Source organism: Stomoxys calcitrans, chromosome 3, assembly GCF_963082655.1.
Source record: "Stomoxys calcitrans chromosome 3, idStoCalc2.1, whole genome shotgun sequence".
Taxonomy (NCBI): domain Eukaryota; kingdom Metazoa; phylum Arthropoda; class Insecta; order Diptera; family Muscidae; genus Stomoxys; species Stomoxys calcitrans.
In genome coordinates this window covers 127313644-127385732 of record NC_081554.1, presented here as the reverse complement: position 1 = coordinate 127385732, position 72089 = coordinate 127313644, and the positions used below count along the sequence as shown (strand labels likewise).

At 39.7% G+C, this 72089-nt stretch overlaps 3 protein-coding genes across 4 annotated transcripts in view; 1 reads left to right on the top strand and 2 right to left on the bottom strand.

Annotated features, from left to right (window-relative positions):
* Positions 1-21874: 21874 nt before the first annotated feature.
* LOC106083370 (acyl-coenzyme A diphosphatase NUDT19) lies at positions 21875-30259 on the bottom strand. Its single transcript, XM_013246314.2, has 5 exons — positions 30222-30259; positions 23239-23475; positions 22617-23177; positions 22347-22554; positions 21875-22272 (listed from the first exon to the last, which is right to left on the bottom strand). Exons 2-5 carry the CDS (start codon positions 23335-23337, stop codon positions 22070-22072), a joined length of 1071 nt encoding a protein of 356 aa, XP_013101768.2. The 5' UTR covers positions 23338-23475; positions 30222-30259; the 3' UTR covers positions 21875-22069.
* LOC106083368 (acyl-coenzyme A diphosphatase NUDT19) lies at positions 24494-46386 on the top strand. Of its 2 annotated transcripts, none has more exons than XM_013246310.2 (7): positions 24494-24574; positions 30699-30932; positions 30995-31242; positions 32261-32521; positions 45697-45778; positions 45838-46045; positions 46104-46386. In XM_013246310.2, exons 2-7 carry the CDS (start codon positions 30828-30830, stop codon positions 46307-46309), a joined length of 1110 nt encoding a protein of 369 aa, XP_013101764.2. In that variant the 5' UTR covers positions 24494-24574; positions 30699-30827; the 3' UTR covers positions 46310-46386. The 2 variants fall into 2 exon arrangements, with proteins under 2 accessions (XP_013101764.2, XP_013101765.2); XM_013246311.2 differs by lacking the exon at positions 24494-24574 and adding an exon at positions 30374-30391.
* Positions 46387-70800: 24414 nt separating this feature from the next.
* LOC131996134 (uncharacterized) overlaps positions 70801-72089 on the bottom strand; it is a 5187-nt gene continuing 3898 nt past the window's right edge. The window contains exon 1 of the mRNA XM_059365585.1: positions 70801-72089. This exon is cut by the window's right edge and continues 3898 nt beyond it. Coding sequence (XP_059221568.1) covers positions 70801-72089 — 1289 coding nt within the window.

Genomic DNA, 72089 nt, shown 5'->3' with positions numbered 1-72089 from the left:
CGCATTCAGCGGCACCCAGATCTTTCATTTTCCAACTTGAGAGCAGATATTATTCGGGAATTTGAACAGTTTCATTCCAACGCGGACGTACTAAGACAGATAATAGATCGCAAACAGGGAAAAGAGGAGAAGGCTACCCAGTATATTGATGCGATAAATGGGCTCAGGATGCAATTACGTGAACCCTTAAAAGAACACGAGATGGTGGACATTGTGAAGGCAGGTTTGAGACCCCGGATAGCACATATGATATTTGGGACACAATTGTACTCTGTTGAACATTTACGGGCGGAATGCCGTAAAGCTGAAAGTTTATTGGAAAGGGAATTTCTACAAAGATCTCGACCAGGTCTGCCTGTTCGCTCCGTGAACGAATTATACGATCCAGATTTTGATGAGCCTACGGAGACGTTAGAGGAACTTCGATTACGAAATAACTTTCAGAAGAGATCCGACAAGACCAACGTGAAATGTTGGAATTGTGGGACTACCGGACATACATTTAAGCAATGCTCAGCGGAACAAAGAGCTTATTTTTGTTTTCGTTGTGGTCAATCGGGCGTAACGGCTCCACAATGTGATAATTGCCGATCGGGAAACCGCAGATCGAACGTGAACGCAGGTGGGGACTCACGTTCGACTCAGACCACGGATTAGGTCGAAAGATTTTACAGGACAAATGTGTTGGGACTTCTGTAGATCCTGAGAATCTCGACACAGCTAATAGAACCCCCATCACCACGACATCTACGGAGAGGACTACGATTCCCAGACCAGATCTGACATTGCCATTTCACATACGCCTTGAAAATTACCGAAAAGCCAGAAAGAGGATTTTTAATAGTGAGATTACTGTACAGACTGTATCTAAGAGGATTTTGAGAGCCAGAGAACGTTTTAGATGTAGGCGAAGACATAGGCGCGACATTTCTTCAGCTACGATAAGTGAGATTTCAGGTTCAGATCCGAGGCCATTTAGATGCGTTTTGGTGAATGACTATGAGGTTTTGGCCCTTTTTGACAGCGGGGCATCCGTCACCTGTTTCGGGAAAGATTGCCATAAATTGGTTGAGGAACTCGAATTGACAATCATTCCAGTACACAAGTGCCGTGTCGGCACTGCTAATGGTCATCGTGTGACGTGTTCAGGTAAAGTGAAGGTTGAGGTTACATATGGCGATCAACGTCATATGATGGAGGTGTATCTAGTTCCGAATTTGGAGAATAAAATGTACTGCGGGGTGGATTTTTGGAGGATTTTCGGTGTTGCGCCACATTTGGTCAGCAGTCTTAGCGCTGTGGTCGAACCACCCGATCCAAGTAGTCACATTCTTTCTCGGGAACAGGAGGACGCTCTTGCGCATGCTAGGGGTCATTTTTTGGATCATGAGAGACACGGTTTAGGCAAGACTCCTTTGGAGGAACACACAATTGATACTGGCGACGCTGTCCCTATCAAACAACGCCACTATCCAGTATCACCTGCCGTCGAGTCGCTTATATATGGGGAGTTAGACCGTATGCTAAGTTTAGGGGTGATAGAGCCAAGCACCAGTCCCTGGAATTCTCCAGTGACCTTGGTCCGGCGTGGGGAGAAGAGGCGCTTGTGTCTCGATGCCCGAAAACTAAACGAGGTTACGGTGAAGGATGCATATCCACTCCCATATATAGACGCACTCCTAGGGAGACTCCAAAACACGTACTTCATATCTAGTATAGATTTGAAGGACGCGTTTTGGCAGATTCCCCTGGCGAGGGATAGTCGTCCGAAGACTGCATTCACAGTGCCGGGACGACCACATTATCATTTCAGAGTCATGCCGTTTGGGTTGTGCAACGCAGCCCAACGGTTATGCAGACTGATGGATAAGGTGATCGCCCCGGAACTACGCAATGAGGTTTTCGTGTACCTGGATGATCTGTTGGTGGTGTCGCCTGATTTTGAGTCGCATGTGCGTTTGTTACGTCGCGTCGGTGATCTTCTGAGTGGTGCGAACTTGACCATAAACCTCAGCAAATCTAGATTCTGTAAGAAGGAACTCCGGTACTTAGGGTACATCGTCGGGGAAGGCAGGTTAAGGCCAGATCCAGGGAAGATTGAGGGCATAACTCAGATTCCTATACCGAGATGCACACGCGACGTGCGTAGGTTTTTGGGACTTACCTCTTGGTTTAGGAGGTTTATTAAGGATTATGCTGAGATGACTGTTCCACTTACACGCACGCTGAGGAAGTCTGCCAAATTTACGTTCGATGAGGAGGCGATTGAAGCTTTCAGTAGGCTGAAAGTAGCCCTCACCACCAGTCCTGTATTGACCCATCCGGTATTCGACAAACGCTTTTTCGTCCAGTGTGACGCGTCGAACTTGGGAGTCGGCGCCGTTCTCTATCAGCTTGACGCTGAAGGTCTGGAACGTCCAATTGCCTTCCACTCAGCACAGCTTAATAGCGCACAGCGCAATTACAGCGTGACTGAGAGGGAATGCCTCGCTGTGGTTAGTGCAATTGGAAAGTTCAGACCGTATATCGAATTGATGCCTTTCACTGTGGTGACGGATCATAGTGCCCTTAGGTGGCTCATGGGCCAGAGGGATTTAAGCGGTCGTCTCGCACGATGGAGCCTGAAACTCCAAAGGTATCAATTCGATATACAGCATCGCAAGGGTAGCCAGAATGTGGTAGCCGACACCCTGTCCAGGTTGCACGTTGATGAGGTGAACATGTTTGTGGAGGAGGGGCCTCTTATCGATATGAGTTCGCCGGAGTTCGAAGGCGAAGAATATGCTCAGCTCCGTGAGCATATCTCTCAGAATCAGGATCTTTTGCCCGATCTCAGGATACGGGATTCGTACGTCTACAAGAGGACAGTCCCCTCGGATGGAGATCCGGTCCACGAGCAATTTATTTGGAAGCTATGGGTTCCTACTGGACTCACACACGGATTGATCGCGAATACGCATGAACCTACAGTAAGGTCACACTGTGGCATGGGTAAAACCATTGCAGCCCTCAGACAATATTTTTATTGGCCTAAGATGGTGGCCCAGGTGAGGGAGTATGTGAATAATTGCGTTGTGTGTAAGGAGACGAAAGCCCCCAACAGGATCCTACGACCGCCTATGGGCGCTGAGACGATAACACACAGACCTTGGCAAAAGATTTATATGGATTTTATCGGTCCCTTTCCCAGATCTAAACAGGGAAATAGCTTCATATTTATCGTTCTTGATCATCTCACGAAATTTGTTGTTTTGAAGCCTATGCGTAATGCAACATCTGCGAACGTCATCAAATTTTTGGAAAGTGAAATTTTTCATAAGTTTGGCGTGCCGCAGATGGTGCATACGGATAACGGTAAGCAATTTACATCATCCGATTTTGAAATGTTCTTGAGACGATATGGATGCAAGCCGATAAGGAACGCGTATTATGCTCCACAGGCAAACGCGTCCGAGCGCGTTAACCGCTCCATCATAGCCGCCGTGCGGGCATATGTTGCAGACGATCAGACGAACTGGGATAGGCATTTATCGGCCGTCGAATGCGCGTTACGTTCCACTATTCACACCGCAACGGGATTCTCTCCATACTTTTCCCTTTTTGGAACGAACATGATCACGCACGCTAGCGTGTATGATTTATCGGACAAACTAGGAGTTCTGGAAAACGGTGAAGTCGACATCTTGCCGAAGAGCAATATAATGGAGTTAGTTAGAAGCAATGTTAGGAGGAACTTGCATAGCTCTTATGAGAGGAATGTCGCACGATACAATACTAGATGCCGGGAGGTGAAATTTTTGCCGGGCCAGGAGATCCTGAGGAGGAATTTTGTCCTTAGCGACGCCTCCAAGAGGTTAAATGCGAAGCTTTGTGACAAGTTCGTTAAATGTCGTGTTGTGAAACAGATCGGCGGAAGTTTATATGAGGTTGAGGACTTGAAGGGTAGGAAAGTAGGCACCTATCATGCTAAGGACCTACAGCATATGGTTCCGGTGAGATAGGAATTTGGATACTGAGCCCGGCTAGCTCGATGGATAGAGCTAAGACTCTTGATCTCAGGGTCGCAGTTCTTCCCCACGTCAGGTGTCATTCGTTATCAGTCTACCTTCCCTATTCAGTTATCCGTCGTCAGGACTATGGTAACTGATAGGGTTTGTAATGGTATCCTTTGATCTTGCGGTGGGCAGGTGACATGATTTACGATTCATGGCACGGTGCGCGGCTATTCAGTGCGCAGTCATTTAGTTTGAACCGGGAGACAGGGTTGTTCAACTGTCAAAGGGTTTTTTTTTACATCGCCACGTGGCATCACGGTCACAACCGAGCTTTCGCAGGTGTCAGGCTCTCGTAAATTATTCTTTTCCTTTTGATACTCACTCCGTTAACATCGTGCCGCTCAGAAAGTCCAATTTTTAATGAGACATTATATTTAGAGCCCAAGAGCACATTTCGGCACTTGGTGAATCGTGCTGCCGTCGAAATTATTATTTACATTGATTGTAATTGTGTAATAGGCGCTTGGTATACAAGGAGAAGGTAAGATTTCCTTACGCCTCAGGTGGTGACAGAAAACGAAGTTCTAAATTACTTCGTTATTTTCCATTTTTAGGTACTGTGTTGGTGGGTGTATCTACCTCGTGGAGGATTGGTGATAGGCACTCTGGTGTGCTTTATGTGGACCACCTGTGTATCAGGGGGTATTTTCCATACACGGTCGGTTTTATCGGCGTATCCGTCTTCTTGGACATATTCCACCGAGCCACCAGCGACACGGGGCAAAGTTTGCGTCACTCCACTAACACCACCACCAACACAGCCATATAGAGGACGTCTTACATATTTGCACGTGGGCAGAAGGGGCAGATTACTCTGATTCAAGGCCACTGAGATCGGCAGGAGCACCTGTGAACGCCGTTCAGGAGCTCGTGAGATCATTTGCTGTGCATCGATGAATCGTTTGGAGGGAAACGCATTAGTGAGAAGTTGCATTCGAGTGTGAGATTTGATGGCAACAAGGGTAAAGGAAATACATTTGGTGAGTCCGAAAATAAGCCAAGGAGAGGCAGACCGACAAACCGTTGAAAGGGCCACAGCCAATGTGATCACCACACGTGGTTGTGTGTGCTCCGTTTGTAACGGTACCTGAATTATCGAAATCTTTACCCCACCTCCTACTGCAGCCTACAAACACCACCTATAACCAACTACCTTTACCTTAGTATTAGTCACCCTCCACCTCCCCAAACCATTCCTTTATACGTATCCTTTTTTACAATTTCTGTGCGGGCATAAATAAATTCTAGTTTTTGGTAATTTTGTGACACTTTGGCTGCGAATATATACACGATTATTTTACATATCGCTTTTTTTTTTAAAGAAACGAGTGCAAACGGTCGGAATGTATTTGTTTGATTGTTTTCACATTCGCGTTGGGTTTTTTCTGTGAATGCAATAAATTTTCGTGAACCCGAAGGAAATATATCTATTTAAATGTAATTGAATTTCTTTATGTCCCAAAAAAATAATCAAAATTATATTCATCTGTAATTAATTCCCATGACTTTATATTATTATTGGTCACCATAAATTACGTGGAATCATACCAAAATTTCGCCATCAATTATACGTTTTGAGAACTTTTGTTTTTCGTCGTGTCACTAGATTTAAATCACTATCAAATAAGTTATAAAAAAAGACAGAGTCTTGAATTCTCTAAAGAATGTTTCTATAACTATCGTATACGCCGTTGTGCTTCATAGTTCATAAGAAATATTAGTATAAATAAGCAGTGGTTAGGGCAAAGTTAAATTTGCTATATTTGTGAGAGTATTTCTATAGATAAAACGTGGACCCCTGCCATTAGGAATCGAGCTCGAACCTAGTTGGGGATTTTTATTATTTTTGTCGGTTTCTAGCATTTTGGGTTTTTCGTAAAAGAAAAAAAAGAAAATTTTGCCCTTTTCACGAACTTTCAGTATTAGTCTGTATATAGCGCTAACTATATTTAAGTATTACGGTTATTAATAGCCAATTATGGATTTTTTTTTTTTACGAGTGAATTAGGTAAATGAATAAATCCATGTACATCTTGAAATTAAATTTTACGTGAATTGCTTTAATATGATTTTGGGGTAAATTTGTGATGAGGTAAGGTAGGGAGGATTATCGCCACTACATTTTAGGGGGCTATCGTAGATTTTGGTAGATGGTCCAAAGGGGGTCATAATCGTGTGATCCATGGGAGGGCAATAGGAGAATCCAACGACACCTGGATTCCCACCGGAATATTTCGCTGACGATATCATGCTACAAGGAACGAATAGTTGAAGGTGGTACTATTAATATTTCTATTGTGTTGTTTTATATTGGCTTGGTAACCCAAGGACCTACGCAGGCTGAGCTAAGTCGGAAGGAAACATCAAAGTACCACTGCCCGGTACCAACGTCGATATAACATATGTGTGCTGACTCTATTTGTATTTTGGTCCCTAATGGAAATAGGATTAGTTTGCCACTTTGGCTAAGTGAATGGCAACCTTGCCAGATGAAATCATAACCCCTCATCCACTCACTAGCCAATTTGCGGATACGAGAGGATCTGTTTGGGGGGGGGGGGGGGGGGGGAAGACCTAGCGCAATGGCAAGATTCGACACACATATGTGAGGACAAACAGCAACACTACAGTTTTTGCCATGGGAACACTTCTTGGAGCGTGTTTTATCGGACTTTTTCCGTGGTATTTATTTTATTTTTTCCGTGGTATTTGAATTTATTTTTGCCGAGCTGCAATTTAAATTTAATATTGCTTCGGCAGGTGTACATTGACCAACATCGCAGAATTTGTCAATTTTCTCATGTCTGGTTGACAAGTTCAGGACTCGATCTTGTATTAATCCCTCATTGTTGATCGTTACCAGGACATTTGCTATTAAGATGTTGTTGTTCTATGTTTTTGTTGGTTCAATCACGCATATGTTACCGTCTTCACATCCTCCATTCATTGGCACCCATATTATTGCTTCGGCATTTGGAGGTATAATCTCATAACCCACATTCAACGGGTTATGAGACCTGGTTAAGACCGAAGGCAATCATAAAATTGGCACCAATTATAACTTCGTCTACAATATCGGCCACTATAATCTCATAGTTTATGGATATACCGGCTATAGTCAGCTTCAAAACAACGTTTCCTTTAAATGTTGCGGGCGCCTCCGTGGCCGTACGTAGTCTGAATCCATTTAGCGGGGATATCCTTCCTTTTACCAAATCTGCCCTAATAAGAGATTTTGATGCTCCCGTATCCAAAGATACGCCTGTCGCCATTGATGTAACCAGTTGCAGTTAAATTGGTGTTTTACGGTTGAACTATGGCTATGGAGATTGTGGGGCCATAATCTATGGGAGCCAGCTAATGCCCGTTGGACTAGCTCGTTTTAGTTTAAAGGTGACTCATTTAATCTTTTGCTAGCCTGTGTTGGAGGTGGCGATGTCGATCTGGAACCTTTGCGTCTAGCTCCACGTTCTCGAAAAAATTGTCCAACTTTATCACAATTGTAGCATTTTATCTTGGGCTTGCTTGATTCTCGTTTTATTTTATCTATTGCCAGTTTCATTGCTTCCCTCAAAGAATCAATAGGAGTTGTTGAATCATCATACTCGTTGTCCAACTTACGCACCTGTGTATCTAGGGCTTTGCAATAATTCTCGCCGTCTCTTGTGCAAGCGCAAATGGTTTCTATGAAAGTAGTCCTGGATACCGTTGACGAAAGCCTCGATCTTCATACGGTCCACCAACGGATGACTTTCTCCTGGGTATGTCAATAATACCATTCGCTCTACCTCTGTTGCGAAATCCTGTAGCGTCTCGTTTGATTTCTGAACTCGTCCAATCAATTCCATTCGGTATATGTCTCGCCTTTGCTCTCCTCCGTGCTTACGTTAAAGTGCAGCTATAACTTCTTCATAATTGTTTTACCGGCAGCGGGAATACTTTTTTTACCCATGACATAACTTCCAGGTAGTGTACCGTGTACTTCCAGCTGGGTACATTTTTTTTTCGAAGTGCAATATCTGTCAACAAGTTTTGGTTGTGTGTGTGTATTATAGTTATGAACTATAACACACAAACAACAAAAATTACGCGAACTAGTAACATACTCAAAATCAGAGTTGCACTAATCACTGATTTTGACAGATAGTGATAGTGATAACGTTTCCTTTAATGCAAGCAGGAGTTCCATTGGCTAGTTGTTGTCGTTCCATGAATTTCTTAAGGCTACCGTTTCAAATTGGTATTTGAAAACATCGAAGGCTGTTGATCCGTCGAACACCGGAGGCTTGATTTTAGGGGTACTATCGATAATACACACCGGACCGCCCTTGATTTTCAGTTCCGCCAATTTCTTCTCCACTTCCGGAAATTTCTCATCATCGTTTAGAATTCACTCTTATGTCGAACCCGATAGATCAGCTCTCTTTTCCATTGAAACGGGCTGAAACTTCAGCATTCCTATACAGCTCCTCAATTAGTGTCACGTTTTTTTCGGGGATGCCCTAATTCAACAGCGTGCTCCACATTGAACTTCGCGAAACTGTGTCAAAAGCACGCTCGAAGTCGATAAATAAAAGGTATAGGTGTGTATTAAGTTCTGCAGACTTTTCAATGATTATGCGCAGTGAGTTAATATGTTCGGCACAAGAACGTCGTGGCCGAAATCCTGCCTGGTCCTTCCTTAAACTGCTGCCAAGTGCAGGCGAAATACGTTGCAGTAGAAGACTTGGGTGAGGTCAACCTTCTTTGGGATTTTGACCATGATCCCCTTTTCCATTCTATGGGTACAGCGTTTGTATCTCAGGCCTCTCTGGGGTGATTGATTGAGCTATGGGGTGTGCCCCATACCGGAACAGTTCATCAGGTATATTATCAGGGCCGGCTAATTTGCCGTTTTGAGTGAGACCAGAACGGCCTCATTTTCTTGGCAGGTGGGTGGGCCGTAGATATATCCCTGCGTGGGTTTCGGCGCACAGTGGGATTAAGAATGTTGGACCTTACGTCAACGGTTGCTTGTCCTTCGGAGCTGAAGAAACCGCGCCATTGCTCTAATTGCTGTTCTGGTGTTGTTAATTCCGATCTTCATCTTCATCTTCGTCTTCATCTTTTATTGTTGCCATTGGTTTTATATTGTTACTTCTCATTTGTTTTACTGACTCGTAGACACCACGCATGTTTCCAAAATTAGCTGCATTTTCGGCTTGCTCTGTCAGCATATTAAAATATATTCGATTTTAGTTATACATGATTTTGTCCGTAGCAGAGGGTTGCGTAGACCTATTCGGTGTTTTATTTTCTCTATAGTTTCGTTGCTTTTCCATGGTTTTTGGGATCGTCGAGCAAAGCCTATGATAGAGGTAGCCGTCTCCGTACATGCAGCTGTTATGTCGGCCAATGTATGCGTTTTTTTGCAGCTTCCCCGTTAATGTTGCCTTGTATTCGAGGCTGTTTTGGGGTCTTTTAGGTTTAAGAGGTTGTGCTTTTTGTTTGACTCCTTTTCACGACGAATGGAATTACACGTATAGTGGCCACTATTGATGATGGCTCCTCGTATAGTTTTCACATCCATCAGCGAACCCAGAAAGTGTTTGTTGACAATTACGAGTTCAATTTGATTACAGGTGTTTCCAACTGGTGATTTCCCAAGTATATTTGTGTATATTTTTATGGGAAAATTTTGCCTCCAATAAAGAGTCGGTTTCTTACACAGAAATCAACCAATCTGTTGCCATTGTCATTCCTGGCATCGCCAAGTCCTTGCATTTCCATGATTGATTGTAGATTATTGTTGTTATTGTTGTTATTGCACACCTTGGTATTAAATTCTCCTTTTTTATGAAGATCCTAAATAGTTTTGCTTACTTGCTCATAGCTAGCATGTCCCCACACTTGATCGCCGTAAAACAATATACATAGACTTGGCAGTAGTATTAAATACTTTCATCTTATTCGAAATGCTATTTCTCCGTTGTGGATGTAAAGTAGCCATGTGAAGTTAATAGCTATTTTTGCAGATTGTAGCTTGCTAGAAAGATACTTTACAAGGAAAGTTTGTACGTAAGATTTATACCGAGATATTTATAATCATTTACAACCTCTATGGGCTCAGTGCCGTAATAACAAAACAGACTGCTACAGATTCTGGGTCCTTTTCTGAAAACAACAATCCGAAGCGGAGTATGTCGCACTCAGTTAAGCAACTACGGAAGCGATCTGAATTTAAGGAATCATGCAATATTAAAATAAAATAAACAAATCAGACGGTGTACAAAATTTTGAAGATAACCGAGGATGCATAGGAATAACTAATAATTTGGAAAGCAAACGAGTTAAACACATAGATATTAAACACCACTTCGTCATGAATAGAGTAATTAAAATAGAACCAAATAGAACGCGATCCAGTATATAGTGCTGGCAACTGATGAAGTTGGCTGTGGGTTGACTTTTTCATCGATCATTTGCTGCAGTTGTACCAAAACGTCTGTCTTTTTCCCGGTATTCACTCTTATTGTATCGGCAACAATCATCATAATTTATGCCCACAGGTTGAACTCATCCAGCACATTCTGCGATTGTTTGAACTATCCCATCTTTTAATTTGAGCGCAGTCAACTTAATTTCTTTGGATTCATTCTTGAGGACTACGGCCTGATTCTCAACGCTCTCAAGGTGTTTGACGTCAAAGTGCATGTTCTACTTCTCCAGGTAAACGTGCTTCCTAAGTACTCCTTCACCCGAGCAGCTGGTGCTGCTTCATGAGACGCCATCTTTGAGTTTGTAACAAGGCGTTTTGCATTGCCTGTTGGGTTATGCTTCCTTCTTCTCGTTAATGTTGCATTGCAATCCTCTCAAGTACTATCTGTACTTTTGTCGAATGAGTCCGTGCTACTTTCAGAGCAATCAAGTATCGCTGAGTTGGTAAGTGTGGAAGCAGTCGTTTCCATTGCTCTCTTTCGCTTGGATGGGTGCCCTCTTTCGCTAGGCACCAGCAGATTTGCCGCTGGAAAAGCCAAAGCAGCCTTTGCTCTCAACTTGTAGTTTGTAGAAGTTCTCATATTCTTTGCACATCCATTCGCCTTTGACCGTGGTTATGTCAAACAATTCGTTCAATAAATCAAAGTTTTGTTTTTTTCCTGCAGCGCTCGTTGTCTTTCATCAGTTTTGTTAGCTCTATAGCAATTAGATCGATCCTCTTTCTCAGTTCTTTGATAGTGGTAGGGAACGTTGCGAATTTTTCAAAACTTCCAAATTAATGACCTCTCATAAATGTGGTTCCTGTAACAAAATCATCCCCAACAGGTACCCAACGGAAAAACACACACCAATAAAAATTCACTTTCCTTTTCTTCCTTAACTATTCACAACATCCGAATTACTATAGGTTTTTTGATCCTAAAACTGGAAATGTTTCATTGAACAGGGATGCGAAATTTCTGGAATCTGAATTCTTAGATGACCCAAAGAGGGAAAGTGATATTATATTTTACAAAATAGATTTCGGATGCGATTCAGTGGGGGAAGAAGATCCTAACATTCAGGAAGCGGATGGTCAAGAGAATGAGGACATTTCTGATCAAATTTCTGAAGATGAGTTTGAGGAATGTGTGGATAACCGTTCATCTGATGACAGTAGAACCGCATCTCCGAAATTAAGAAGATCATCTAGGACTATGAAGCCTAATCCAAAGTATGCGCAAGTAAGTCTCATAGAATGTTCTGAGGAACCCATAAATATGAGAGAAGCTTTAAAATGTTTTGATAGATAACATTGGAAAAAGGCTATATCAGACGAACTAAATGCACTTGTTGAAAATGGAACCTGGGAAATTGTTGATTTACCACCAGGAAGGAATGCAATTGATAGCAAATGGACGTTCAAAATAAAACGAAATTCTAACGGTGAAATCGAGCGTTACAAAGCCAGACTTGTGGCAAAAGGATATTCACAAAAGGAAGGAATTGATTATAGCGAAACGTTCTCACCAGTTGTGAGATATTCATCCATTCGACTTCTTCTCAGCCTGGCCGTTCGTCATGACTTGGACATAGATCAAATGGATGTTGTGACAGCGTTTCTTCAGAGTGAACTAAAATAAGAAATTTACATGAAAATCCCAGAAGGTTGCAAAACGGACACACGTAAGGTATATCGCTTAAAGAAATCCATATATGGTTTAAAACAGGCGAGTAGAGTTTGGAATAGAAAGTTAGATGAAACTCTGAAGAAAATTGGTCTCACACAATCCAAAACAGAGCCATGCATCTATTTCAAAACTCAAAACGGAGAGAAAACGTACGTGGCAATTTACGTCGATGACATTTTGATATTTTCAAATAATCAAAGAGTACATAAAAGAAAGACTCTCAAAATGTTTTAAGATGAAGGACTTAGGTCCAGCCCACTATATTTTAGGAATGAAATTAACACGGGATCGTGAGAATGGAAAGCTATGGTTGAATCAGAAATTATACATTGAAGATATGCTGAAAAAGTTCAACATGGATCAATGCAACCCAATTTCGACTCCAATTGTCATCAACCAGAAAATTACCAAGAATATGTGTCCTACCACAGAAGATGAAATAAACGAAATGAAAACCATACCGTATCAAGAAGCAGTCGGAAGCATAATGTATGCAGCGCAGGTGACAAGGCCAGATATTCCATATGCAGTGGGGGTGCTTTCACGATTTAATAAAAATTATGGTAAAGCACACTGGCAAGCTGTAAAAAGAATTTTCCGATATCTTAAGGCGACAAGTCATTATGCACTGCAATTCAGTAAAGATGGATCTAGTCAAATAGATAGATTTACTGATGCTGATTGGGCTGGTGATGTGGACGACAGAAAGTCAACCACTGGTTATGTTTTTAAATTTCAAAATGGGCCAATATCGTGGAATTCAAAGAAGCAACAGACTACAGCTCTTTCTACTACCGAAGCTGAATACATGGCATTATCGACTTCAGCACAAGAAGCAATGTGGCTTGAATCCTTGCTCACAGTTCAAGCCCGAGCAGAGCTAATTATGCTGGTGGACAAATGTGTGTATCCACATATTCGAGAGTGCAAGAATGCCAAAGAAATATGGGATACTTTGAATCAAGTCTTTGCCGATTCTGGTTTGGTACGAAGAGTCAGTCTTATCCAGAGGTTCTGTTCTGCAAAACTCAATAATTTTGCGTCCGTGGATGGGTATGTAAATTGACGAGTGCACATAAGCTTAGAAGTGCTGGCTTGAAATTGAATGAAGAATGGGTTGGTTCAATCCAAAATGATGAAAATTTAGCACTCAATAGTCGTCAGAAGCAAAAACCAAAGGGTCCAAAATGTTTTAATTGCCAAAAATTTGGACATATTGCTGCTAAGTGCCCAAACAAAAATACCACAAAGAAAAAGTCAAATGCAATGATTGGTTCCTTTTCGGTAAGTAGTGCCGGAAAAGAGAAGTGGTATTTTGATTCTGGAGCATCGGCTCATATGTCGTCCAATGAGGCATTGTTTAATGGTAATATTGAACCAAAAGTAGCTGAGGTGACAGTTGCAAATAATTCCAAGATGATGGTAAAAGGAGTTGGAAATAAAGATTTGCCTACAATTGCGAACAGGGAGTCTGTTGAGCTCAATGATGTACTGTTTGTTCCAGAATTATGTCTAAACCTTTTGTCAGTATCGAAAATAGTACAAAAGGGACACGAAGTTCGTTTCACTAATAATGGCTGTAAGGTTATCACCAAAGACAAGGAAGTTATTGCTACTGGAAATCATGTGGATGGTATGTTTCAATTAAAGACTTCGAATCATAAGGCTTTAGCAGGAAAGGCTCAAGAAAATCAAGTTCAGATGTGGCACAAGCGTTTTGGGCATGTGAATAATGACGTTTTGAAGAAAATGGCTTCTGGAGCTGTTGATGGAATTTGCTTTGAACCTTGTAACTTCGAGTGTGTTACATGCTATAAAGGGAAATTTGCAAGATATACTTTTTATGAAACAACCAATCGTACAACTGACCTCCTGGAGTTGATTCACAGTGACGTTTGTGGTCCAATGGAATGTCCATCCTTTGCGGGCTCACAATACATGCTAATTTTTGTTGACGACTTTTCATCGAAAATTTTTGTTTATTTTTTAAAGAAGAAAAGTGAAGTCTCTGAGAAGTTTTTGGAGTTCAAAAATCAAGTTGAAAATGAGACTGGTAAAAGAATTAAAGCATTTAGAAGTGACAATGGATCCGAGTTCTGCAATGCTAAAATGAAAAGCATCATGGTGCAAAATGGGATTCAATATCAGACCACGGTGTCGTTCACACCGAAACAAAATGGTAAGTCAGAGAGAATGAATCGTTCCATCATTGAGAAAACCAGATGCCTTCTTATTGATTCAAAACTACCAAAAACTTTCTGGGCTGAGGCTGCAAATACTGCAGTTTATTTAATAAACCGAACTCCATGTAAGCGTCAAAATTTCCTTAGTCCTTATGAAACATGGTATGGGAGAAAACCAAATTTGAAGAATTTGAAAGTGTTTGGATGCAAGGCCGTTGTTCAAGTCCCAAAGCAGAAACGCAAAAAGTTGGATCCAAAAGGCAAAGAAGTGATTTTCGTTGGCTATTCACAACATCCGAATTCGTATAGGTTTTTTGATCTAAAACTGGAAATGTTTCATTGAGCAGGGATGCGAAATTTCTGGAATCTGAATTCTTAGATGACCCAAAGAGGGAAAGTGATATTATATTTTACAAAATAGATTTCGGATGCGATTCAGTGGGGGAAGAAGATCCTAACATTCAGAAAGCGGATGGTCAAGAGAATGAGGACATTTCTGATCAAATTTCTGAAGATGAGTTTGAGGAATGTGTGAATAACCGTTCATCTGATGACAGTAGAACCGCATCTCCGAAATTAAGAAGATCATCTAGGACTATGAAGCCTAATCCAAAGTATGCGCAAGTAAGTCTCATAGAATGTTCTTAGGAACCCAAAAATATGAGAGAAGCTTTAAAATGTGTTGATAGAGAACATTGGAAAAAGGCTATATCAGACGAACTAAATGCACTTGTTGAAAATGGAACCTGGGAAATTGTTGATTTACCACCAGGAAGGAATGCAATTGATAGCAAATGGACGTTTAAAATAAAACGAAATTCTAACGGTGAAATCGAGCGTTACAACGCCAGACTTGTGGCAAAAGGATATTCACAAAAGGAAGGAATTGATTATAGCGAAACGTTCTCACCAGTTGTGAGATATTCATCCATTCGACTTCTTCTCAGCCTGGCCGTTCGTCATGACTTGGACATAGATCAAATGGATGTTGTGACAGCGTTTCTTCAGAGTGAACTAAAAGAAGAAATTTACATGAAAATCCCAAAAGGTTACTTTTCAATATACATACAAAGGGTAGTTTTCATGACTTGGACACAGATCAAATGGATGTTGTGACAGCGTTTCTTCAGAGTGAACTAAAAGAAGAAATTTACATGAAAATCCCAGAAGGTTACTTTTTAATATACATACAAAGGGTAGTTTTCATAACTAATATTTCATAGCATACTACCATACATTATAACAAAGTTTATTTATTTAAAGTACAATCTTCATTTCCAACAGGGTCTTTCGAAGATAGTTATCCTCTCGATAAAGACGAATTTTCCATATGATACGGAGTGACTCACGGAGACACCGGCATCTTGGGATAATGAGGAAAATAGAAGGCTTATCATTACATAATTTATAAAGGAAGCCTTGATGAGCTTCAAACCATTTAAGTCACCCGGACCTGATTTTCCGGTGTTACTACAAAATGAGCCCGACTATCTGGCAACTATTTTCACAGCGTGCCTAGCACATGCACATAATCCGAAAGTCTGGCAGGAGGAACCAACTTACGGGCGTGGTATGGGAAACAATTAGGGATTCTGTAAGTAGAATGGAATTTCTGACTTAGATTTTCTTTTTCGAGGTTACATTTTAGTATTTAGAGCACACAACAAGCCGATTACTAGCTTTGGTGTATGTCTATAGTGGCATGGGGCGGAATAATATCCGCATCCTTTTTTCAACCTTACCTACCTTAGAAAGCGGTAGACCTCTTCAAGTCTAGATGAGGCCACATCACACTCCCCTCTTTGTGACCGTCTTTCATTCATTGTCCTTCGGGAAAACTTAGCTTACATGTCGCTAGAGGCATATCCAAAGATTCCAGTTTCCTAGAATGTAGTTCCTAGTCTCGCAAGCTGGGATATCTCGTTGAGAGATCTGCGACAGTAGAGGGCGGTTTTTGTGTTCAGAAATACGTTCTACAGGAATTTAATAGCCTCCTTGCTATTTGTGAAGATATTTATGCCAATCGTCGTTATGACATTATATCTTAGCCATTCCACCACTTAATTGGAAGAACCTCCGCTTGATACACACTGCAGTGGCCGGGTAACCTTTTCGATATGACCAGTTCTAGATCTTTAGAGAACAACCCAAAGCCCATCTGGTCGTCTAGTTTGGAACCATCCGTATTGAAGTCTATGTAACTTCTATTACCAGGGTTATCGTAGTTCCAATCGGTTCTACCAGGAATAGTGGTACAGTACTTTTTTTTTATCAAAAAGCAGCTCAGGAAGGGAGTAATCCACACTGCCTTGAACATCGGATATTGTATCAATGATAACACAGTGTCCGTAGCCGCCACATGACCAATGAGAAAGCTCCTTTAGTGGTCGCAGCAATTTGTCTAGCCACAATGTTCGGAGGCATTAGATGTAGCATCAGATTGTGTCATCCTCAGTGCGGCTGTGATGCACAAACAAGCCATCCTTTGATCCGGTTGAGTATTGAACGATAGGTGTACTTTTGAAGCGTAGCATATAGCATCCCGGAACGGGATAGCTGTAAGCACCACACAGGCTGGAATATTGAGTTCCAATTACTGTCACAAGAAGCTTAGGTGCGAGCTACCGGGCGCGTCCACATGTTGCGGATAGTAGTATGTTCCAAACGGAATAGCTGCAACTGCTGTCGCGGACAATCAGCGATATCGAGAGGAGAGTCTCAATGAGCGGCCGGTCGGCACTGGCTCTTGCTTAATAGCCAATGGCCATCGAGTTAACGCGGCGATCGAACGAACTTGCTTGATGATGAACGATACATGCAAATATGTGGCTACCATAACAACAAAAGTAGAGCATAACCTGGAGCTGTCGCGCAGAGTTTGGTTGCTACTCCTCCCTTCGCATTGTGGGATAGAATAGGAATTTCTGTTTCAAAACTAGAGGGAAGGACAATAAAAACAGATGGAAGGATCATATCTAGCGTGGATGTTGGATGTAATGAAATTTAACGTGCACAATTTCAGCCAAATGGGATAATATTTGGGGCTTCAATAGGCTCAAGAATTCAAATCGGTTAATCGGTTTATAGGGCAGCTACATTAATGCATGAGTCGTGGAGGAAGTAGTTGTGCAAAAGTTCTTGCTCCCAACTTATAAAGTTAACGTGAAAACAGACGGACGGACACGGCTAAATCGATTTAGAATGTAAAGACAATCTACATAATATATGTATGTATCGATTTTGTAGCAATCAATATTTCGACGAGTTACAAACGAATGAGAACGTAAGTAAATAGTGCCAAATTTATGGATTCTTCTTGTTATTGCAACCTCTTTATCATTTACCACCCCCTTAGGATAGGGTGTATAGTAAGCTAGTCATTTCGTCTGTAACAACTCTAAATAAGGACACAACGTTTATATATTCTTGATAGTCTCGGCATTTTAAGTTAATCTATTCATGTCAGTCCGTCAATCGAAATTACAATATCGGTAGGTTGTTGTTGTTGTTGTAGCAGTTTATTGTGTTCTATCTTTCGTCTGCTTGATTCTGTTGAGTGTCAAGACCCAGGAACTCCGCGACTAAGATGGGGTGCGTCCACAGGGATCTGGGTCTGAGTCGAGTGGGTCTGGCCGGGCAGTTAAACAGGTGACGTGTATCGTGCGGTCCCTGGTTACAATCGGGACATACATCTTGCACGTCGGCATCAATCCTAGCTCTGTGGGAATTGAGGCGACTGCATCTGCCGGAACGTAATTGAGCCAGAACTACTCTGGTTTGCCGGGGGAGGTGGATTTCTTCGGGTGCAATGGGTGGCGGTCGTTCTCCAAGGACTACATTCACCCGGTAACCAATTAACGCGTCTGCTACCGGGTCTGCATGAATGTTGTTCAGACCCGCTTGATATGCCGCTTGATCTAGAGGTTCTCTCTTGTAGCGCTGAACCTCAAGCTCTAGATCGTGTAGATTTACCTTAAGGCTTCTGGGCGGTGGGTATCTATCCACAAGATGATGATTTGGATGATTTCTGCGATAACAGCCCAAAAGGTATTGCTTAGACAGCATGTAGTTATGTCTTCGCACTGGTAGGATCTTTGTCTCCTGATGGAGGTGGTCCACATGAGAACTGAGGAGACAGCCCGTCGAAGTTCGGAGGGCGGCATTCTGACAGATCTGAATATTATTCCACTGCGTGTCACAAAGTTGACGTGACCACACTGGCGCTGCATAACTTACCACAGACCGGCCAATTGCTTTGTACGTGGTCAACAAGGTTTCTTTGTCTGCACCCCAAGTGCTGCCAGCGAGTGACTTGAGGACCTTGTTTCTACTTTTGACTTTATTGCAGATTGCTGTGGCATGTGGGGAGAAAGTGTAGGAGCTGTCAAATGTGACGCCAAGTATTTTGGGACACTTGATGGTCGGAATCATTTCTCCATCGACCATCACAGTCAGCTCAGTATTCACCTCACGCGTATTTGTAGTGAACAGTGTGGCTGAAGATTTGGTGGCGGATATCTTCAGATTTCTTGCAGCGAAATATGAGGCAAGCTCGTTGAGGTAGACGTTCAACCTATCGCAGATGTCATCAATGGGTGGGGGGCCTGATGCCATGATCGTACAATCGTCCGCATATGCTACGATCTCTATGCCGTCTGGAGGGGGTGGGATGGAGGATAGGTAGAGGTTAAACAGAGCCGGAGATATCACCCCACCTTGGGGAACTCCCTGTTTCACTCTACGGTGTTTCGACTTCTTATCCCTAAATTCCACAAATGACTGGGGGCCACACAGATAATTCGCGACCCAACGTTTCAGGCCTGGCTGGAGGGACGTGTTGGCGATGTCCTCAAATAATTTGGCATGGCTGACCGTGTCGAATGCCTTCGATAGATCCAGTGCCACGAGGACCGTCTTATCACATGGCCTGGGTTCATTGAAGCCACGGCAAATGTGTGTGGTGATGGCATGCAAAGCTGTTGTTGTGCTGTGCAGTCTCCGAAATCCATGTTGATGCTCGGCGAATGGAAATTCTCCTACGAGGCTCGGGAGGAGTAATGCCTCAAGCGTCTTTGCCACTGGTGAGAGAAGGGAGATCGGTCTGTACGACTCCCTCAAACTCGGGTCTTTTCCAGGCTTCAGTAGCGGGATCACTCTGCCCATTTTCCAGACATCGGGAACTATAAGAGTGTTCAATGACAGGTTAAGGACAGTGGTAAGGTACTCAACTCCAGGTGAATCCAAATTCTTCAGCATCAATGTAGAGATTCCGTCGGGGCCCAACGCCTTGGAAGATTTGGCGCCACGGATGACATTCGTAATTTCGCCCACGGTAAATTGTGATGGCTGTACATCGGCTCGGAGACCACGAATACGGCGAATGGCTCTCTTCCTTGCCCTGTCTCTCTCGGGATGCACAATAAATTGACGGTTGAACAACCTGGCGCATCTCTTCGGATCAGTCACGGTTATCTCGCCAAAAGTGACTGAGGTCCTGTCGTCCCGTCTACTGGGGTTCGAGAGAGACTTAGCAGTGGCCCACAGTTTGCCTGCACCGGTGCCTAAGTTACATTGCTCCAAGTGTTCCAGCCACAAATTCCGCTTATGTTCGTTGACTACCCTGTTTATTTCCAGATTCAGCTCGCTGATTCTGGGGTTAGCGGGGTCCATAGCACGAATCCCATCACGCTCGTCTGCGAGTACCACTGCTTGCGCCGGGAAATTGGGTCGCACTTGTGGTATTCGACCGGATGGTATAAAGCGAGCGACTGCTGCGTTGATGATGTCTCGGAATTTCCTCTCGGCCACAAGCACATCAGAGGGGGGTGGCAGTTCATTGAAGCGGCGATTGGTATACTCTCTGAAGCCAGTCCAATCGGCCTTCTTATAATTGATGAACGTCCGGCGCTCAGAGATTATGAAGTCGGGTGGTCGGTCGATGGTGAGAATTATGTAGAGGTGGTCCGACCCCAAAGAGATGACGGCTTGCCAGCATACGTCACTCAGGAGATGAGGGGATGTAATTGAGATGTCAGGCGAGCTGCTGCACCTCCTCGTAATCCTAGTGGGGGCATCCTCATTTACCGTGCAAAACGTGGAGCTATCTATCTGCTCTGCCAAAGCTATGCCACGCTGGTCGTTACCTAGGGGAGAATGCCATGACGTGTGATGTGGATTAAAATCCTCCAGAACCAGACGACTATGGCCAGATAGCAACCCACTTATGTCGAGGTTGTAAGCCTGGCCATTAATCGGGACACAGCTACCAACCGGCGGTATATACACGTTGTATATCTCTATCTCGGCAGTACCAGACCTGACTGCTACCCCCATACATTCCATGTATGGGTCACTAGCGTCAAGCGCAGGCGAGATAGGTCTATACTGCACGGAATGTTGTATAACGAAGGCCAATCTCCCACCTCCATCCCTTGAGTGAATCTTACGTAGCACATTGTAACCGTGACAACTGTGCAAGCTGCAGGTGTTGGTCAGCTTTGTCTCCTGGATCGCTGCGACCGATATGCTCTTCCGACTCATAAAATCTACGATGCCACGCAGTCCGTTGCAGTTTAACTGCAAGAACGATACACTTCCCGGCACTGGCCTGGCAATAGTAGGGCTAGGGTGCTGTCGTTGCATAAATTACCGTATGGAAGATGTCTGGGGGGTCACATAGTCCGACGACGAGGACGCCGAAGGCGACGCTTCTGACCCACTGCTGGCTGTGTTCGCACAGCACCTAGCGACATAGCCAGTATGACTATACTCCCGTAGCGAGGTTAGGCCAGAGCAAAAACGGAAATGTACCCACTCCAAGCACCGGTTACAGCTCACCGACACCGACCGATGATGAAGGCGGTTCTGGCAAACCGAACAGAACCAGGGTCCGGGGTTCTTTTCAATCCCGGCGCGGACCAGAAGCGTACGGAGAAAGCACTCCGGGATGTGCCTCTCCCATGACGAAAAAAGACGAACACGTACACTGAGGCGGCAGCCCTTGCCGATGAGGATTCCATCGGGCCAATCCGGTGCGTACAACCGGCTGCTATGGGATTGTTGTTGTTGTAGTAGCAGTGTGTGGTACACTGAGGCGGCAGCCCTTGCCGATGAAGGAATTCATCGGGTCAATCCGGTACATACAACCGGCTGCCATGATGTAGGTCACTGGGTATTGCAAATGAGACATATCGGTTTAGATTTGCTATAGTTTCCATACAGATCGGTACATTGATTTGATTTCTTAAGCCCATAAAAGCCTCAATTTCATCGCTATTGGTCTGAAATTTGGAAATTTACCGTAGTCCCCATACCAATCGATCCCCCGATTTGGATTCTTGCGGCTCTATTGGCCAATTTAATTTTTTCAAACTGATTAAGATATTCTAAGCTCATATGTATGTGTACATTTTTAGCAGAATAAATGGAGGTGGTCACTCGAGAATCTGCCCGGCCGAGCGTAGCTCGATTTTACTTGTTTTATATGTTTTCCTTTATTCCTTTAATTAATTTGCTTAAAAAATACTTATGTGAAAAATATTGAATGAAGTACATTGTTTTTAATTTTGATTTAAAGCAATTCCCTATACCTGTTAAAATAGTGCTACATTTGAGACTTACTAATGCAGACTAAGATATACCTCATTGCCGCAGTTTGTTCAGCTTTGCGTTTTGTCGATGCAAACTAAAGCTTGCTATTTTCAAACTTTTGCGTCGGACTTAGGTGGTTGTCTATTGGTGGAATATTGCAGACTATGGAAATATCATACATGTCATTATAAATTAAACGGTGAATATTTTTTGCTTTGGATTCAAAACTTGATAATGATTCTGATAAAACAATTGTTTCTTTGTGATCTTCTGGGCTTTTGGGATAGAAGTCATCATCTAAAAGAGGCGAGAATATTATGTATTTAGTAAGTCTTAGAATAGAGTAGAGTAGAATACAATAAAGTATGTACTTGGCAGTGTTCCCACAAGTGAATCATAACAGCGATGATAAGCCAGCATTAATAGTGTGCTGCCAAAAGCAGCTCTGTGTTTTGCAAAATCTCTAAGTTTGGACCAACTTAAAATATTTGACAGTCGACTGAGTTCATAGAACTGTAGAGGTGGTAACCAAATGTGACGTTCTTTGAAAAGATGCAGGGCACGCTTTGGCGAAATCCACTAAATAAGACTGAAATCATTAAATATAAGAAGGAAAGTCAAATTATATAAAAATAACTTACTAACTCCTCTTCAACTTCAGTGGGTTCCAAAAGTAGCTGTGGCTTTTGTTCCAGGGCCACTATATACAAAATGGTGTCGTATTTTTTCAAGGATGCTGGTGGACTTCGCCAAATACTCCACTCGTGCAGTGACCATATGTCTGGAACCACATCCAAAAATTTGCACAAATTTAAAAATTCGTAGGGATCGTTATGAACTTTTTCTTGCCAATGGAAGCGATTGAACTTTTGATGGCTTGTTGCACATCCTTTATGCTCACGACGATATTGCTCCCGCGACAGACACAAGAGCAGTCCAACTTCTTCAAATGCTTCTCTTACAGCCGTAAGACGTAATGAAATATCACGTGACACATGGGTTTTGTTCGTCATTAAAGGCTGTGGGCGGTTTGGCAAATGTTCCAAACATAATTTATTCAAATCGTCTGCATATATTCCAAATTCTTCAAAATATTCTAACCATTTAATATCATCATCGGCATTTGCATCGTGTACACCACCGGGAAAGACAAAGTGATCAGGAGCATATGCTGTTCGCATTGTACGTTTAGCCAAGAGTATCTGAAGACGATATCAGTTGAAAGTCCAAATTTCAAGAATTTTAGTTGATTTTATAATTTACCCTGTAATCGTAACCGTATTCCTTTACAGGGTCTTTTGCTGCTATAATGATTGTTGCCGATGGTCTGTAGATCTTTTCCAAATCTTCATAGGAGTTCATAATTTTTGGTAAAACCTACACATGCACTTCTAGTTTATCAAACAAAACAAAGTTTCAAAAAACTTTTAAAAAGATAAACAGCAGCAGAAGGTAGCGAAAATAGCCCAGTTCGAGAACATCAGACTGCATACATTATTACTGAAAAGTCAAAATGGAAATGATTACAAGGAATTGTTTTTATTTTGTTTGCTGGTCAATTCATCTGTTATTTACTTAATTATTTCTCCCAAAGGAAGAGAGAGTCGAGCTAATTTGACCACCGGAATGGACATCACAAGAAATGGAGTTTTTTTTTGATTACAGAAAAAAGATTGCCAGATAACAGATGGATTTGGTCAAAGGCAACACTCCACTTGAAAACTCTTCTTAGCTTGACGAGGGCCTAATCAGCATAATAAACAAAACAGATGTTTAACCTTTCGTCTATTGGGCCTACAGTTCAAATTTGACAACAATTACGGGTTCCAGGGACTTAAGATGTCAAATCGGGAGATCGGTTTATGTTTACAGGCCGATTTGAACCGTACTTGCCACGGTTGTTGGAAGTCGGAGCAAAATACTACATGTCATATCGGACTAATTGGGGCTTCCAGGGGCTCAGGAAGTCAAACCGAAAGATCACTTTATATGGGAGCCACATATATCCAAATCTGATACGATACGGCCCATTTGCAACCTCCAACGAACCACATCAATTATTCTTTCTACCTCTGATTTCTACAGACGGATGGACGGACGGATATGGCTAGATAGACTAGTATATGTGAAAGAGGTTCATCGCAAAGCCGACATCTAGCTGGGTCCGTTGTTGTTATTGTAGCCACATTTTCATGTGGAGTTGGCGATTTTCGTCATACTTCTGATGTGAGCAAGCTCGTTCCGGCCCAAAGGACAGATCACCGCGGGACCAGGGTGGTCATTGGTTATTTAAAGGCGTGAATAACTCGCCTTGTTATATCGAGCATCATAGACACTCTGTAGACTCGAGATGATATTTACTATCAAAAATGCCATTGTGGCACTTAAGAAGTACATACTTGTACGATACATATAAGAGCTTTCATGCATTCGCGATAGCGAATTTGAATCAAAATTTGTTCAAATTTTGCTACGCGAATGGACCCTTTACATCTATCGTGTTATGAAAGTAACAGCTGTTAGCACAATTTGGTGGCTGATAGTAAATAAATACTTGGACTTGGATCTTAAACATCGAAATACAATCGTTTCAAATAGGGTAAGAGAACATTATTTACGATTTTCTTTTTGTTTCTATTGACTTTTGATGCTCCACAACAGAGAGAGATATCAGAAGGGAATTAGATGCCTGCGCCAAATGCTAAAATAAGTGGGATGAGTTGAAACTGAGTGTGAGAAATGCCCAAGTAGGTAAAAAAGTCATTTGCTGGTTGAAGTCTGAGTTTAACAGCGAACATCAAATAAACCCCAATAAAAATTTTACGATAACATTACACTATTAGTTTATTATAATTGCATTGTAAATTATGACCTTAATCCTCAAAAGCGTTGAGGAGTTTTATCTGAGCACATATGGAAGTCGAATTACGTTGAACATTTAAATTTTTCAATTTAATTTCTTTTCAAAATCGTTAAATGGAAAATAAGGACAGTTCGGCGTAAATAAAGGATTTGAATAACAAATTTTAGTCATAAGTGAGTGCTGGGAGTGCTTAAATAGTTGCCATAAACACAAAACATATTAATGAAAACAAAATAATAAATGATAAGTTTTAAAGCTTAGACCCTCTTCGGCCGCATGCTTATTATCTATTACACTTATATTTGGTTATCCCCTCCTTATGCTGGCAACATTTGTGAGGTATTATGCCATGTTAAAACTTCTCTCACAGAGGTGTCGCACAGCGGCACGCCGTTTGGACTCGGCTATAAAAAGGAGGCCCCCTATCACTGAGCTTAAAATTTTAAACGGACAGCACTCAGTGTTTTATGCCGTTTCCAAACGGCGTGACGCAGTCACACTACTTGGTAGAGAAGTTTTAACACAATGTATTACAAATGTATCCAACATTAGTTAAGGGAAAACCAACGCTGACAAATGTTCACGCCGGGAATTGAACCCAGGCGCTCGGCGTTATAGGCGGACATGCTAACCTCTGCTCCACGGTGGCCTCCTGCTGAGATCTGTAGATCTAAAAAGATGGATCAGATAAATATGTAAAAGGGTTCGCGCATGCTAATGACGTGGCTATTTCTGTTAGCACTCTTAGAGATATACTTCAGGAAGCTCTACGTGCCACAACAAAGTGGGCTACAGAAAGTGGTCTAGGCGTAAATCCATGCAAGACAGAAGCAGTTCTTTTCAGGAGGAGATACAAGTTACCTACAGTGGCATCTGTCTCCTTGGGAGGAGAGAATGTTCCATTTACTGAAAGCGTAAAATACCTGGGTATTTTCCTGGATAGGAAATTGAACTTCAAATCCAACATTCTGGAAAGGCTCAGACCTATAATGCTTTATGGCGGTTTAAAAGTTCACCTACTGTTTAATACTCTATCGGATCCCGATAAGTTCGGCAAGTTGTGTATTTTTGTTGTGTATTTTTGTTGCCATTGGCATTGTAAGATAAGTAAGATTTAAATAAGGGAAGTAAGGTTTTACTTGCCTTCTATTGCGCTTGCAGAGCAAGTCAACTTTGGCGACTTTCGACTTTTTTTTGCAAAAAGTACACGTTTCGACTTTTTGTTAAAAAATTTGCAATATGTTACAAATAAAATACTTCTATTTCCTACAAGTTTTTGTGTAAACTTTTTCCATCGAGATATAATGGTTTCTTTATATTTTTATAGAGGGGAGGCATAAGGAAAAGTTTTTGATGTAAAATTGGCGCCTTTTTAAATCAAGTCATTCCGCTATCTTACGGTTGGTATTCTATTCGGCTTTTCACGTGAACAATTGTCGAAAGCCATATAAAAAATGTATCAGCTAAAAACGTGAAATCAATTAAGGAGCACTTAAAAACATTTAATCCTAGTTTAATATGAATGTTAGATTAAGCTGGTAAAAAATCATGTAATTATATAAAAAATTATATATTGTTAAAGTTTTTCGCAACAATTTTTTACCAAATTTCAAAAGTTTCCACATTCCCGCTTGCCTCGGACTCGAGCCTTCCCCCCACTGAATACGTCCCTGCGATCTGGGATCTTGACTTCTTGAGCCTCTAAAGGGCGCAATTATTTCCGATTTGGCTGAAATTTTGTAGAAAGGCTTCTCCCATGATCTTCAACATACGTGTCGAATATGGTCTGAATCGGTTTATAGCCTAATACAGCTCCCCTACAAACCGATCTCCCTATTTTACTTCTTCAGCCCCCAAAGGGCGCAATTTTTACTAGATTTGGCTGAAATTTTACATAATGACTTCTACTATGGTCTCCAATATTCATTTCAATTATGGTCCTCAATGAACCATAACTTGATATAGTTTCAATAACATAGCAATTTCTATTATTCTTTGTTTACCTAAAAAGAGATACCGGGAAAAGACTCCCGCTGATGAAGATTCATGGCGAATCAGAAATCGCGATACGGGTAGACGTTCAAATGCTTTCTTGCACATCACACAGTTTGTCTTACTTTTAAGAGTTCTTTGTTGTGCTATTTTTTGAATGGAAAGCAAAGAAGAAAACAATGGTCTATAGCCGGACAATATCCTGCAAAGGACTCTCAATAAGTTTTATCATAAATAATAAGGAAAAGCTGTAATGAATGAAACCAGCAAGTTTTTTTTGGCTCAAAATCTGTTATCTAAAAAAAGTAATAGTGAAAAAAAGGTAGGAGGACCGTTGCCACATGACGGACTCTTTATCTAACTCAACATTTAAAAATCCACTTTATCCAAATTTCTCGGGATACGTTATTCACCTACAATTCTTTCTAGATATTATTGCGTGCCCTCTCTTTCAGCCGATTCAATACATCAAACTGATCCTCAGTAATCCTTCATGGGCTGTGGGCAGCCGCATCTGTGTTACATGACTACTTCGCAATTTTTTACCCCAGGGTTGCACATCCTGTAGACATAGTGCTTTATGCTTTTGTTTCGTGCCGGTATTAAAGAGACACTGGTTTTGTTTGGCCAGAACCAAATCCATTCTTAGTCAGTTTGTATCGATATTAGTAGAAGAAGAATCTTTAGTAATAACAGGATTATAAGGTTTTTTACCTTTCCGCAACGAGTTATCAGGCGAATCCAATTTTTTTTGCATTTTCAAAAGCATTTTTGTATCTTGAGAATTTTTTGGTAAATAAACTGGCAAGCTGTAAAGTCAAACCCATTTGCAGCCGACAAGTTAATAACACGCTTACCACCATACAGTCTATGTCGCTGTCATCTACCGGGACCGAACAATCAGTGCTGCGATTACATTACCTAGCTCCTGCGTCACAGATTTGGATCGCTGTTAGTTACATTTTTGAAATTTAACTTCCATGATCAGTCCATTTAACGCATAGCATTGCCCTTGTCGCTTAACCAGCATAAATTGGACAGGCCGCGGAGATCATCTGCTGGCAGCTTTGAATTGCACAACGACAGCAGTTATCGCCCCAATGCGGCAATCCCGCACCCTATGGATGTGATCCATGCACCTATGGTAAGCGAAGACCACGTCCTTGCATGCGCGCTGTGAACCAGATCCACTTAACGTAGGCTCCCTCTTCGCACAAGTTATCTGCTACCCTCGGAGTACACGCCAGGGTGCCATCGATCGCGGATCACTGGCCAAGCGTACAGACTTGCTAACACCTTCTTCAATTCAGGGCATACAACTCCAAGTTATCTACCACCCTTGGAGTACACGCCAGGGTGACATCGATCGCACCACCCTCAGGCTTCCGCGGTGCACTAGCCAAGCGTACAGACTTGCGAACACCTCGGAACACCTGAAATTCGGGGCATACAATTCCGTCATAAACTCATCGAGAACTATTACGGTGGGTATACCTCGTACCACCACCTTAGGTCCCACCTTGTTTTTCATTCATCTTTATCTTCTTACTCTCCGCAACAGAGGGAGTGCGAATGATCGCCCACCATCACGAACCAGACCGACCCCGTATACCCTCACACCAAATGTGGGGCCTAAGAGGTGGGCCACCAACCAGTTTCATCCTTTAAAAAGAATTGAAATCGTATTTATCAGACAATATTTATTGTTTGTCTGTTCCGTATAGACTCAAAAGTATACCCAAAAAAAGTGGACAGATCAGAACAATATGGGATTCAAATGAAAAGTATTCAAGAGTAGAGTACGAATTTCATAACAAAGGTTTGGTCTAAGTACCTGGGGGCCGTCCAGCCCCAATACCCTTTAAAATAGGTTTATTTGACGATCATGACAATATGAGTCTCAAATAAAAGTATTCGGGAGTAGATTACGAATATGGTTAGGAAGTCACGATATCCCTCGAAAATCCCTCAAAAATGACATTACATCCACGCCACGACATGCCACGACATCCCTCAAAAATGCCATTAGACCTATTATGACTATATGATACTTGGCTGAACCGATTTTCTTAAAATTTTCATAGATTGTGTACGTTTTTCTGGAAGGAAACATAGGCTGTATAATTTTTAGATATCGGGTGGAGGCGGACCCTCCCCCTTACCCAAAAAACGCTACCCATATCTGAAAGCAGTCCGATGGGCACAACATGGTATTGGGGACCGGAAGACGAATATGGTATTAAAATTTGGGTCCAAGTACCCAGCGGGCCCACCTACCCCAAAACTCCTTTTAACAGATATATTCGAAGTTCATGCCAATATGGGTCTGAAATGAAAAGTATTAGACAATATATTGTATTACAAATATAGCATAAAACCCCCAAATGGGCATATTAGCCGACCATGGCTATATGGGACTCAAATGAAAAATATTTGGGAGTAGATTACGAATATGACATTAAAATTTGAGTTCAAGTCTAGGTGGCGCTTTTCCTCCTAAAGATACGTCAAATGGGTTATTTGACCCATAATGACAATATGGGACTCAAATCAAAGGTATGTGAGAGTAGAAAACGAATTTGATATCAAATTTTGGAACCAAGTGTTTTGGGGTACGCCCTAAAGCACCCCTTAAACTGAACTTAATTTCCGTTGGGAATAAAGAACGAATTTCATATTTATTTTCAGTGCAAAGTGCCGGTGGCCAGCTTCAAAACACCCTTCAAACGGTTCATATTTACCGGCCATGACAATATGGGGCTCAAATTAAAGAGATTTGGAAGTGCAGCACGAATTTGATATCCATATTTGAGTCGATATGTCTGAGTGTCATCCCTCCCTAAAAAAACACTTCTCATTACCCTAATTTTTAAAAATACCAGGAACCGAGCATGGGCAAGCTTCTCACACATCAATAATTGCTTTCCGATTCAAGTTTAAACTCAATTATAAGGACTTTTTTATATACGAGTCCGAACGGCATCCCGCAGTGCGATACCTCTTTGGAAAAAATAATCATGCACGGCATTGTACCTCGCAAATATCGCCAGGATTCGAATGCGTTCAGAGTCATAGGCTACAATGGCACGAATTCGATATCCGCATTCAGGCGAAGTGTCCCCACCCTAAAAAGATATTAGAGAGTTAAAGAAGGCGCAGCGGAGCGGTCCCGGTTAGGCTAGTTACTAAATAAAGTTTAATTGAAATTGAAAAAAAGCCTGTGCAAAAAGCTCAACAGGCACCGTCCTACTTGCCCCCACCTGCTCCCCTCCCCTTCTTCCCTTTGGTGCGCTTCACCATCACCCTTACTAATCTTCCATCCAGATCCAAAAATCCACTCAAATTCATTTCCAAATAACATTTTCAATTCACTTCATATCACTCTACTCACTTTGGTAACCAGTCGCTCTGACATCCGCTTACACAAGATTGTTAAATTTTGCCCCTGTTCCTTGATAAAAGTAATCATTTATTCTCAGACAGTATGAGAATAACTTTTCAATACACAATTTAGTTACCAACGCCAATTTTACAAAAGCCTATCCAAAGCTGTTCCAAAGGGTTTGTTTTTTTTGGTTTATAGTATGCTAATGACGCGAAGTTTTATACTGAAAACTGAATATTTAAGTTTTGCAAAATGTCAAATTGTTCGAGGTTATTTCTTGAAATGGTATATGTATGTTGTGCGATATGCCTACATTCCCTTTGTGTATTTTAAACTTAAAGTAGTACGGATTAAATTTCTATGATTTTAATAATCATAACCCTTATTTTCGCTTATCATGCCTCGGTCGTAGAAGTAACTAAATATTTATGAAGTAAATAAGTGCTGATAAAATTATTATTCTTTTTTTCTTCTTATCAATAGTGTTCAAAGTTTGTCGTTAATGCGTATGGAGATTAAAAAGCGTCAATGCGCTTTTTCAAAAAATTGTCATAGGATCTTATACCACAATTTCGTTTTCGATTAGTAAAGATTTGCCCTTTTCGTATAAGAATGGAAGATACAAGTTTGGCACCGAAGGCTCCAGTGTGGCGAGAATCCGCCAGTTTGATAATATGTGCAAAAAATGTGGAAATAACTGATGGTTACGATTACGAGGTATGTAATAAATAACATAAACTTGATGGCACATCTCTGACCGAATGCATTGCCTTTTTTAGCTTTTAATGATAAAAAGGTCGGACCGTACTGCTCTTATTCAAAATCAATGTGTATTCCCGGGTGGAATATATGATCCTTTTGACGAAAGCATAGAATGGTTAAAATATTTTGAAGAATTCGGAGTAAACCAGCAAACATTAAAAAACTTAGTAATAGTCGACAATAAAACAGAACGGCCGAAAATTATGGCTCCCCAAGGCACTGGCTGTTACGATAGGTTTTTCAAAAGTTCTAAAATTTGGGCAAGGTATGAGAAGTGCATTAACAAAGACCATTAAATGCATAATGTTAAGGTTTTATAACAGAGTCATTCAGATCTTCGTTGCCCCGTCTGCGTGTATTCATTCCCATTCCATTTGCAACGAGCTAAAACTTGGTACAGCCCATTTTTTTCATGCGGGTTGAGTTCGAAGATGGGCCATATCACATTATGACTTGATATAGTCCCTATGTATACCGACCTAAGTAGGTCCACTTTATGATATAAACGAAGTCTCGATTTTATATATTTTTCATAAGATTTCAATCAAGTTTGAAATGACGGGTTTTCATTAGCCTCTTTTATGTCTGCTGAATCAAGTGTTGTATACATACATATATAGATCCCATTTTTGTTGATATCGATGCACTTTGAGATGGTAATGGTGTATAAGCCCTTCCGGCATCTGTGCCAAGTATGACCCACATTGCAAGCCGAAAATTAGCCCATGAACATTCCATTAAGAAACCAGGGCAAAGTTCTAACAAATCAATGAGTGCTGTCCGATTCAATTTTTTGCTCAATGATTAGGGACCTTCTTTTTATAGCTGAGTCCGAACGGCGTGCCGCAGAGCGACACCTCTTTGGGGAGAAATTCTTACATGGCAAAGTACCTCACAAATGTCGCCAGCATTAGGCCCACAAACATAGGTAAATTATTGCTTGCCGATTTTGCTTTTTAAGTTCAGACAAGTAAGTAAAATTATATGTTCACGTAGGATTACTTTTCGTTATAAACCCAATTAGACAAATTTGTCAATTTATGAGCTGGCGAATGGGTAATTTGTTCGGTTCCAATGCAATTCGGAGCGGTGAGTTAATAAGCGTCCCCAATATGTATGTATGTATGTTGTAAATGGTTCACATAGGTCCACCTTTTGATAATCGCTAACGTTCGCCGAAAATCCATTTTTCTAATATTTACTTTTTTATTTTGCTTAATGCTCTTCGTACTATATGAAGAATTTTTAATTATTTTTTAATTGCATATGGTTTTATTTCCCAGAGAGATTTCCTTGCGCATTAACGCTATTCGTGAGACTTTTGAAGAAGTTGGAATTCTCATGTGTCGTCGAAGAGACCAATTAAACTCATTGACAACGGAGGGTTTTTGTGAACTATTACTCGATAAATCCGACTGGCAGAAGGCTGTACACGATGATTCACGAAACTTTTTACAAATGTGTCGTGAATTAAAAGTTGTACCTGATTTGTGGAGTTTACATGAATGGTCTTGTTGGGCTAGTCCGGCAGTTATCAAAAAAGGGTAAATATGCAATTTGAGTCATATCAGTCTTCTATCTTCTTCTATTTATCTATCTTATATATAAAAATCAATTTGTGTTTGTTTGTGGGTTTGTAAAGTTGTTTGTTCTGTATAGATTCAACAAGTAAAAGCGTGCTAAGTTCGGCCGGGCCGAATCTTATATCCCCTCCACCATGGATCGCATTTGTCGAGTTCTTTTCCCGGAGTCTCTTCTTAGGCAAAACAGGATATAAGAATAGATTTGCTCTGTTATTAGAGCAATTTCAAGATATGGTCCGGTTTGGACCACAATTAAATTATATGTTGGAGATAAATGTTGGATAAAATGTCAGCCAATTCGAATAAAAAGTGGACCCTTTGGGGGCTCAAGATGTAAAAGATCTGATTATATGACAGCTATATCAGATTATGAACCGATTTGAACCATACTTTGCACAGTTGTTGGATATCATAACAATATACTTCGTTCAAAAATTCAGTCAAATCGGATGAGAATTGCGCCCTCTAGAGGCTCAGGAAGTCAAGACCCAAGAACCGTTTATATGACAGCTATATCAGGTCATGGACTGATTTGAACCATACTTGGTTGTTGGATATCATAACAAAACACGTCGTACAAAATTTCATCCCAATCGGATAAGAAGTGCGCACTCTAGAGGCTCAAGAAGTCAAGACCCAAGATCGGTTTATATGGCAGCTATATCAGGTTATAAACCAATTTGAACCAGACTTGGCACAGTTGTTGGATATCATAACAAAACACGTCGTGCAAAATTTCATTCCAATCGGATAAGAATTGCGCCCTCTAGAGGCTGAAGAAGTCAAGACCCAAGATCGGTTTATATGACAGCTATATCAAAACATGGACCGATATGGCCCATTTACAATACCAACCGATCTACACTAATAAGAAGTATTTGTGCAAAATTTCAAGCGGCTAGCTTTACTCCTTCGGAAGTTAGCGTGCTTTGGACAGACAGACGGACGGACATGGCTAGATCGACATGAAATATCGCGACGATCAAGAATATATATACTTTTTGGGGTCTCAGACGAATATTTCGAGTAGTTACAAACAGAATGACGATATTAGTATACCCCCCCCCCCCCTCCTATGGTGGAGGGTATAAAAACGGTTGAACCGATTTCTTTCAAATTTTCACAGATTGTGGGGAATGATCCGGAAGGAGCAATAGGCTATATAATTTATTGATATCGGAAGGGGGCGGACCCTCCCCCTAACCCTAAAAGTACGACCCCAAAATAAAAGTGAACCGATCGGGACAATATGGGATTTAAATGAAAGATACGCTGGAGTAGACTACGAATTTCATATTAAAAATTAGATCCAAGTAACTGGGGACCCCAAAACCTCCCAAAATACGTTTATTGGACGATAATGACAATATGGGGCCAAAATCAAAATTGGACCGGTAGGGACAATATGGATATCAAGTGAAGATATTGGAGAGTAGAATACGAATACAGTATAAAAACATTTGCAATAGGGGGCTCAAATGATAGGGGGATCAAATGACGTAATCGGGATTTGATTACGAACATGACATAAAAAATGATGTCTAAGTATTTGCGGGTCGCCCCACCCCAAAAAGCCCCCCAAATAGGAATTTTACTCGATCATTGCTATATATAAGACTCAAATGAAAGGCATTTGAGAGCAGATTACGAATATGACATTAAACTTTGTCTCCATGAATCTATGTGGTGCCATACCTCCTAAAATCGCCTCCAATAGATTATTTGACCTATTAATTTGAGTCATTCAAATTTGTTCTCAAGTGGCAGGGTGGCGCACAGCCTTCATATAGACGCCCTCCACCAAACGGCTGTATACACCAATCATGACAATATGGGGTTAAATAAAAGGTATAAGGTTGTGAACTGCGAATTTGATCTCATTATTCTGCTTATATATCTAGCGGACCACCTCACCCCAAAACAGTCGATCAATTATAATGACCTAACACGACACTGTGTGATTTAATTAATGTGTGCGGGCATAAATAAATGTAGGCCGCCATAGACCCGAAATTGTGACGTTAAGCGTGATAACAGGAGTTGCAAACCTTATCGTTAGGCTTGCAACCATTTTTAAATCATCGATAGACAAGACCAAACGACGTGTTGCTGGGCAACACTTCTTTGTTCAAAAGTTTTACATGGTTTAATAGTAAGAACTATCGCCACTCCAATAAATACATAGACTGGCAAATTAGTTCTTTACCACAGAAAATCGTTTAAAATGCGGCAATTTGATTTGATTACAACAAGACTTAATTATGTCTATTTAATAGGCAGTCATATGGTATATGAATAGTCATTCATAGACAACCACCACACGATGATCCACTCGAAGAGAGTAGCAATAACATTTAAATTAGCGCCATCTGGCTGTCTTCAATTGGATTTACTTGATCCAATTAGATTTAGTTTCCAATTGAAAACAGCCAGTAAATGGCGCTAATTTGGAGAAACCAACATGAACAGAGAGAGGGTAGAGTTGTAAAAATTAATGATCCAGCATGTATATTTGTTATAACGATCTATCGGTCCTTTGAATGAAAAATAAAATAAAGGAATTTAATTATGGTTGTTTGCGGTATTATTTTATTAACATCTCCACCCAAATCGGTGTTTAAGGTAGTTTAATTGCCAATGTTTGCCATAGAAAAAATAGATATAAATACAAAAAAATTTCTATAGGAAAAAAAATTTTTTGCAGAAAAATCTTATTAGTAAAAATGTCAAAATTTTAGAGTAAGAATAAGAAACATATTTTTCGCGTGGTAAAGATGAAGGCACAGCGATGCGGGCCGGGCACAGCTATAAATGAATTTGTGTTTGTTTGTCGATTTCATTGTTTGTGTGTTCCATATAAGCTCAAAAACGGCTGAACCGATTTTCTTCAAATTTTCAAAGATGGTGCATTATGGACCCGAGGTGAAAATATGGTACTTCATTTTTTAAAGTACCCTAATTTTCAAAAACGCCAGATCGGAGATGGGTAGGGCGATTTAAGATAAATTTTGTTTGGACACTAACAGCGAACTAAAAAAAAAAAAAAATTGGTATCAAAATCTGGGTTGGGGTGCCTAGGAGGACCGCCCACCCCCAAAACCCGGCAAACGGATTTATAGACCAATCACTACAACATGGGACTCAAATTAAAGATATTTGATAATAGAAAACGAATCTGATATCCAATTATGGAACTAAGTGTTTCGTGGGTCACCACACCCCCATAAAACCCCTTAAATCGGACATATTTACCGACCATGGCAATACGGATCTTAAATGAAAGGTCTTTGCAAATAGAGCACGAAATTGACTTTCACTTTTGGGACCCAGTCTCTGGGGGTCCACCATACCCCAATAAGGACTTTTACCTACCATTGCAATGTGGGGTTTAAATAAGAGGTACTTGAGTGTAGAAAAATTCATAGGAAAATTAGAATACATTTTCAACTGCAATTACGCGAAATTTTCAAATTTAGAGTACTCTTCTCCAACATAGCATAATCGCGCGCAGCAGGGCGGGCCGAGCTCAGCTAGTATATATATATATATATATATATATATATAAATGAATTTGTGCTTGTTTGTATGTGTGTTTGTAATTTGTTTGTTCAGTATAGACTCTAAAACGGCTAAACCGATTTCTTTGAAATTTTCACAGATTGTGGGGAGTGGTTTGGAAGGAGCAATAAGCTATATAATTTTTTGATATTGCAAGGGAGCTTACCCCAAAAGTATCACCCAAAACTAAAGGTGGACCGATCGGGACAATATGGGACTTAAATGAAAGGTATTCAAGAGTAGAGTACGACTTTTATATTAAAAATTGAGTTCAAGAAATTGGGGAGCCGCCCCAAAACCTCTTAAAATAGGTTTATTGGACGATAATGACAATATGGGGCTCGAATGAAAGGTATTCGGGAGTAGATTGCGAATATTTTTATGGCCGTCCCATTCCCAAAATCCCCATGAAAATATCGGGCTCAAATAAAGTCTTTCAAGAATGAAGCAAGTCTAACATCCAAACTTGTCAAGCTTATAGGTGTCGGTAATTATTTTTTTTTCTTCAAAGCAAGCAGCTCTGCCGAAGAAAATAAAAAATCAAATTTACAGCAAAAAGAAAAGAAATAAAAGAAAGGAAAATACACATATTGGAAGCTACGACTGCCGAAACCCTACATACGTGCATTACGTCATAGTTGACTTCGTGGGTAAGGAATGCACATTTAGAAAATGCAAACGACGCAAACTGCATGCCATTAAGAGCAGAATTCTGCTTGCGGCATGTTCTTAGATAATTTTGAATTATATATATTCACAAGCGCTACCAGCCAGTCTATGTGCGAAGTTGAAATTCTTTTTATCTACGAGGGTTGTCTTTTATATTTCGGGATCGATTTATTGCTTTCAAAATATTCCCCATTATGATTGAGGTATTTCCAAAACATGCATTCTGAACGCATCAACCGCTTCTTCAGGTGTCGATAAACGTTGACCTCTCATTTTATTTTTTACGTACGGGAATAATAGGGTGCCAAGTCAGGATTATACGGCGGAAGACTCATCAAATCGAGGTTTTGAGTGCTCGAAAATACATTTCGACTTTTTTTTGCAAAAAATCTACTTTTCAACTTTATCAAATGTCGACCTGGCAAAAGTATACGTTTCGACTTTTTTTCAAAAATTGGAAAATTTTCTAAATAAGATACTTTTATTTCTTAGTAGTTTTAGTAAACATTTGCCATCAATACATAATCATTTCTTTGTATTCATATTAAGAATAGTTTTAAATGCAAAATTGGCGAATTTCTATATATCAAACCTAAAAGCCAATATGGTTGAAAGTCGGCATGGGTATATAGACAATTTAAAGCTTTTTTTCAAAATGTTAAAACCCAAGTAGAACACCACACTTTATTGTCTATATGACTAACGAACTTTTATTATCTATCACTTCCTCTGAAAAACCCAAACAAAACCACAAAAATGTATCTATTCTATCCGATCTTATCTATCCGGCATTATCAAGGACCATTTTCCAAATTTTGTTGTTGTCACCATTTAACATGAAAAAATTCGGAGTTTATCTACTCTAAATTCCATCCAGACTTCGCTAAATTTTGTAAAAATATCACTAATTGTGAAATGTATCTTATATGGAAGCTTTTATCAAATATTGGTCGATTCGTCCATAGATTGGAATATACTTCCCCAGGCCGAAAAAAGTGGCTTGCCAAATTTTTACATAAATGTGGTTTTCTGAGCAAAAACACCTAAAATTGGATGTCCGTTGGTGTGGGAACTACACCTAAAATTGGACCGATATGGACCATATTCGATATATTCGCATTTTATATGCTTAAGATGTTTAATCTGCAGATCGATCTATATGGTAGCTATATCAAAACATGGACTGGGGTGAGAATATTATAACAAAATTTTCCAAAGTTTAGCAAAATTGAACATTAAATACGCCTTTTAAGAGCTGAAGACTTCAATGCTACAGTCCAGTCTATACGGGTGCAGTAAGAATATATAGTGCTATGCAACCCATCCTCGAACATAAACGTTTAATAGATGAAAAATATATTTGTACCAAAATTCAGCTTCCACGTAATCCTTAAAATTTGGCTTGGACATGCACAACATTTGGCACGAGTTATTATTACTCACCTGAATATCGCGGCTGAATCAAATCGATTCAACCATCTAATGATATTACCAAATTTTGCCTTCCGTTAAAAGAACGTATAAATAACTAAAATGCTACTTCTCACATATCAATGAGTGCAGTCCGATTCAAGTTTAAGCTCAATGATAAGGGGTTTCCTTTTCAAAGCCGAGTCCGAACTGCGCCCGCAGTGCGACACCTCTTTGGAAACAAGTTTTGACATGACATAATACCTCACAAATGTTGCCAGCATTAGGAGGGAAAAACCACCGCTGAAAATTTTTTTCTGATGCTCTCGCCGGAATTTGAGCCCAGGCGTTTAGCGTCATAGCCGGACATGCTACGGTGGTCTCCCGTTTACAAAACTATTCGATTTAAAAAATATATTTATGGCAACAAGAGTAAACCAAAGAGCAATGAATAGTAAAATTGGAAACAATTCTTATCCAGCAACCTAAGCAAAGCCAAAGTTGTATCTCTCAGTCTTCTTTTCGACTTCAAAATCGATTATTCGACTTTTTAATCATTGAAAGTCGACTTCGACTTTTCGAAAAAACACAACCAAATTTTGTCTTTAGAAAAAATTTAATTAAAATTTTGTCTTTAGAAAAAATGTCATTAAATTAAGCTGAAGTTTTTTTGTTAGAGAATGTTACGCAGAAAGTTTGCCTTTGGAAAAAAAATTCATTAAAATTTGTTCAGAAAAAATATAAAAAAAATTTTATTTTTATTTTTTGCAAATTAGTTCGGCTATAGGTCCGTGATTAGAAGACAAACAATGGTTTTAATTTATATATTTATAGGAATTTCTTCTCGATATTTCGATTGACATCGTCAATCATGGACAGGAGATTTTAAATTAGTTTGCACTAATAACTATGGTATTATTTTTCTCACCGTTGAAACCTTTTTTCACGATTACTTTTTTGAAACATGGGCCCCAGAGCGGGGTCGTGAGTTCGATTCCCGTCAGAGGCCTTGGTCTGTCGCTCCTATGGTATCACAATGGACTTAAAATTGTCGAATTGAGTCTGTCAAAGGACTGCCGCTCTAACCTAACCCAACCTAACTTTTTTGAAACATTACCAAAAAAAAAACAAGTAAAAGCGTGCTAATTTCGGCCGGGCCGAATCTTATATACCCTCCACCATGGATCGCATTTGTCGAGTTCTTTTCCCGGAATCTCTTCTTAGGCAAAAAAGGATATAGGAAAAGATTTGCTCTGCTATTAGAGCGATATCAAGATATGGTCCGGTTTGGACCACAATTAAATTATATGTTGTAGACCTGTGTAAAATGTCAGCCAATTTGAATTAGAATTGCGCCCTTTGGGGGCTCAAGAAGTAAAATAGAGAGATCGATTTATATGGGATCTGTATCGGGCTATAGACCGATTCATACTATAATAAACACTTATGTTGGTGGTCATGAGAGAATCCGTCGTACAAAATTTCAGGCAAATCGGATAATAATTGCGACCTCTAGAGGCTCAAGAAGTCAAGATTCCAGATCGGTTTATATGACAGCTATATCAGGTTATGAACCGATTTGAACCTTATTTGACATAGTTGTGGAAAGTAACAATAAAAAACGTCTTGCAAAATTTCAGCCAAATCGGATAGGAATTGCGCCCTCTAGAAGCTCAAGAAGTCAAGTCCCCAGCTCTGTTTATATGACAGCTATATCAGGTTATGAAGCGATTTGAACCATACTTGGCACAGTTGTTGGATATCATAACAACACACGTCGTGCAAAATTTCATTCCAATCGGATAAGAATTGCGCACTCTAGAGGCTCAAGAAGTCAAGACCCAAGATCGGTTTATATGGCAGCAATATCAAAACATGGACCGATATGGCCCATTTACAATACCAACCGACCTACACTAGTAAGAAGTATTTGTGCAAAATTTCAAGCGGCTAGCTTTACTCCTTCGGAAGTTAGCGTGCTTTCGACAGACAGACGGATGGACGGACGGACGGGCGGACGGACGGACAGACGGACGGACATGGCTAGATCGACATAAAATGTCACGACGATCAAGAATATATATACTTTATGGCGTCTCAGACGAATATTTCGAGTAGTTACAAACAGAATGACGAAATTAGTATATGCCCCATCATATGGTGGAGGGTATAAAAATAAAACAAGTAAAAGCGTGCTAAGTTCGGCCGGGCCGAATCTTATATACCCTCCACCATGGATCGCATTTGTCGAGTTCTTTTCCCGGCATCTCTTCTTAGGCAAAAAAAGGATATAAGAAAAGATTTGCTCTGCTATTAGAGCGATATCAAGATATGGTCCGGTTTGGACCACAATTAAATTATATGTTAGAGACCTGTGTAAAATGTCAGCCAATTCAAATAAGAATTGCGCCCTTTGTGGGCTCAAGAAGTAAAATAGAGAGATCGATTTATATGGGAGCTGTATCGGGCTATAGACCGATTCAGACCATAATAAACAGGTATGTTAATGGTCTTGAGAGAATCCGTCGTACAAAATTTCATCCAAATCGGATAATAATTGCGACCTCTAGAGACTCAAGAAGTCAAGATCCCAGATCGGTTTATATGGCAGCTATATCAGGTTATGAACCGACTTGTACTTTATTTGACATAGTTGTTGAAAATAACAATAAAAAACGTCTTGCGAAATTTCAGCCAAATCGGATAGAAATTGCGCCCTCTAGAAGCTCAAGATCTATTTATATGACAGCTATATCAGGTTATGAACCGATTTGAACCATATTTGGCACAGTTGTTGGATATCATAACAAAATACTACGTGCCAAAATTCATTCAAATTGGATAAGAATTGCGCCCTCTAGAGGCTCAAGAATTCAAGACCCCAGATCGGTTTATATGGCAGCTATATCAGGTTATAAACTGATTTGAACCATACTTGGCACAGTTGTTGGATATAATAACAAAACACGTCGTGCAAAATTTCATCCCAATCGGATAAGAATTGCACACTCTAGAGGCTCAAGAAGTCAAGACCCAAGATCGGTTTATTTGGCAGCTATATCAAAACATGGACCAATATGGCTCATTTACAATACCAACCGACCTACACTAATAAGAAGTATTTGTGCAAAATTTCAAGCGGCTAGCTTTAATCCTTCGGAAGTTAGCGTGCTTTCGACAGACAGACGGACGAACGGCCTTAGCTAGATCGACATAAAATTTCACGACGATCAAGAATATATATACTTTATGGGGTCTCCGACGAATATTTCGAGTAGTTACAATCAGAATGACGAAATTAGTATACCCCCCATCTTATGGTGGAGGGTATAAAAATTAAAATTTTATTAATATTTTGCCATAAGTAATGAGGGAATGTCCTACTGAATGGAATCAGCAAGTTTTTTTTGCTTTAAAGCTATTATCTAACAAGTAAAAGCGTGCTGAGTTCGGCCGGGCCGAATCTTATATACCCTCCACCATGGATCGCATTTGTCGAGTTCTTTCCCGGCATCTCTTCTTAGGCAAAAAAGGATATGAGAAAAGATTTGCTCTGCTATTAGAGCGATATCAAGATATGGTCCGGTTTGGACCACAATTAAATTATATGTTGGAGACCTGTGTAAAATGTCAGCCAATTCGAATAAGAATTGCGCCTTTTGGGGTCTCAAGAAGTAAAATAGAGAGATTGATTTATATGGGAGCAGTATCGGGCTATAGACCGATTCAGACCATAATAAACACGTAGGTTGATGCTCATGAGAGAATCCGTCGTACAAAATTTCAGGCAAATCGGATAATAATTGCGGCCTCTAGAGGCTCAAGAAGTCAAATCCCCAGATCTGTTTATATGGCTGCTATATCAGGTTATGAACCGATTTGAACCATAGTTAACACAAATGTTAGGTATCATAACAAAATAATACGTGCAAAATTTCATTCCAATCGGATAAGAATTACGCTCTCTAGAGGCTCAAGAAGTCAAGACCCAAGATCGGTTTCAGGATTCACTGAATAAGGTTAAGCCAAGCGATCAGCCGATATACTTTTTTTTTAATATTTGACAGTACTTGGCATTGAGGATGTCAACTTGTTCTCTTTTTACATTCATTCTTTGTTTACGTTTTCTCCTATATGATGACATTTTCAATCGTCAGATTTGACATCCTTAATGATGTTTATGGGGCCTATCCACTTTATGTTTTTACATGTGACCTAACCTTCTATTAGTGAATCCTGGATCGGTTTATATGACAGCTTTATCACGTTATGAACCGATTTAAACCTTACTTAGCACAGTTATTGGATATCATAAAAAAACACGTCTTGCAAAATTTCATTCCAATCGGATAAGAATTGCGCACTCTAGAGGCTCAAGAAGTCGAGACCCAAGATCGGTTTATATGGCAGCTATATCAGGTTTTGGACCGATTTCAACCATACTTGGCACAGTTTTTGGATATCATAAGAAAACACGTCGTGCAAAATTTCATTCCAATCGGATAAGAATTGCGCACTCTAGAGGCTCAAGAAGTCAAGACCCAAGATCGGTTTATATGGCAGCTATATCATGTTATGGACCGATTTGAACCATGCTTGGCACTGTTTTTGGATATCATAACAAAACACGTCGTGCAAAATTTCATTCCAATCGGATAAGAATTGCGCACTCTAGAGGCTCAAGAAGTCAAGACCCCAGATCGGTTTATATGGGAGCTATATCAGGTTATGAACCGAATTGAACCATATTTGGCACAATTGTTGAATGTCACAACAAAACACGTCGTGCAAAATTTCATTCTAATCGGATAAGAATTACGCACTCTAGAGGCTCAAGAAGTCAAGACCCAAGATCGGTTTATGTGGCAGCTATATCAAAACATGGACCGATATGGCCCATTTACAATACCAACCGACCTACACTAACAATAAGTATTTGTGCAAAATTTCAAGCGGCTAGCTTTACTCCTTCGGAAGTTAGCGTGCTTTCGACAGACAGACGGATAGACGGACGGACAGACGGACGGACCCAAGATCGGTTTATATGGCAGCTATATCAGGTTATGGACCGATTTCAACCATACTTGGCACAGTTTTTGGATATCATAAGAAAACACGTCGTGCAAAATTTCATCCCAATCGGATAAGAATTGCGCACTCTAGAGGCTCAAGAAGTCAAGACCCAAGATCGGTTTATATGGCAGCTATATCAAAACATGGACCGATATGGCCCATTTACAATACCAACCGACCTACACTAATAAGAAGTATTTGTGCAAAATTTCAAGCGGCTAGCTTTAATCCTTCGGAAGTTAGCGTGCTTTCGACAGACAGACGGACGAACGGCCTTAGCTAGATCGACATAAAATTTCACGACGATCAAGAATATATATACTTTATGGGGTCTCCGACGAATATTTCGAGTAGTTACAATCAGAATGACGAAATTAGTATACCCTCCATCTTATGGTGGAGTTTATAAAAATTAAAATTTTATTAATATTTTGCCATAAGTAATGAGGGAATGTCCTACTGAATGGAATCAGCAAGTTTTTTTTTGCTTTAAAGCTATTATCTAACAAGTAAAAGCGTGCTGAGTTCGGCCGGGCCGAATCTTATATACCCTCCACCATGGATCGCATTTGTCGAGTTCTTTCCCGGCATCTCTTTTTAGGCAAAAAAGGATATGAGAAAAGATTTGCTCTGCTATTAGAGCGATATCAAGATATGGTCCGGTTTGGACCACAATTAAATTATATGTTGGAGACCTGTGTAAAATGTCAGCCAATTCGAATAAGAACTGCGCCTTTTGGGGTCTCAAGAAGTAAAATAGAGATATTGATTTATATGGGAGCAGTATCGGGCTATAGACCGATTCAGACCATAATAAACACGTAGGTTGATGCTCATGAGAGAATCCGTCGTACAAAATTTCAGGCAAATCGGATAATAATTGCGGCCTCTAGAGGCTCAAGAAGTCAAGACCCAAGATCGGTTTATATGGCTGCTATATCAGGTTATGAACCGATTTGAACCATAGTTGGCACAAATGTTAGGTATCATAACAAAATACTACGTGCAAAATTTCATTCCAATCGGATAAGAATTACGCACTCTAGAGGCTCAAGAAGTCAAGACCCAAGATTGGTTTATATGGCAGCTATATCAGGTTATAGACCAATTTGAACCATACTTGACACAATTGTTGGATATCATAAGAAAACACGTCGTGCAAAATTTCATTCCAATCGGATAAGAATTGCGCACTCTAGAGGCTCAAGAAGTCAAGACCCAAGATCGGTTTATATGGCAGCTATATCATGTTATGGACCGATTTGAACCATGCTTGGCACTGTTTTTGGATATCTTAACAAAACACGTCGTGCAAAATTTCATTCCAATCGGATAAGAATTGCGCACTCTAGAGGCTCAAGAAGTCAAGACCCCAGATCGGTTTATATGGGAGCTATATCAGGTTATGAACCGAATTGAACCATATTTGGCACAATTGTTAAATGTCACAACAAAACACGTCGTGCAAAATTTCATTCTAATCGGATAAGAATTACGCTTTCTAGAGGCTCAAGAAGTCAAGACCCAAGATCGGTTTATATGGCAGCTATATCAAAACATGGACCGATATGGCCCATTTACAATACCAACCGACCTACACTAACAATAAGTATTTGTGCAAAATTTCAAGCGGCTGGCTTTACTCCTTCGGAAGTTAGCGTGCTTTCGACAGACAGACGGATAGACGGACGGACATGGCTAGATCGACATAAAATGTCGCGACGATCAGGAATATATATACTTTATGGGGTCTCAGACGAATATTTCGAGTAGTTACAAACAGAATGACGAAATTAGTATACCCCCCATCCTATGGTGGAGGGTATAAAAAAGTAAAAGGCGAAAAATATCGCGAAAAGCGAATATATTGGGTTGCCCAAAAAGTAATTGCGGATTTTTCATATAGTCGGCGTTGACAAATTTTTTCACAGCTTGTGACTCTGTAATTGCATTCTTTCTTCTGTCAGTTATCAGCTGTTGCTTTTAGCTTGCTTTAGAAAAAAAGTGTAAAAAAAGTATATTTGATTAAAGTTCATTCTAAGTTTTATTAAAAATGCCTTTACTTGTGAAGAGAAAGTCGACTCATAATTATTTGTGCAAACTAATTTAAAATCTGCCGATGATTGACGATGTCAATGGAAATATCGGGAATAAATTCATTCAGGCATTGTTTTGTCTTTTAATCACGGACCTATAACCGAACTAATTTGAAAAATGCGATATTATGGTGAGAATCGGTCCAAAACCTGAATCGGTCCAAAGAACTTATATTCCATGGTGGGAGGTGTAAAAGATTTGGCCCGGTCGAATTTAGCACGCTTTTTCTTGTTTATTCTTACATTGGTGGAAGGTATATAAGATTTGGCGGGGCCGAATCTTATAACGCTTTTACTTGTTTTCTAATTTAGATTTGTAACTTCTTGCAGGTATGAGACAGCGTTTTATATCACATTTCTAAGTGAGAAGCCAGACATTAATTATGACCAATCCGAAGTAAAAGAATATATGGTAGGAAAACGTAAGAAAAAAAAATTACATATGTGAGTAATGATATGCTTTCTTTTTAGTGGCTTCCACCTCAAATTCTACTGGAAATGGTACGAAATTGTGAAATATTCTTCTTGCCCCCACAGTTTTATGAAATTTCTCGTTTTGTGCCCTACAAATCATACGATTATCTTAGAAAATTTGCAAAAGAACGAAGTGGTAAGGGTACATCTACATATCATCCCATTGTCTATAACTGCACAGATGGTATGGTTTCTATTCTGCCAGGTAAATTTTGGGCTGTATGATGAATTATGAATAGCCATTTTTAAAATATAAATTGTAGGAGATGACTTCCATGCCGGTTGTCCTCGGGTTTCAACAATTTACAGGAATGTGGACTTTACCACTGACGAATTTCGTGCACATTCGAAACGCATTCACAGAATGGAAAACTTAGGTTCTCCAGACGCTGTAATTCATTTGAATTTTGAACCGTTGGATGGACATTTGAAGCCTCTGTGCGCGTTTCAAGCAAATCACAAACTATAAAAATATTTACTAAATAAAAAATTCAATGTGGCTGGAGAAGAATATCTTCTAAAATAAAAGGTTAACTGGGTTAAATAGTTAATTTTATTTTAAAATTTAAATACTAGTAAACCTATTCTTATTCTTCATATTTTACACAGAAAAAATATAAACTAAACTTTCCAAACAAGGTGATTAATTTTTATATTGACTACAATTTGTATACTAATCTAGTCATTCCGTTTGTAACACCTCGAAATATAGATCTGCGACCCCATAAAGTATATATATTGATTGTCTCCACCTTCTGAGTTGATCTAGCCATAACCGTCCGTCCGCTATCGAAATCACCATAGCGGGCGATTGAAATTTTGCGCAGATTGCAAGGGATTGCAAATGCCATATCGGCTTAGAATTGTATTGGGTTGCCCAAAAAGTAATTGCGGATTTTTCATATAGTCGGCTTGACAAATTTTTTCACAGCTTGTGACTCTGTAATTGCATTCTTTCTTCTGTCAGTTATCAGCTGTTACTTTTAGCTTGCTTTAGAAAAAAAGTGTAAAAAATTTATATATGATTAAAGTTTATTCTAAGTTTTATTAAAAATGCATTAACTTTCTTTTAAAGAATCCGCAATTACTTTTTGGGCAACCCAATATATAGATCCCATATAAACTGATCTCCCGATTTAACTTCTTGAGCCCTTACAAGTCGCAATTTTTGTCGGATTTAGATGCAATTTAGAATCCGCGTTCTCTTACGACTTTCAACAACTGTGTACGGTTCAAATCAGTCTATAACCTGATATAGATCCCACTTAAACCGATATCCCGATTTGACATCTTGAGATTCTGCAACCCGCAATTTTTGTACAATTTGGCTAAAATTGTGCACGTTACGTTCTGTGACAACTTCCAACAACGGTGCCAAGTAAGGTCCAAATCAGTCTCTAACCTGAAATAGCTCTCATTTGAACCTATCTTCCGATTAACCTTGCTCTGTTCCTAGAAGCTTTAATTTTTGCCTGGTTTGGCGGAAATTTCGTAAGTAGAGTAAAATTATGTGTATCAATGAAATTTGCTTTGTGTAAATTTTTAGCAGAATCCATGGTGGTGGTTTCCCAAGATTCGACCCAGACGAATTTAACACGGTTTTACTTCAATAATTTTCAATAATTTTGGATACAGAAACTCGATTTTTTTTATCACAGCAAGTAATTGGGAAAGAAGACATGCGTTGAACATATTTTTAATTGCAGGTATTAACATTTTTATTTAATTGTGTAAATCTGTTTCTGTCTTGATCAAAATTATATTGTGTTTTCTTTCACACATTGAAATGCAAAAAAAAAGTGTGAATGAGCCGAATATTTGTAGCTAGACAAAAAAACTTTCAAAAAAATTATAAAGTATGCTTTTTTGTATCTCTCCATAAAATAAAATAATTTAGTTAATAATAATTTTTAACAAAAATAAATTTATCTTGAAAATTGTTATGCTGAAATGGGTTAAAGCAGAAAAAAACCAGGATGTAAACAAGTAGAACGGATACATTTACATCGCAGCTAATTAAAGGACATTGTTGTCATGTGGTTCTTGGAATTGTACCAAAATTCATTTGGATATGTAAAAAAAAGTATCCACTACACGATGGGTAGTATACTTATCTAGTCATTCCGTTTGAAGCACCTCGAAATATTGATCTGCAACCCCATTAAATATATGTAATATATAAAGTAACAAGGCTGTATATTATATATTCTTGATCGTCTCGACATTCTGAGTCGATCTACCCATGTCCGCCCGTCCCTCTATCCGTCTTTCTGTTCTCGAAAATTTTCTCAGTTTCTTCTTATTGATGTAGATCGTTGGATTTTCCAAATGTGCTATATTGGTTTAGATTTGGATATAGCGCACATAGAAGTCTTAATTTTCATCCGATTTGTCCGAAATTTGATACAAGGATTTCTGTTATAACTTCCAACATCTGTGCCAAGTCTGTTCCGAATCGGTCAAAAAACGGATATAGTCCCTATAAAAACCGATCCCCGGATTTGACTTCTTGCACTCAAAAAAAAAGTGACCCAATGGTTGAGTTAAAATAAACTACTTTCGAATAAAGTTGAACTTCATATAGCGCTAAAGACAATTTTATTCATTCTTAGTTAAAGCATTTCTAAAATATAGTTACATTAAATGAACTTCGTTATGGTTCAACGCTAAATAAATGGAACTAAATGTTCCTTTATTCAGTGTATATGATGAACAATCGTGAAAAATAATTTGAACTGAACTCAATATAATTGATGGAATATAATGTTCGAAATTTTTACTGTGTGTTAACACGTCTGTATAAACTTTTTGCAAAATCTCTGCTTCTATTTCGTTCAGGTTTAACTAATACGCATAGAAAAATTCTTTAAATTGTAGTTGTACTACTATTCTCATATTAATTCTTTGTTTTATATTATTAACTAGCTGACCCGGGCCCGCTCCGCTGCGCCTTCTTTTACTTTATATGGAACAAAAGTTTCCTTAGAATATTTATTTTCGACAATTAAAGAGCTTTTAGTGAAATACCATGCAACGAATATAGTATATCGCTTGACTAATTGTTTAACAATATAAGTGCCTTTGTCCGAATCCCATATGATCTTTATTGGTCTACGAATTTAAGTTTGGATGTAAGGTGTACTCCATTCTTAAAATACTTTATTTCAGCCCGCTACTCTCATGATATCTAATTTAGGGGTGTTTTTCGGGGTGAGGTGGTCCCCAGGCCCTGAAAAAATATCAGCATCGTACTCTTCTTTCAAAAACCATTTATTTAAACCCCATATTGCCATTATACGATGAGGCGTCCCCCAAACACATGGCCCAAAATAGGTTATCAAATTCGTTTTCTAATCTTAAATACCACATAATGGCATGGTCGAAAAAATTTTACCCTATCCGGGGTGTTTTGGGGAAGGGGTGATGCCGTAAATACATGGTCCTAAATTTGGATATCAAATTCGTATTCTACTCCCAAATACCGTTATTCGAGCCCCATTTTTCGATGGTAACTAAAAAATTGCTGCTTGTGGGGTATTTTGGGAAACGGGTTGATACCCAGAAAATTGGTCCAGAAAGTGGGTATCAATTCTTGCTCTACCCCCCCAATACCATTCATTTAATCTCCACATTGACATGGTCGGTAAATATGGCCGATTTAGGGGTGTTTTGGGGATTGGGGTGGTCCCCAAAATACTAAGCCCGGAAAATATACCAGCAACGTGCTCTATTCTCATATATCTATATATCATTTATTTGAACCCCATATTTTGAGAAAGGGGTTGACCCTCAGAATATTGGTCCGGAAAGTGGATATCAATTCTTGCTCTATCCCCCAATACCTTTCATTTAAGGGATTGGGGTGGTCGCCCAAACTCTCAGCCCGGAAAATATATCAGCAACGTGCTCATATATCTATATGTCATTTATTTGAAACCCATATTGCCATTGGCCTCAAAATTGGATATCGAATTCGTTTTCTAATCTCGTTTAAACTCCTTATTGCAAAAACTATAAATATTTAGTTCCACTCTCTTTACGACCCAAATTGTCTTGGTGAGCAAGAGCAAATACGTCCTATTTGGGGGTTGTTATAGTCCCCTAGACAGTTGGTCCCTAATATTGATATCAGATACGTGGTCTACTCCCAAATACCTTTAATTTGAGCCCGATATTTTCATAGTCGGCAAACATGACCGGCTTGGGGGTGTTTCGGGGGATGGGCGGATCCACTCTAAAAACCCTCTTATTTGGGCCTCATATTGCAAAAGTGGGGTGGGGTGGTCCCATAGACACTTTTCCCAAATATTGATATCAGATTCGTGCTTTACTCCCAAAGACCTTTCATTTGAGCCCCATATGGCTATGGTCGTAAATTTGTCCCCTTGGGGGATGTTTTTGGGGAGAGGCGCCCCCCCTAAACACTTGGTCCCATATTTGGATACCAGATTCTAATTCTACACTCAAATAACTTTTATTTAAGCCCCATATTCCCATGGTCAGTAAATAAGTCCTGTTTGGGGGGTGTTTTGGGGAAGGGGTCCACTCCCCAGAAACGTGGTCCCACATTTGGATATCAGATTCGTGTTCTACTCGCAAATACCTTTCATTTGAGTCCCATATTGCCATGATCGGTATATGTCCGATTTAGGGGTGTTTTGTGGGTTGGGTGGTGTTGTGGGGGTGGGGTGGCCCCATAGACATTTTTCCCGAATATTGATATCAGATTTGTGCTTTACTCCCAAAGACCTTTCATTTGAGCCCCATGTGGCTATGGTCGTAAATGTGTCCTCTTTGGTGGAGGTTTTTGGGTAGAGGCGGCCCCCTAAACACTTGATCTCATATTTGGATATCAGATTCTAATTCTACACTCAAATACCTATTATTTAAGCCCCATGTTCCCGTGGTCAGTAAATAAGCCCTGTTTGGGGGGGTGTTTTGGAAAAGGGGTGGACCCCCAGAAACGTGGCCCCACATTTGGATATCAGATTCGTATTCTACTCCCAAATACCTTTCATTTGAGTCCCATATTGCCATGGTCGGTTAATATGTGCGATTTAGGGGTGTTTTGGGGGTTGGGGTGGTCCCTCTAGCACTTGGTTCGACTATTGGATATCAGATAAGTTTTCTTATCGTAAATACCTTTCATTTGAGTCCCATATTGTCGTGATTGATCTAAACAATGTACGGCAGGTTTTAGGGTGGGCGGCTACCAAATACCAAACCAAATGCCAAATTTTTATTTGTAGGGTACTATATGAGAACACACAAAATTTCGCTTAAATCGCACCACCCATCCCCGAGATCTGGCGTTTCTGAAAAATAGGGTAAGGAGCAGGGTCCGCCCCCCCTTCAGATATCAAAAAGTGTAGTACCCTATTTTCACCACGGAATCATTATGCACCATCTGTGAAAATTCCAAGAAAATCGGTTCAGCCGTTTCTGAGTCTATAAGGAACACATCAACATACAAACAAACAAACAAACACAAATTGATTTTTACATATAAGATATACAATATTTCGAATTTATACTTTGCTAATACATATATATTTAGTTTTCAATGGCTTCGGAAACATTCACAATTGCAAATAAGTCACATAGGGTTAAGCACCATATTTTCCCAGAAATTCCTTTACGCCATATCCACAATATTTTATAGTCTGTTGAAAAAGAAATGAAATGTTCAGTATAGATACATAGTACGTGTGTAATAAGTAGTATAACTACTTTGCCAAATCATTTGCGTTAAAATATTCCATCACTGCATAAATTGTAGTTCGCATTTCAATTTTAAAAGCTTCCATATAAACCGATCTCCCGATTTGATTTCTTGAGCTCCCGGAAGGTGAAATTTTTGTCCGATTTGACTGAAATTTTGCACTTAGTGTTCGTTTAATATCCTGTTATAGCTCCCATATAAACCGATCTTCCCATTTGAATTCTTGAGCCCTTACAAGCCGCAATTTTGTCCAATTTGGCTGATTGGTCATGTTCGCTGCATGTTTGGGCTATTCTGAGCAATAGCTATGATAGCTAATTTCCACTATACCATTGCATCATATTAAATTTCTTACTGTAATTCTGTTCTGAGACGAGAAGGAAAAACATTATTTGAACAGAGAGAAGATATGGATATCGTAACTCGCCAAATTTAGCTTGGTCATTTCATTGCATATTTTTGTACTTTTTAATTTCTTTTTCTTGTTTCCGCGCACGACTTTTCTTGGGGAATGCGTACATCAGACTGTTTGTGCGACATGGAAATGGTTTGCATGGTTTCTGTTGTTACCTGTGAGTGTTGCTGACTCATTTTTGCCGGCGGCACATCCATCTGTATTGCTCTGAATGGTTTATGACGTAGCGCATGACTTTTCCATATTTGTTTTTTTTTTTATGAACACAGGGAGTTTCCATTAACAGCATAAAAGGGTCACATTTTTCAACATTAAAGGGTCACACGTAAACCCGTAGAATGTCCCATAGACGGAAAAAATGTAAAAGGCGAATTTCGGTTTTTAAATAAGAATTTGTATCGGTAATAAACATTTAAAGGTTTATAAGGGCATTTTATTTAGGGTTTCTAACATGAATCTATTGTCCTATACAAAGTGAAGTCACAAATCAAACGATCTTGTATTATGATATTCTACGTTTTTAATCGATTGATGATTGCATGATGGACAAACAACGTGCTTAAAAATTACCTTCATTAAAGATAGATTTGAAATTACTGAGAAGTTTATTAATCTCTGTTACAAAATCTGTTAACCTAAGTTTTTTTGTTAACAAAATTTTAAGGTAAAGCTTGTATTTCACTTAAATTTATTCAATAATATTAAAATTTGGGAAATTCGTAAAAAAATTTTGAACGAATATTTATTCAATTTGAAGAATATAGGTTTGTAGCAAGCGCTGAACTCCACATAACGACATGTTTATATTGGGTTTTTCCTTGTTTTAATCAAAATTTAACCAAATTAGATTAAAATCAGCTAACTTCTCTGGAATAAGTATTTTACATTATTTATTGCGCGCCATTTTTCTGAGTGTACGCTCCTATAAACCTCAATTTTCACTTGATTCGGCAGAAATTTGGCACACAGACTTCCGGTGTGATCTTCGACACCCCCATATTTACTGATCCCCGGATTTGAAGTCTTGAGCTCCTAGAATTTGCTTACATTTTGACATTTGGTCCTTAAGTCAGAGCTGATTTTTATACCCTACACCACCACTGTGGTACAGGGTATTATAAGTTTGTACATTTGTTTGCAACGCTAAGAAGGAAAAGAGCTAGACCCATTGATAAGTCGATTTAGCCATGTCCATCTATCCGTCCGTCCGTCTGTGAGTCCATGCATTCTTGTAATCAAAGTGCATGTCGTATTTGTTGTCCAATAGCGTAGAAATCGGTGCGGTTCGGATTTTCGAGAGGGTCTCAGTGAGGAGTCAAGTGGCACTGGCTCTTAATTAAATACTGAGTGCCAATTATACTCGAGATGACAAGGCGAGTTATTGGCGCCTTCAAATAACCAATGGCCAACATCAGCGTCTGTTCCCAGGTTAGGGACGGCTGGCGGCGAGCGTTGGATCTTGGAGCAAGCGGCTCGCCACAACGAGGGCCAGTAACCCGCCCCCGGAAAACTGAGAACTACTATGAGAAACAAAGGAATAGTAAAAACGGACTCCCCCAACGTTGACGACCCACGCAAACGAAAAAAACATGGTCCTTTTTGCGGATCTGCACCTGGAATGTCCGCACTCTTTATAGAGAAGGTGCAGTATACGCGCTGGCGGATATTACTGCCTTGCAGGAAGTGCGATGGCCTGGGAATGGCGTCACTACAACACCAAACGGTGACGAACTATACTATAGCTGCCGTAACACGAGGCATGAATTTGGCTGTGGATTTGTGGTTAGTCGGAGACTGAAACACCTTGTCTGCAGCTTTACTCCGGTGGATGAGAGGCTAGCCACTATCCGCATAAAAGCCAAATTCTTCAACATCGGCCTTATTTGTGTCCATGCCCCGACGGAAGACAAAGACGAGCAGACCAAGGATATTTTCTACGAGCGCCTAGATAGAGAATATGACCGCTGCCCCGCCCATGATATTAAAATCGTTCTGGGAGATTTTAATGCGAAAATAGGGAAGGAAGACATCTTTGGTCCAACTGTCGGAAAGTTTAGCCTCCACGAGATAACGTCCGGTAATGGGTTGATGCTGATAAATTTCGCCGCGGCAAAAAACATGGTAGTTAGTAGCACCAGATTTTAACATAAAAATATTCGCAAAGTCACATGGCTGTCACCCGATCAAAACACGAGAAATCAAATTGATCACGTTGTGATAGATGGAAGGCATTCATTCAGCGTGTTAGATGTACGATCGATCCGTGGAGCGAATATAGATTCGGATCATTACCTCGTTGCAGCAAAGTTTCGCACCCGGTTGAACATGGCGAGGAAAGTACGATCTGACACTGCACGGAAACTGGACATTGAAAAGCTGCAAACACAACAAATGTCAGCGGCTACTCCACTCGACTGACCCAACTGCTTGATGAAAGCACTCCTTTTTCCGATGATATAATGGCGCAGTGGCAAACTATTGCCCACTCCATGGGAAATGCCGCGAAATCAGTACTTGGGTACCGGAAGCCTCCTCCAAGAAACCCATGGTACGACCAAGAGTGTCGAGATGCTACTGAAGCCAAGAATGCGGCATATAGAGCAACCCTGCAATCAGTAGCAACGCGCCAGATGAAGGAGAGGAATCGGGAGAAAAGGAGAGAGGAGAAACGTCTATTCCGCAGAAAGAAAAAGGAAATGGAAAGACGTGAGTGCGAGCGAATTGAGATGTACAGGAGTCAGAATGAAGACCGGAAATTCTACCAAAGAATTAAACACCAAACCGATGGCTTTAGTGCAGGCACATCCTCCTGCAGAGACAAAGAAGGAAATATGGTAACTGACACAGACAACATGCTGAGGATATGGAAAGAACATTTTACCCAACTGCTAGTGTCCGATGTTAGCGGCGAAGAGGATGCCGCAGAACCAATACCTGATGATGGTATAGAATGTTTACCTCCTAGTCAGAATGAGGTCCAAGTAGCAGTGACCCGACTAAAGAACAACAAGGCAGCAGGAGCCGACGGGTTACCCGCTGAACTATTTAAGACCGGAGGCGACACGCTGATAAGGCGTTTGCATCAGCTTATCTGCGCAATCTGGCTAGAAGAACGCATACCCGATGATTGGAACCTCAGCATACTATGTCCCGTACACAAGAAAGGAGACAAGACGGAATGTGCCAAGCAGGAGCCAACGGGTTACCCGCTGAATTATTTAAGACCGGAGGCGACACGCTGATAAGGCGTATGCATCAGCTTATCTGCGCAATCTGGCTAGAAGAACGCATACCCGGTTCAGATTTAGATATAGCTCATACGCGTACGACGGAGCCATATTGACGCTTACCCCCTACACTTTTCTTGTAATTTCTTTTTATCACATATTTTTATACCCTCCACCTTAGGATGGGAGTATACTAAATTCTTCATTCTGTTTGTAACTCCTCAAAATATTCGTCTCAGACCCCATAAAGTATATATATTCTTGATCGTCATGACATTTTATGCCGATCTAGCCATGTCTGTCCGTCTGTCTGTCGAAAGCACGCTAAGTTTCGAAGGAATAAAGTTAGCCGCTTGAAATTGAAATTGAAGAGTTAGACCCATTGTTAAGTATACCGATCGGCTTAGAATCACTTCCTGATTCGATTTAGCTATGTCCGTCTGTCTGCCTGTCCATGTATTCTTGTAATCTAGGTACAGGCCGTATTTGTTATCCGATTTTCGCAAAATTTAGCATAAGTCTCTTTTTTGGTGCAAGGACGAACGCTATTGATTTTGAAATATATCGGTCCGGATTTAGATATGGCTTCCATATATATCTTTCATCCGAAGTGCCCTTTTAAAGCTGTAGAAGCCGCAATTTTAGTCCGATCTACAAAGTGTTTCTTTTGACGTCCCAATATGTGTGCAAAATTTCATAAAAATCGGTTCAGATTTAGATATAGCTCCCATATATATCTTTCTCCCGATATATCCTTTTAAAGCTGTAGGAACCACAATTTTGGTCCGATTTTTACCAAATTTGGCACGAAGTGCTTTTTGTGACGTCCAAATATTTGTAAAAAATTTCATCAGAATCGGATCAGATTTATATATATCTCCCATATATATCTTTCATCCGATATGGACTTTTAAGGCTGTAGAAGGCACAATTTTGGTCCAATCTTTACCAAATTTGACATGAAGTGCTTTTTTAACGTCCTAGTATGTGTGCAAAATTTCATCAGAATCGGATCAGATTTATATATAGACCCCATATATATCTTTCATCCGATATGGTCTTTTAAGACTTTAGAAGGCACAATTTTGGTCCGATCTTTATCAAATTTGGCACGAAGTGCTTTCTTTAACGTTCTAGTATGTGTGTAAAATTTCATCAGAATCGGATCAGATTTATATATAGCTCATATACATAAATTTTATCTGATATGCGCTTTTAAATCTGTAGTAGCCACAATTTTGGTTCCATCCTTACAAAATTTCGAACCAGATTTAAGTAAAGTTCCCATATATATCTTTTATGCCATTCGACTTTTAAGGCTGAAGTAGCTACAATTTTGGTCCGACCCCTACAAAATTTTTTATGAGATGTTTTAATTGACATCCCAATACGTGTGCAAAATTTCATCAAAATCGAATCAGATTTAGATCAAACTCCCATATATATATTTTATTCGTTTCGACTTTTAAGGCTGTAAAAGCCAAATTTTCGTACCATCGTAAGAAAATCGTAGAAGCTTCTTTCGATATTTCAATAGGTACAAATACAAATTTTGCCCATGAATATTCCACTAAGGAACAGGGGCAAACTTCTCACATATCAATGAGTGCAGTCCGATTCAAGTTGAAGCTTTATGATAAGGGGCCTCCTTTTTATAGCCGAGTCCGAACGGCGTGCCGCCATGCGACACCTCTTTGAAGAGAAATTTTACATGGCATAATATATCACAAATGTTGCCAGCATTAGGAGGGGGAAAACCACCGTTCGGATGGTCTCGCCAGGATTCGAACACAGGCATTCAGCATCATAGGCGGACATGCTAACCTCTGCGCTAGGTATGCAAAATTAAAGTCAGACCAGATTTGGATATAAGTGCTATATTTTCTAAATTAAATTTTTGGTTTTGAAATTTGTTTAAACTTCAAATTTTGTCCGCTGACACGAAAACGGAACTTAAAATTTTGTTTTTACTGAACTCTACTTTCCGGTTACGGTTGACAGACGTTCGGTAATCATTTGTATGTGTTTTCATAAGCCAAAACAAACCAGCTGACACGTTTTCCTACATTTACGGTAAGTTAAAAGAAGCAATGCTTAAACTCTAGGTTAAATTTCTTTTGATATCATAGGTAGATATTCTGCATCGATCCTCGAATGCTTGAGTCATAAGCCGCATTACCGTGTGAATGGTATTATGTCCATTATGATTATGAAGATGAATAGTGGGATGTCGCCAATTAAGTTTATGTATAATTTTTAGATTTTTATTTTGAACGATTTGAAGTTTTTCGATATGACAATTAGCAATTTTTCTATATCATGCTTGACAGGAATATATCATTATTGGTCGAATACATATCTGGTATAATAACAGTTTGTTCTTTAAATTAAGTTCGGATTTTCAATTTAATTAAGGGAATAGAGCTCTTCCACATTTTATAGCTTTTCCATAAACATTCCGTACGTGTTCTGCAAATGTGGGGTTAGATTCGACAATAACACCTAAACACTTTATTAACTCTTTATGTCAATATTTCTTCCTAGAAATGTAAGTGGCACTGTTGGGTTTCGCTATTAAATTTTGTTGAAAGGAAATATTATCGCTTGCTTTTTCCATGGATAATTTTAATTTTCCATTTATCAAAGTATTTTTCAACAGTTTTCAAAGTTTCCGAGAGCTGTTTTACTATCGTATTTGAATGAACGCATTGTCATTGTATTAATTGAAATGTCGGACCTATAGATAGAGTATAAGAGTGGAGGAAGCACAGAACCCTGGCGTAGGCCAGCAGAATTTTTTCTCAAAGATGACTCAAATGAATGTACGATTGAGTTAGTACAAAAATGTCATGCAATTACGTTTAAACAAGTAAAAGCGTGCTAAGTTCGGCCGGGCCGAATCTTATATACCCTCCACCATGGAGCGCATTTGTCGATTTGTTTTCCCCACATCTCTTTTTAGGCAAAAAGTGATATAATAAAAGATTTGCTCTGCTATTAGAGCGATATAAAGTTATGATCCGGTTTAGACCACAATTAAAATATATGTTGGAGACCTGTGTAGAATGTCAGCCAATTCGAGCAAGAATTGCGCGCTTTGGGGGCTCAAGAAGTAAAATAGAGAGAACGATTTATATGGGAGCTGTATCGGGCTATAAACAGATTCAGACCATAATAAACACGTATGTTGATGGTCAAGAGAGGATCCATCGTACAAAATTTCAGGCAAATCGGATAATAATTGCGGCCTCTAGAGGCTCAAGAAGTCAAGATCCCAGATCGGTTTATATGGCAGCTATATCAGGTTATGAACCGATTTAAACCTTATTTGACACAGTTGTTGAAAGAAAAAATAAAAAACATCATGCAAAATTTCAGCCAAATCAGATAGGAATTGCGCCCTCTGGAAGCTCAAGAAGTCAAGTCCCCAGATCTGTTTTTATGACAGCTATATCAGTTTATGAACCGATTTGAACCATACTTGGCACACTTGTTGGATATCATAAAAAATCATGTCGTGCAAAATTTCATTCCAATCGGATAAGTTGTTGGATATCATAACAAAACACGTCGTGCAAAATTTCATTTAAATCGGAAAAGAATTGCGTACTCTAGAGGCTCAAGAAGTCAAGACCCAAGATCGGTTTATATGGCATCTATATCAGATTATGGACCGATTTGAACCATACTTGGCACAGTTGTTGGATATCATAACAAAACATGTCGTGCAAAATTTCATTTAAATCAGATAAGAATTGCGCACTCTAGAGGCTCAAGAAGTCAAGACCCAAGATCGGTTTATATGGCAGCTATATCAAAACATGGACCGATATGGCCCATTTACAATACCAACCGACCTACACTAATAAGAAGCATTTGTGCAAAATTTCAAGCGGCTAGCTTTACTCCTTCGGAAGTTAGCGTGCTTTCGACAGACAGACGGACGGACATGGCCAGATCGACATAAAATGTCACGACGATCAAGAATATATATACTTTATGGGGTCTCAGACGAATATTTCGAGTAGTTCCAAACAGAATGACGAAATTAGTATACCCCCCATCCTATGGTGGAGGGTATAAAAAAATTATGATATTTTGTTAAAATTTTTCGCAACAACTCTTAAAGCGAAACAGAATATTCTGCTTTAGGGGAAAATATTTTAATTAGGTATTTTTTGTGGAAATTTGTTCAAAATTTTGGGAATCTGTCTCAAAAACCTCTGGCAATCGTGTTCCCAAATCACAATTGAGCGTGAGAGATAGACATGTTGTTAATACAGTGTTTCAGACAAGGAAATATCTGAAAAAAAAGTAAAAAGGCGTTAAGTTCGGCCGGGCCGAACTTTGGATACCCTCTACCTCGGATATATATGTGAACCACCTTTCCTCAAAATCCGATGCAAAATTCATACCTTATGCCCCATAGCAGCTTTATCAATATATGTTCCGATTTGGACCAGATACTAATAAGTAAAAGTTATTGTTCAATTGTATATAACAAAATATTGGTCTTTTTAGTAGCTATATCTAAAATAAACCGATCTGAACTATATACGACACGGATGTCGAAAAGCATAACATAAGTCAGTGTGTCAAATTTCAGTACAATCGGATTAAAAATGCGCCTTTTATGGGGCCAAGACTTTAAATCGAGAGATCGGTTTTTATGGCAGCTATATGCAAATCTTGATCGATCTAGACCAAATTGCAGAAATATGTGGATCGGCTTAACTTAACTCTTTGTCCCAAATTTCGGCAACATCGGACAATAAATGCGCTTTTTATGGCCCCAAAACCTAAAACCGAGAGATCGGTCTATATGGCAGCTATATCTAAATCTGGACCAATCTAAGCCAAATTGACGAAGGACGTTGAAGGGCCTAAATACAACTCACTGTCCCAAATTTTCGCAAAATCGGATAATAAATGTTTCTTTTGTGGGCCTAAGACCCTAAATTGGAGAATCGGTCTATATGGCAGCTATATCCAAATCTGAACCGATCTGAGCTAAATTGACAGAGGATGTCGAAGGGCCTAACACAACCCACTGTCCCGAATTTCAGCAAAATCGGATAATAAATGTGGCTTTTATGGGCCTATCATCCTAAATCGGAGGATCGGTCTATATGGCAGCTATATCCAAATCTGAACCGATCTAAGCCATATTGACGGAGGATGTCGAAGGGCCTAACACAACTCACTGTCCCAAATTTCAGCAAAATCGGATAATAAATGTGGCTTTTATGGGCCTAAGCCCCTAAATCGGCCGATCGGTCTATATGGGGGCTATATCAAGATATAGTCCGATATAGCCCATCTTCGAACTTAACCTGCTTATGGACAAAAAAAGAATCTGTGCAAAGTTTCAGCTCAATATATCTATTTTTAAAGGCTGTAGCGTGATTTCAACAGACAGACGGACAGACGGACGGACATGTCTAGATCGTCTTAGATTTTTACGCTGATCAAGAATATATATACTTTATAGGGTCGGAAATGGATATTTCGATGTGTTGCAAACGGAATGACAAAATGAATATACCCCCATCCTTCGGTGGTGGGTATAACAAAGACTTAAAACCTGATAATAGAAAATTTCGATCTCTTTTGACGTGGTATCCTTGTTTTCAAGTATTCCAATTAGTTAAGCACTTCAGACAATTCATAAGAAATGGGACGAGATAAAACAAGTAAAAAGGCGTTAAGTTCGACCGGGCCGAACTTTGGATACCCACCACCTCGGGAATATACGTAAACCACCTTTCATCAAAATCCGGTGAAAATTGTATACCTGAATTTCGGCGACATCGGATAATAAATGCACCTTTTATGGGCCCAAAACCTTAAAAAGAGAGATCGGTCTAGATGACAGCTATACCAAAATCTTAACCGATCTGTGCCATATTGCAGGATTATGTCGAGGGGCTTAACTCACTGTTCCAAATTTCGGCGACATCGGACAATAAATGCGCCTTTTATGGGCCCAAAACCTGAAATCGAGAGATCGGTCTATATGGCAGCTATATCCAAAATTGGTCCGATCTGCACCAAATTGATAAGGGATATCAAAGGGCCTAACAAAGTTTACTGTCCCAAATTTCAGCAAAATCGGATAATAAATGTGGCTTTCATGGGCCTAAGACCCTAAATCTGAGGATCGGTCTATATGGCAGCTATATCCAAATCTGGACCGATCTGGGCCAAATTGACGAAGAATGTCGAAGGGCCTAACACAACTCCCTGTCCCAAATTTCAGCAAAATCATATAATAAATGTGGCTTTTATGGGCCTAAGACCCTAAATCGGAGGATCGGTCTATATGGCAGCTATATCCAAATCTGAACCGATCAGAGCCAAATTGACGAAGGGTATCGAGGGGGCTAACACAACTCACTGTCCTAAAATTCAGCAAAATCGAAGAGTAAATGTGGATTTTATGGGCCTAAGACCCTAAATCGGAGGATCGGTCTATATGGCAGCTATATCCAAATCTGGACCGATCTGGGCCAAATTGACGAAGAATGTCGAAGGGCCTAACACAACTCCCTGTCCCAAATTTCAGCAAAATCATATAATAAATGTGGCTTTTATGGGCCTAAGACCCTAAATCGGAGGATCGGTCTATATGGCAGCTATATCCAAATCTGAACCGATCAGAGCCAAATTGACGAAGGGTATCGAGGGGGCTAACACAACTCACTGTCCTAAAATTCAGCAAAATCGAAGAGTAAATGTGGATTTTATGGGCCTAAGACCCTAAATCGGAGGATCGGTCTATATGGCAGCTATATCCAAATCTGAACCGATCTGAACCAAATTGACGAAGGATATCGAGGGGCCTAACTCAACTCACTGTCCCAAATTTCAGCAAAATCGGATAATAAATGTGGCTTCTATGGGCCTAAGACCTTAAATCGGCGGATCGGTCTATATGGGGGCTATATGAAGATATAGTCCGATATTGCCCATCTTCGAACTTAACCTGCTTATGGACGAAAAAAGAACCTGTGCAAAATTTCAGCTCAATATCTCTATTTTTAAAGACTGTAGCGTGATTTCAACAGACAGACGGACAGACGGACGGACATGTCTAGATCGTCTTAGATTTTTACGCTGATCAAGAATATATATACTTTATAGGGTCGGAAATGGATATTTCGATGTGTTGCAAACGGAATGACAAAATGAATATACCCCCATCCTTCGGTGGTGGGTATAAAAATATATTAGCATATCGGAAGATTTTTTAGGGACTTATTGGGATTCTGCATCAAAGATAGCAGATACTTTAAATATGACGACAAGATATATAAATAGCTAAGGGGTATGCCAATGCGATCCCCGGCATCTACCATAACCGCGGTCATTGTCATGGAAGAGCTACTTGACAACGAATGAAATGAGATAACCCAACCTCGTATACTGAGCAAATACGTAGATGATATATTCGCAATTATAAAAAATCCGAAGTAGCTGATACTCTGAAGGCCTTGAATCCTTTAATAAGCAAATTCAATTTGCCAAGGAGGAAGAATATAATGACAAACTCCCTAATCTTGATTCTATTATCTACAGACATGACAACCAGTCAAAAATAGAAAGGTACCAAAAGCCCACAGCTTCTGGACGATTAATTAATCACTCTAAACATGACAAAAGAATTATCACAAACACTGCTGCTACCAATTTCGTCAAAAGAGCATTGAACATTTCACCCGAAAAATGAGAGCAAAATAGCTGATGACTTCCCTAATTGGAGAATAGATCAATTACTTAATAGAGCTTAACTGGACCAGAACAAAAACAATAGGAAACACCAAGGGCAAAATTTGTAAAAGCCTAACATATGTAGAAGGATTTTCCGAATGACTGGGAAAATCAAACATATATGCCAAGGAAAAAAACCAAATAGCACTTAAAACCTGTAGGACAGCAAACGAATTTTCAGCAACAAAAAATGCTATATAAAGAATTAAGAAAAAAAATCTAACGTTGTGTACAGAATTAAACGCAACGATGACAAGTCCAATGTATGTCCCATGGCATGTAATGGCACTACTATGACAAAACTGTACCTTGATGGGCCACAAACCTAACTTCAATGACGTACAGATTTTAGCTCAAGAAAACAAATACAGACGCAGATTTACAGCATGTAGTTTTTAGTTATGACTTCCAACAACTGTGCCTGGCACGATCCCAATCGGTCTAAAACCTGATATAGCTCGCATATTTACCGATCTCCCGATTTAATTTCTTGGGCCCTTACAAGCCGCAATATTTGTCCGATTTGGCTGAAATTGAGCATGTGGTGTTTTGTTAAAACTTTCAACAATTGTGCCAATTACAGTCCAATTCGGTCTATAACCTGATATAGCTCCCATATAAACCCATCTCCCGATTTTACTTCTTGCCCGAGATTTTTGTCCGATTTGGCTGATTTTTTTTTTTTTACATGCGGTGTTCTGTTACACCAACTGTCCCAAGTACGGTCCGTATCAGTCTAAAACCTGGTATAGCTCCCATGTAAACCGGCCTCTCGATCATCTTTATTCGGCTTTAATTTTTGCCGGTTCGCAAAAGTTTGGTAGCTAGAATAAAATTATGCACTTCCACTAAATGTATTTTGTCAAAATTTTTAGTGGAATCCATGGTGGGTCGCCAAGATTCGGCACAGCCGAACTTAGACCACTATTACTTATTTTAAAATTATTATTTCAAATGAAACCATTTCGTCGTTTTCTTGGAACTCCATAATTCACAATACAGTATTTAAAGAATTGATACGGAACTCATAGTTCTTTAGAGTCGAACTATTTCAGTTAATAGCAAGCACCGTTAATTCTAGTAGAAATTTCTGTAGGCCATGACCGTAGATTTGGGCACAGTGTAATATTTTTTTAAAATATAATCTTTGAAGTCTTAATTTTCTTTCAAGAAAATCTTTTTACAATGAAAATATTTTGAATAATGATTTCCTTAAGTGTTATGTACGGAAAACTTTAATGAAATTTGACGAGTCTTATTCCACGTTTACAGATAACTCGAAACTTCCTATATAAAGAAATGTGTAAAAATAGCAAAGACTTTTTAAGTCCTATTAGCAACCAGACTTTTTTCTATGAGAGCAAGTTTTATATAGCACCTAAGTTTACCGCTAGGACATTTAACATCAATTACTGGCCATCTTTGGAGGACATAAATTATATATTAGTTGACGAAAATAAATCTAACAAGTAAAAGCGTGCTAAGTTCGGCCGGGCCGAATCTTATATACCCTCCACCATGGATCGCATTTGTCGAGTTCTTTTTCCGGCATCTCTTCTTAGGCAAAAAAAGGATATAAGAAAAGATTTGCTCTGCTATTAGAGCGATATCAATATATTGTCCGGTTTGGACCACAATTAAATTATATGTTGGAGACCTGTGTAAAATGTCAGCCAATTCGAATAAGAATTGCGCTATTTGTGGGCTCAAAAAGTAAAATAGAGGGATCGATATATATGGGAGCTGTATCGGGCTATGGACCAATTCAGACCATAATAAACACGTATGGTAATGGTCATGAAAGAATCCGTCGTACAAAATTTCAGCCAAATCGGATAATAATTGCGACCTCTAGAGGGTCAAGAAGTCAAGATCCCAGATCGGTTTATATGGCAGCTATATCAGGTTATGAACCGACTTGTACTTTATTTGACATAGTTGTTGAAAGTAACAATAAAAAACGTCTTGCGAAATTTCAGCCAAATCGGATAGGAATTGCGCCCTCTAGAAGCTCAAAAAGTCAAATCCCCAGATCTGTTTATATGACAGCTATATCAGGTTATGAACCGATTTGAACCATATTTGGCACAGTTGTTGGATATCATAACAAAATACTACGTGCCAAAATTCATTCAAAGTGGATAAGAATTGCGCCCTCTAGAGGCTCAAGAAGTCAAGACCCAAGATCGGTTTATATGACAGCTATATAAGGTTATGGACCGATTTGAATCATACTTGGCACAGTTGTTGGATATCATAACAAAACACGTCGTGCAAAGATTCATTCCAATCGGAAAAGAATTGCGCACTCTAGAGTCTCAAGAAGTCAAGACCCCAGATCGGTTTATATGGCAGCTATATCAGGTTATGGATCTATTTGAACCATACTAGGCACAGTTGTTAGATATAATAACGAAACACGTCGTGCAAAATTTCATTCCAATCGGATAAGAATTGCGTACTCTAGAGGCTCAAGAAGTCAAGACCCAAGATCGGTTTATATGGCAGCTATATCAAAACATGGACCGATATGGCCCATTTACAATACCAATCGACCTACACTAACAATAAGTATTTGTGCAAAATTTCAAGCGGCTAGCTTTACTACTTCGGAAGTTAGCGTGCTTTCGACAGACAGACGGACGGACGGACGGACAGACGGACGGACATGGCTAGATGGACATAAAATTTCACGACGATCAAGAATATATATACTTTATGGGGTCTTAGACGAATATTTCGAGTAGTTACAATCAGAATGACGAAATTAGTATACCCCCCATCTTATGGTGGAGGGTATAATAAAATTGACAAAGAAGAAAAAGTTTACAACTGCAATAACGAAGAAATCTCTTCGTATTTCTGATTTTAAGCTCTACCACCTTTTCTTATTTTATCCCCAATAAATGAGGAAAACTTAAGAACTTATAAAGTCATGATACAAATTATAAGCATATACGCCAATAGTTGGATGAAATTTTTACCGGATACCCTTTCCATCAAAAACAGATTTTCGATCGATTTTAATAAAGTTCGAAGGACATAACGACATCGCTTAAGGAGAATGTTGATGGCTCTTCGCTAAAATTGGCCAACATTTATTTTTATAGCCAACACCATAGGGGGTATATTCATTTAGTCATTCCGTTTGCAACATATCGAAATATCCATTTCCGACCCTACAAAGTACAGTTGAACCTCGATTATCAGGGCCTCTATTAACCGGTTAGACTTGTTAACCGACATGCTGTGCTTTTGGTTTTTGATCTTTATTAACCGTGGTTTACCGCTATTAACCGTGCTTACCTCTATTATCTGTGCACCACACAAATGACTTTTTGATGTAAAATTCTGGGATTCCCCATTTTATTTAGAGGAAAAATTTAGCATCAAATTACATTCTGTCTGAAGATAGATAAGTGTAAGCACAACCAGATGTAACTTCAAACACCGAAAATTAATCACCCAGCAGACATGATTTCGCCACGTCTTTGAATATCAAGGCAGCTTTGTGGATCAGTGCTATATCTTGGGATTATGTAGCACCACAAGTTGGACTAAATATTTGAAAAAACCTGCTGCCACAAGTTAACGAAAAGGCGAATTATGCTGCTGTTATACAATCAAACATTGTAATAAGTAGTATCAAAGCCAGATGCAATGCAGGTACATTGCATACAAACTAACCAAAAAGAAAAACAAAGAATACACGCACAAAAATAAAATACTGTGAATAATTATGTTTATGTATTTTAAAAAGCTATCTATGTACCAATTTATATGAAATCATAGAAACTATGTATGATATTAAGAGAAAACAATAAAAATACTTTAATAATTAAAACCTCCATTAAACGTGTTTTCGATTTTAGTGATAAGCTCGGTCCCGAGCCAGCCCGATAATCGAGGTTAAATTATATGTATATTTCGAATTGTCTGTGTGTCTCTACACTATTCAAAAATTTTGATATTGAGTTGAAATTTGACACAGATATGTCTTTTTGCCAAATCGGACCATATTTGGATATAGCTGCCATATAGACCGATCTGCAGATTTAGGGTCTGAAACCCATAGAAGCTGAATTTATTTCCCAATTACGCTGATATTTGGTTCGGATTAGACTATATTTAGATATAGCTGCCATATAGACCGATCTGCCGATTTAGGGTGTGAAACCCATAAAAGCTGCATTTATATCCCGATTTCTCTGAAATTTGAAACAGTGAGCTGTTCTAAACGTCCCGGCATCATACCTAAATATGGTTAAAATTGGAGTATATTTAGATATAGTTGCCATATAGACCGATCTGCCGATAAAGGGTCTGAAGCCCATAAAATCTTTATTTATTACCCGATTTTGTTGAAATTTTAAGTAGTGAGTTGTTTTAAACCTCCCAACATCTGTCCCAAATATGGTTCAGGTCGGACTATATTTAGATGTAGCTGCCATATAGACCGATCTGCCGATTTAGGGTCTCAAGCTCATAAAAACCGTAATTATTATCCAATTTCGCAGAAATTTGTGACAGTGAGTTATGTTAGGCCCCTCAAAATCCTTGTTTTAATATTCTCCGATCGGTTCAGATTTGGATACAGCCGTCATATAGACCGATCTCTCAATTTAAGGTCTTGTCCCATAAAATTCGCATTTATTGTTCGATTTCTCTGAAATTTGATAAAGCAAGTTGTGTTAGGCTCCTCGACGTCCCTGTTAAAAAAGGCCCGTATCGGTCAAGATTTGGATATAGCCGCCATTTATGCCGATTTCCCGATTTAAGTTTTTTGGCCCACAAAAGGTGAGTTTATTAACAGATTTCACTGAAATTAGGCACAATGAGTTGCATTAGACCCTTCGACATTGGAACCGAGTATGGTTAAGATTCGTTATTATTCGATTTCGTTGAAACTTGGTATAGTGAGTTGTGTTATGCTCCTCGTCATACTTGTTCAATACGACCCAGATCGGTCCAGATTTGGATATAGCTGATACATATATATACCGATGGAGATCTGTATACATTTAGATATAGCTATATATATATATATATATATATATATATATATATATATATACGTGTTATATATATATATATATATATATATATATATATATATATATATATATATATATAACACGGTGAAAATGCATCATTTATGAACCCATAGCAGCTATATCTAAATATAAACCGATCTCCATCGGTATATATATCACCTATATCCAAATCTATATATATATATTTCTGAAAGCCATGCACGAACTACTGTTTACTTATGGACCCTCTCCATGGGAAAACGTGATAATAAAAACAAAACTAATTGTTGGTTGTTATCGCCGGGCTAATCTGTCTGATTACGTTTTGAACGAAAAGAAAGGCCAAAGGCATGCAGAGCAAACTTTATAGTACCCTACACCACTGGATATTCCTAGTATTACTTTCAATAAATTTGAAGTGAAATTAATTACATACAGATGGAATCTAAATTATACATACCTTCCATCATAGGACAGGGGTTTACTAATTTCGACATTCTGTTTGTAACTCCTGGATATATTCGTCTAAGACCCCATAAAGTATATGTATTCCTGATTGTCATGATATTCTAAGTCGATCTAGTCATGTCCGTCCGTCTGTTCGTCCGTCTGTCCGTCTGTCCGTCCGTCTGTCCGTCCGTCTGTCCGTCCGTCTGTCCGTCCGTCCGTCTGTCCGTCCGTCTGTCCGTCTGTCCGTCCGTCTATCCGTCCGTCCGTCTGTCCGTCCGTCCGTCCGTCCGTATGTCCGTCCGTCCGTCTGTCCATCTGTCCGTCCGTCCGTCTGTCCGTCCGTCTGTCCGTCCGTCTGTCTCTCCGTCCGTCTGTCCGTCCGTCTGTCCGTTCGTCCGTCTGTCGAAATCACGCTAACTTTCGAAGAAATAAAGCTAGCCGCCTGAAATTTTGCACAAATACTTCTTATTAGTGTAGGTTGGTTGACATTGTAAAAGGGCCATATCGGTCCATGTTTTGAAATAGCTGCCATATAAACCGATCTGGATCTTGATTTCTTGAGCCACTAGAGGACGCAATTCTGATACGATTTGGCTGAAATTTTGCATGAAATGGTTTGTTATGGTTTCCAACAACTGTGCCAATTATGATTCAAATCGGTCAAGAACCTGACATAGTTGACATATAAACCGATCTGGGGTCTTGACTGCTTGAGCCTCTAGAGGGGATAATTATTATCCGATTTGGCTGAAATTTTGCATGACGTATTTTGTTTTGACATCCAACAACTGTGCCAAGTACGGATTAAATCGGTCCGTAACCTGATAAAGCTGTCATATAAACCGATCTTGGATTTTGACTTTTTGATCCACTAGAGGGCGCAATACCTATCCGATTTAGCTGAAATTTTCCATGAGGTGTTTTGTTATAACTTCTAACAACTGTGGTAAGTATGGTTCAAATCGTTTCATAACCTGATATAGCTGCTGTACAAGTTGGATAACAAGTATGTAGCTGCAAGTGGACTGTATATTATAGTATTGCTCCCAAAGTGTAAAACATGGAAAAAAAGCAGATAAAGTAAAACACCACAGGTCAGACTTCAATTGATATTATTTATTGGTAATCCGCAAATCCTCACCGCTTTCTTAAGTTGCTGCTGCACAAGTGATTTGATGACGGTGCGAGAAAGGTAAAAGCGCATAGTTTTATAAAAAGGGCGAATTGGAAATTTGGTTAACATGGCCGCCCTTTATCCATTTGAGTGAAAGCTTTTGGCCCTTTTACATAGAATGGATAAAGGGTTGCCAAGTTGACCAAAATAAGTGAATCCATGGGAAGTAAACTTAGAGATACTTAATAAATATGCAATTCAGTGTAATTTAATTCATTTAATTCAATTGTAATATTTATTTTGTTGAACTGGCTTCAACATGCCGGCCCCCTTGCACTAGTGCAATTTAATATTGACAGGGACCAGAAATTGTCCACCCAAAGATGGTGCTTTGGGCGATGGGCATCGTAGAGGAGGTTTGTATCATGCCGGCCTTTAAAATCTTGGGAAGCAGATCGTTAGCAATTACGACCTCGATGTTCTTTGGTGCAAAGAAGTGTGGATCCGCTAAGTCGGTTATCTGGTCATAGGTCTTCTTTAATTTCTCATCTGACACCGTTGTTGGAAGCATCATATTCAGCTGCGGCTTTACTACACCAGACACTTGTATTTTGGCAGTGGGGTCTTGGTAAGACTGCAGATTGAGCGTGCAGTATTCTTTTCCATCTTTTCTTGTTGTGTTGAGGTGTAGTCTTTCAACCAAGCCTCGTACAATTATTGTTTGAATGCCGCCTGAGTTCAATAGGACCCTTGTTTTCTCTGGACCTCTCGGAGTAAGACATCGTGCCAGGGCAGTGGGCAGAAAAACGTGCGTTTTTGTCCGTCGGCTGAGGCGCTCGTCAACGCATGATTTCTTCCGTTGTGTAGATGAAGATGGACGTCTTTGGTCTACAGATTTGGATCGTGATGGAGTTTGAGGTCTGCTGTTGTGAACTGTTCTTTTTGCAGCTGCATCCATGTGTATAAGTGTGTGATGGTGATTTTGGCACACCATGCACGTTTTTCTCGACGGACACCAGTGCCTCGTGTGTGCCGTGCAAAGGCAGTTAAAGCAGAAGCCCTTCTCCTTCACTACTTCCCTTCTCTTAACCACTGGCATGCGAAGAAACTTTGGACAAGACGTGAGGAAATGTCGGTCGTCACAGACGCGACATTTTGGAACGCTAGATGCAGAACTAAATGTAAGATGTGTTAAATATGTGAACGGAAGAACAAAAAAAAAATATGAGTTAGGCATTTGGCAAGATACAAAGCTTGACTAAAGGGCGAGTAAGTACCCCACTTTGGGTACGTATCTCAGCAACTCTTACGTTAGAATCTTTTCCTTGAAAAACTTTAATGACTCTACCTAGACACCATTCACTAGGCGGAAGGTTGTCTTCTTTGATGACCACAAAGTCATTTTCCTTCAAATTTTGTTGAGCTGCTTTCCATTTGTACCGACGTTGTAACTCGGAGATGTAATCAGTTTTCCAGCGCCTAGCGAATTGAATCTGGATGGCTTTGAGCCTTTGCCAGCGGTTAATAATTGATAAATTATCAGAATATTCTTCGGGAACAGAAATTAGCGCAGCTCCTCTCAGCAGATGACCAGGAGTCAATGGTAGCAGATCGGAGGGGTTCTCAGTCATGGGAGAGAGTGGTCGAGAGTTCAGTACACTCTCTATTCTGACAAGGAGTGTCGAAAACTCTTCGAATGTGAATTTCGTATTGGAGGCAACTTTTCGTAAATGAGACTTCATGCTCTTTACAGCTGCCTCCCACAAACCACCCATATGTGGAGCATGCGGAGGTATAAAGTGCCACGAAAATCCGTGCAAGTTATATTTCTCCGAGACAGATTTATGAACAGTCTTAAGAAAATTCTTGAATTCTTGAGCTAGGGATCTACTGGCACCAACGAAATTCGTGCCGTTGTCTGAAAACATTTTGTTGGGAAATCCTCGTCGTCCAACAAATCGATTAAACGTAGATAAGAATGCCTCAGTTGAAAGGTCTGAACAAGCCTCTAGATGAATGGCTCGAGTAGATAGACATACAAAAATTGCAGCGTATCCTTTCTGCAGTTTCGCATTACGCAGTTTAGAAGTTTTTAACTCGAAAGGGCCAGCAAAGTCAACTCCAGTGTTGGTAAATGGCAACGAAAATGTACATCTCTCAGTAGGAAGTGCGGCCATGAGTTGACTTCTTATACGATGCTTGTAAATTGTACATGTTTTGCAATTTCTCACACAATGTTTTATGGCATTTTTCAGTCGTATGATGTAAAACTCTTGACGAATTGCACGCAACATTATTTGATATTCAGAATGAAGCAGGATTTTATGCGTGAATTCGATGAAGAGTTTACAAAATCGAGATTTTTCAGGCAATATAATTGGATGACGCTCATTGTAACTCAAATCAGAATTTGCTAAGCGTCCATTTACGCGAAGCAGTTTGTGTTCATCGAGAAAAGGGTTGAGAGGAAGTAATTTACTTTTCGAACTTATGCGCTGATTACTTTCGAGAGCTTTAT

Excerpts from the sequence above, each read along its gene's own strand:
- LOC106083370 (XM_013246314.2), bottom strand. The coding sequence starts at position 23,337 with ATGAACTCCTATGAAGATTTGGAAAAGATCTACAGACCATCGGCAACA. Across the intron at positions 23,178-23,238 it reads AATACGGTTACGATTACAGG|ATACTCTTGGCTAAACGTAC; the intron begins GTAAATTATAAA and ends TATCGTCTTCAG. Across the intron at positions 22,555-22,616 it reads CTGAAGTTGAAGAGGAGTTA|TGGATTTCGCCAAAGCGTGC; the intron begins GTAAGTTATTTT and ends AGTCTTATTTAG.
- LOC106083368 (XM_013246310.2), top strand. The coding sequence starts at position 30,828 with ATGGAAGATACAAGTTTGGCACCGAAGGCTCCAGTGTGGCGAGAATCC. Across the intron at positions 30,933-30,994 it reads CTGATGGTTACGATTACGAG|CTTTTAATGATAAAAAGGTC; the intron begins GTATGTAATAAA and ends TGCCTTTTTTAG. Across the intron at positions 31,243-32,260 it reads AGTTCTAAAATTTGGGCAAG|AGAGATTTCCTTGCGCATTA; the intron begins GTATGAGAAGTG and ends TTTATTTCCCAG.